At 36.6% G+C, this 71,613-nt stretch overlaps 4 pseudogenes; all 4 read right to left on the reverse strand.

Annotated features, from left to right (window-relative positions):
• Positions 1–7,238: 7,238 nt before the first annotated feature.
• LOC135629251 (26S proteasome regulatory subunit 4 homolog A-like) lies at positions 7,239–8,114 on the reverse strand (annotated as a pseudogene).
• Positions 8,115–11,503: 3,389 nt separating this feature from the next.
• On the reverse strand, positions 11,504–31,012 carry LOC135629252 (calmodulin-binding protein 60 D-like; annotated as a pseudogene).
• A 425-nt stretch (positions 31,013–31,437) lies between these two features.
• LOC135629253 (26S proteasome regulatory subunit 4 homolog) lies at positions 31,438–40,904 on the reverse strand (annotated as a pseudogene).
• Positions 40,905–45,714: 4,810 nt separating this feature from the next.
• On the reverse strand, positions 45,715–55,344 carry LOC135629254 (26S proteasome regulatory subunit 4 homolog; annotated as a pseudogene).
• Between the last annotated feature and the right edge of the window lie 16,269 nt (positions 55,345–71,613).

Genomic DNA, 71,613 nt, shown 5'->3' on the forward strand with positions numbered 1-71,613 from the left:
ATAATTATTTTACACTTCAGTTGAATAAGATACAGGTACATAATAATTCTGTAAAATCTTCTGGATTGGAAAAATCCAGAGCTAGATGTAGCTTGACCGGTTTCTGTAAGAAATTTTAATGAAGCCAACTTGTGTTTCTAAATCATTGTAATAGAAACACAATAAAACTAATGCGGAAACGAAATAGCGTACCTCCAGCCATTGTCGCCAAGAATTTCTGCAGAGGTTTCTTCTTGAACTTTGGTTCTTCTCGGCTCAGAACTCTCGCTTTAGATGGTGTAGGAAAGCCTTTCGCTTCAAAGAGATGATTGAGCCAAGGGACCAAAATCCTCATATATATATAGATGTTCTCCCATCAAGAACATTTATCATCACCAACCCATAATGTTCAATAATTAATTCAAATTTGTAACGTTTGGACCATAATGAAGAACTTAATGATATTAAATATTTAATTTAATAATAACGGTTTCATGCATAAAGAATAAGAAACTGAAATCATTTAAACCATAATAAATGAAGAAATTCATGATAATGAATTATGAATCTTAATAAGAACGGTTACGTTATTATTAAATAAGATATTTAATAATAACCGTTATATTCTCCCACTTGGTCCATACGTTTATCTTAATAATTTGAATTAATCTTTCTCGAACAACTTTCTTAAGAAATAAATACATGAATCATAGCGATAAGTCCTCTAAGAGCGAATTTTATCATCCATGTATCACGATGTATTTAGTTTCTTAATCTTAATATGGTAATATTACTTTATGAATAAACCTTATGTTTATTCTTGGTCCAACAACAATATATTTTCTCAAAATAATGTGCACATAAATGAGAAAATTTCATAATATATAAGAGTTTCAATATCATTACAAAGTGGAACTAAGTCCCATTTTCTTTACATGATCCTTGAATTTTAGAGGTGGCAAGCCTTTAGTCAAAGGATCAGCAATCATCAATTCAGTGCTAATGTGCTCAATGACAACTTTCTTTTCTTTTACACGTTCTCTTATGGCTAAATACTTAATGTCGATGTGTTTACTTTGACTTCCACTTTTATTGTTTTTAGCCATAAAGACAGCAGCTGAATTATCACAGAAAATTCTTAATGGCCTAGAAATAGAATCCATGATTCTAAGCCCAGAAATGAAACTCTTAAGCTATACACCATGTGAAGTAGCATCAAAGCAGGAGACAAACTCAGCTTCCATGGTAGAAGTAGCAGTCAAGGTCTACTTAGCGTTTCTCCAAGAAATAGCTCCACCGGCGATCATAAAAATATATCCTGATGTTGATTTACGAGAATCAACACAACCGGCGAAGTCTGAATCTGAGTAACCAATCACATCCAGATTGTTTGTATGTCTATACATAAGCATGTAATCTTTGATTTCTTGTAGATACCTCATCACTTTCTTTGTAGCTCTCCAATGGTCCATACCTGGATTACTCTGATATTGACCTAGCATCCCCACAATAAATACAATATCAGGTCTAGTACAGACTTGAGCATACATAAGGCTTCCTACGACAGAAGCATATGGGATGTTTTTCATTGATTCCCTTTCAAAATTGTTCTTTGGGCATTGGTTCAAATTGAACCTATCACCTTTCACAATGGGAGCAACACTTGGTGAACAATCCTTCATCCGAAATCTTTCTAAAAGTTTATCAATATAGGTTTCTTGTGATAGACCTAAAATGCCTCGAGGTCTATCTTTATAAATCTTAATGCCAATGACATAAGATGCTTCACCCATATCCTTCATGTCAAAATTTTTAGAAAGAAATTGTTTCACCTCATGCAGCAAATCCTTATCATTGGTTGCAAGCAAAATATCATCTACGTATAAAACAAGGAAACATATTTTACTCCCACTAACCTTCTGGTATATGCATTGATCCATGAGATTTTCAACAAATCCGAATGAAGAAATCACTTCATGAAATTTAAAATACCATTGGCGGGAGGCTTGTTTTAAGCCGTATATAGACTTCCTAAGCTTGCAAACCAAGTGCTCACCAACACTAGAGGAGAAACCTTCAGATTGTTTCATATAAACCTCTTCCTCTAGATCTCCATTAAGAAATACTGTTTTCACATCCATTTGTTGCAACTCAAGGTCAAAATGAGCAACTAATGCTAAAATAATACGCAGAGAATCTTTCTTAGATACAGGAGAAAATGTCTCCGTATAATCGATTCCCTCTTTTTGAGTAAATCCCTTTGCAACAAGTCTTGCCTTGTATCTCTCAATGTTGCCTAACGAATCTTTCTTAGTTTTAAAGACCCATTTGCAACCAATGGCCTTTGCTTCATTAGGCAACTCTACAAGATCCCAGACTCCATTGCTCATCATGGAATTCATCTCTTCTTTCATAGCATCATGCCACAAATTTGACTTTTTGCAACTCATGGCTTGTGAAAATGTTTCAGGATTATTTTTGGCTCCAATATTATAGTCAGATTCTTGTAGATATACAACATAATTACCAGGAATTACTGATCTTTTATTTCTAGTAGATCTTCTTAATGTTGTACCAATGGTTCCTTGAGGAACTTGTGGTTCAACTAGTTGTTCAGGAGCTTGTTGTAATTCCTGAACTGCTTGATCTATTAGAATACTATCAACAACTTGTGGAATTTCAATGATTGGTTGTTCAGCACTAGTTTGTACTTGATGAGTGCTATGAACTATAACCAATTTATCATTTGATGTGGAAGGTTGAGATTCTATATGATCATGTGCGGAAACTATGTTCCTGAAATGATCGCTCCCACTAATCACATCATCCTCAAGAAATTTAGCGTTTCTTGATTCCACAATCCTAGTTGTGTGAGATGGACAATAGAACCTGTAACCTTTGGACTTTTCGGCATATCCAATGAAATACCCACTAACAGTCCTCGAGTCCAGTTTCTTCTCTTGTGGATTATATATCCTGACTTCAGACGGACATCCCCAAACGCACATATGTCGCAAACTCGGTTTCCAACCTTTCCATAGTTCAAATGGTGTCTTTTGGACAGCCTTGGTTGGAACTCGGTTTAATATATACACAGCCGTTTTTAATGCTTCAGTCTACAAGAACTTAGGAAGATTGGAGTTGCTAAGCATACTCCGCACCATGTCCAATAATGTTCGGTTTCTTCTTTCTGTAACACCATTCTAGTCTGGAGAACCAGGCATAGTGTATTGGGCAATAATCTCATGTTCTTGAAGAAACTTAGCAAAAGGACCAGGTGCTTGTCCATTTTCAGTATATCTACCATAATATTCTCCACCCTTATCTGATCTCACAATTTTAATTTGCTTACCACATTGGTTCTCAACTTCAGCCTTAAAGACTTTGAAGGCATCCAATGCTTCATTTTTATTATGAAGCAAATATATATACATATATCGTGAGTAATCATCTATAAAGGAGATGAAGTATTTCTGACCATGTATGTCCATGTCTGGACAACATATATCAGTATGAATTATTTCTAATAAGTCTGAACTCCTATTAGCACCCCTTTTAGACTTATTGGTCTGTTTTCCTTTAATACAGTCCACACAAGTCTTAAAATTAGTAAAATCAAGAGTACTAAGTACCCCATCTTTAACTAATCTTTTAATTCTCTCTATAGAGATATGTCCTAATCTCCGATGCCATAATATAGAGGAGTCCTCATTAATATTACACCTCTTAATGCCAGCGTGAACATGCATTGAACCTTGAGTATTATCATTTTGTAATAAAATACGGTAAAGACCATCAGACAAAATACCATTCCCAACACAATCAGATTTATATAATAAACGAAATGATGTGTCTTTAAAATTAAAGGAATATCCAAATGGTACGAGTCTGGAAACAGAAATTAAGTTTCGTGAGAAACTTGGTACATAAAAGGTTCTTTCCAATTTTAAAACAAAACCACTACTTAAAGTTAAAATGCATGTTCCAATTGCTTCCACATGTGAACCCATCTTATTTCCTGATAAGATGCTTTGCTCACTTCCCACTGGCTTCCTTAGGTTTTGCATACCCTGCAAAGAGTTTGCAATATGGATTGTTGATCCAGAGTCAATCCACCAGGTGTTAATATTAACATTGACCATATTAGATTCATAACATACATATGAGGTTGGTTTACCTTTCTTTTCAAGCCATTGTTGGAATTTCGTACATTCCTTCTTCATGTGTCCCTTTCTTTTATAAAAGAAACACCTTGCTTCTTTCTTGATATCAGCTTGGGGTGGTATTTTACCTTTTCCCTGCTGATAAGCTTTTTGATTGGCTTGATGTTTGTCAGTTTTGTTCTTCCCTCGAGTGGTTACCATCAATGCACTCTCACCCAATTCCATTACTAGTCTCTCTTCTTCTTGAACACACATGGTCATTAATTCATTAATTGACCATTTGTCCTTATGTGTATTGTATGAAATTTTAAAAAGGGCTATATTGAGGTGGAAGGGTGTTCAGAATATAGTGCACCAGGAAGGATTCTGACATATTAACCTCAAGTTTCTTAAGTTGAGCCGTAATATCTCGCATTTGCGTTATGTGCTCACGCACACCCTTTATGTTGGTGAGTCTAAGAGATGAAAATTTCATTATAAGGGTGCTTGCTAGTACCTTATCCGAAGTGATGAATTGTTCATCGATAGCCTTTAGCAAGTCTCGGACATTTTCATGCTGGTCAACAGAACCACGTATGCCAGCAGTTATCTTAGTTTTGATAAACATCACGCTGAGCCGAATGGATCGCTCCCATCGCTCATATAACGCGATCTCAGTTAGAGTGCTAGTATCAGTGACTATAGGTGGTTCGTCTTTTCTAATAGCATAATCAATATCCATCCACCCTAAATGGAGGATAACTCTCTCCTTCCATATCTTATAGTTATCACCACTAAGTTCGGGAATATCACATCGAATATCAGAAAAATTAACAGTTTGAGAAACTGCATAAAATCAAACATGCTTATGTCAAAATTTGAAGCTTAATAGACTAAATTACATGTTTTACCAATGTGAAACATGCCAAAAATATGAATCTCATGACATAAAAATTGCGTATGGGCTAAATTCTTAATTCAAATAGATTCATATGGTCTTTATGATAAAACTATCAAATTATATTCCAATTCATAATCCCTGTGGATAAATTATGAAAATAATCTGATATTTTATCCTGATTAATTATATTAAATATAATAAAAGATCCTGTGGGATAATAATTATTATACGAAATATAATCAATCACAATATGATGTCTAATTACTTATGTGATCCTTATTTTAACATTATATATAATTTTAATTAATTAAGGATGCTGTGGCTAATTCTTAATTAATTAAGATTATATGGATCATTAGACATTTTAAACATAAAAAATTTGCTCATAAACATAATTTAATATAACTAAATATGCATACATGAGCATTTTACCGACTAAAAATGTTGAAAATGATATTTCCTCATGATTTTCAACAAAATATATCAATAAGTTTCCAAGAAGAAACCAAAATCAAATCATTTTCATGGCATAAAAATGAAAACTTTTTCATATCAAGGCAGAGGTCATTCGGCTCTGATACCAAATGTAAGAAATTTTAATGAAGCCAACTTGTGTTTCTAAATCATTGTAATAGAAACACAATAAAACTAATGCGGAAACGAAATAGCGTACCTCCAGTCATTGTCGCCAAGAATTTCTACAGAGGTTTCTTCTTGAACTTTGGTTCTTCTCGGCTCAGAACTCTCGCATTAGATGGTGTAGGAAAGCCTTTCGCTTCAAATAGATGATTGAGCCAAGGGACCAAAATCCTCATGTATATATAGATGTTCTCATATCAAGAACATTTATCATCACTAACCCATAACGTTCAAGAATTAATTCAAATTTGTAACGTTTAGACCATAATGAAGAACTTAATGATATTAAATATTTAATTTAATAATAACGGTTTCATGCATAAAGAATAAGAAACTGAAATCATTTAAACCATAATAAATGAAGAAATTTATGATAATGAATTATGAATCTTAATAAGAACGGTTACGTTATTATTAAATAAGATATTTAATAATAACCGTTACAGTTTCTTCACCTACAGCTATAAACAAGTCAAGTTGCATATTGATTCAACCAAAAAAAATATTCCAGCTCATTCAGTGTAGGTTACACTGCAGAGGAGACAAAATAAGTGTCAACCAGCGGTAAGAAAGCTTTTCAAGAAAACTATGTTTCAATCTCTGCAGTTGTCTCTTCAATAAGGATTGGACCGAACACTTGTTTTTACTCCTAGGAGAAGTCCAAAACAAGAGGTAGACAAGCTAAATAAGACATTTCTCCTTTATTTTCAAGAAATGTTTTGAGCCACTTTGAAAATATTCAAATAAGAGAAGAAGGAAGAAAAAACAAAAAACAAAAGGAAGAGGTGGAGGCAAGACATACAGGAGTGGGCGACCCAAATTTCTTCTCATATTTAGAATTTCTACGATTGTTGAAAGCAAGTACACAACCCATTTATTAAGAAGCTAATGAGGCCACCATTTGAATAATATCGAATTATTCAAACATATAGATAAAAAATGAACCCAGATTGTCACTTTATCAAAGACTTTGACTAACTCACAGAATTAAATGATCACTGAAAATAAATGAAACAATCTTAAAGGATTAGAATTCAAATCAAACAGAGTAGATAATATAATTTGTAAAAACAAAATCAATGCTCTAGCTACCCAACATAGGTTTGCTAGATTGAATGACTCAACACACAAACATTTAGATACATTCAAAAGAAACAAAGTGCCTAAGAAGAAAAGAACATGATGATTCTTAAGTAGGCATTATGCATCAGAACTTGGAGCTCCTACGGTCTAGCCCATGAATCTATTATATTACCATGTATCCTAGCAAAATGGGGCTCAATTTATCTTCTAGACTTTAATTCTTTTGTTATATTCTTAACTTTTGGATATTTAAGATACCCCCGGCCATAGAAATTATGTGGGCAAACGTATGATGCCCACAAAGGCTTCATAATGCAAAAAATTCTCTCCCACAAAAATTGACCACAAATCACTCGAACCCTAGATCTTTAGCTAACCAAGTTCATCAAGCCTAAATACCAGTGATCAATGCAAATGCACATAATATTACAAGTTATTTTTCACAGAAAACTAGCAAATTAGGTATATCAAGAAAACCACAACCAATTCGCATCCTAAACACTAAAAATCTTCACCAATCCGAGATCATGCGAACAAACCATAATCATTAAACCAGCAAAACTGACCTTATTGGGCATAAGAATGGCAAAGTCCAGTTCTAGTTAATCCTTGTCGACAAAAGATGGGATCCAAACGTAGTACTCCGGTTCGACTGACGAAACGATGGCATGGTTCTCGTCGATGATCTCCTCCAAGTGTCATACACTCATCGATGACTCCCGAAGATCATCGAACTTGGAGCGGGCATCCTCGATCTTCTCCTCCTGGGGACGGAGGCACTCCTGGTTGGCAACGAACTCCTCCTCCATGAGGAGGTAGTCCTTGACGCGCTCAACCATGAGGAAGCAGAGGCAGCACCTAGAGAGCGAGGTGACGGTGGGGAGCCAAGCAATGGCCACAGAACCCTTTTGCTTTCGTTGCTTCCGTCCGACCTGAGACGACGGCGCTGCCGACTCGAACTTTTTGTCCTTCTTGTCGCCATCGTGCTTCCTATCGTCGAGGTGCCCCTAGTTTCCCATGCCTCCCGGGGTTCCCTGGCCCATGGATCCTAGGGTTTCGAGGAGTACCACCATGAGAGCTCGAGATCGAGAGTAAGACTTGGGGATTTGGCTTCAAAAGAGAGGCAAAAAAAGAGAAGCCGCTCTCAGTTCTCATTTGCCTTCAAAGTGACACAAAATTATAAATACACCCCTCTAAATATAGTTATTACCCTTGTAATTTTAAGATACCCTCCAATCACCATCTATTTAATTCTTAAGATTCTGACTTACATCAACATTCTATATTATATGACAAGAATGCTTAAAAAATTAAATTTTATTTTAAATATATTTAAGTTACATTTAACTCTTAAGATTATAATTTACATCAATTTTATCTGATAGGAATACTTTAAAAATTAGTTTTATTTTAAATATATTTAAGTAATCTTATATATGGGATTAGGCATGACTGCAATAGAAGAATAAACTAAAAAAATTATATAAAATATTCAAAAAACAAACAATTCAATGTAAATGATATAAAAAAAGACCAGACATAAAAAGAATTCATCCATCCTAAATAGTTGAGGCATTACGACTTATTAGAAATACCGTGGAAGAGATAACACATGATTCTAGTTATAAGGGATGCCTTACGAAAAATTTGTATTAGAATAATAAAAGACATATGTTATATTAAAATTTAATTATTTTCATTCAAATATAATATAGCTAATTATTTAGAGCAAGACTTAAATTCTTGACCTTAATGATCAGGATGTTTTTTTTTTCTCTCTTTAATGGTTCACCACATTACTCCATTATGGTAAATAAAACTCATTTGACACTTACTATGTGGAATAATATGATTGCAATCAAAGCTAGATTTTAGAAGGGATTTCATCCAAAATATATAAAATAAATAAATAAATACATAGTTAATCTTACAAGAAACAAGCAAGCAGGTATTCATAGCATAAATACAATTAGTGTTTCTCATCATAATAAGATGGGCAAAATAGCATTAAATTTTCATACTCCTTTCTGCTTCTGTTGATCACATCACATCTTTAAGAAATAGAATCAGTCAATCTAATCTCTTTATAACATTAGCTTAGCAATCTTTTGATGAAATTAAGATACTTATTTTTCAGCCATTAACAATGGACACAGAAGCAGAAAAAAGAATTCTGTAACAATGAACAGTGTCAAAATGGCCTATCGAATTACGTAAAACAAATAAAAGAAATAGTTTGTATCGATACTTACCAGCAAAGCAGCAGCAGCATCAATGGAGTGATTCAAACATAAAGACCATTCTTGGCTTGTTTGAAATATATTGCTCTAGGATCACCATCCACGTAATTTCATAAATTTTGATCCTTTGTTGCATAACATTAATCAAGTTTTAGTCACTTTGCCATAAATGGTTGTTTAAGAGATATCGGGTGATTTTGTTTATGGGGGTCAAAACACAAATAGAGGATGCAGTATTTAGAAAAGAAAAAAAAAGGAAGTCTCAAATAAAAGTAAACCTTGCATTTCTTCAGCAATTATCATTGTGAAAATTAAGTGTTGGTTGCTGAGACAATGGATCATTTGTTCTACATACTAAGAAAGAAATGGTTCCAGACATGTTCACGTACCTCATCAAGTCTTGGGTTAGGATGTTTAGGAAGCACATCTAACACCTCTTTGTCTACAATGCACTTGCCATGAATTTCTTTATAAAGGTCTATGCATCATCTCACCAAATCTTTCTTTCTGAACGCAAGCTTGATAAGGCAACATCACTCCTCGAAGCCACTTCTAGAAAACCAGAGCTTTGTTCACAATGTACATGCCAAGAAAATTAATGCATTATTGTGGTGCTTATCAGCTTGTGAAATATCTCTCGATAGTACTTATACACTGAGGCTAGCAATTCATACATTTTTCTATAACAACTAGCATCATGAACCGGTTGACTTCTATTTCCTTGTGATGACCTCAAAGAATTCACAGCAACTTAAGGAATGTTTTCTGATGAAGTAATGTACTTCCTAATATGACAAGTAAGAACAATTATGTCATCATAATTCGTTCAGGTTTCAAGTTTTTTTTCCCCTGTAGTTCTAATGGTAAAGCAAACTTCCGTTTATAGAAAACCTGGCTGTCAACAAATCATGCATACATCAGAATCATCTGAGAGAAAATGCAGCATAAAAACCTCCAGTTGTTTTCTTCTGTTTTTATCATCCTTCCTGAACAAGATAACAATGAGATACTATTCCTTTGATCTGTGTTGGTTGCTGTCCTTGATCATCCCAGCTTTTATAAAAAAGAATATTGGCTGTAGAAGCTGCCATCAAGCAACTCCACTTTTGAAGTGTTTTAAAACAATTATATCTGTGTAACCTTCAACTGTAGTTATATCTGCAAATCATGCTTTCCACTCGTTAAGTCTTCCTTATACAATTCTGGACACCACAAAATTATCCATAATTAAGAATTTAAGATCATACCTTCAGGAATTTCTCCTCGTGGCTGAAGAAAATTCACATGCTTTTTCTGTAATAAAAAACTTCTCCTCCTAACCTTTTTATAGCTGGCTCAAAGGAAAGTCTGGTTGATGTTGATGGCTCAAACAGAGCTACCAAAAGATACCCCTCCAGCATTTTGCTTCTCAATGAATCTTCTCAATCTTTTCTATCTCAATTGCCATTTCAAATATTCCATTCAAAATATCTGGAACAAACTGTTGAGATTCACTGACATCATCAAGCTAGAACTTGTTGCCACATGAAGCTGAAAACTTCTAAGAATCAAATAAATAGCTCTGGCTGCTACTCATGGGTAAATCTAAAAATGGCCTCCTTCAGGGTGTCTTATCAAAGATGATGGTTTGCATAGTAGATTGGTGGAGACAGGATGTGCTCCGAGAAAGAGCAAGTTCTCAACGCTACTAGTTGAATGAGAAAAGATAGATGCTTGATGGCATCTCGTTGAGCAATCGCTTGAAGTCAGTAAATCCTTCTGCATTACAAGACCTGATGGAGTGAACAAAGCCATTGCAGGTTAAGAGGCAACTAAAACAACGCAAAATCATTTCTTCAGACAAATTTGAGGAGTATAAGAAAAATTAATTTACAAAAAGAATGTATTATACAAAAACTATATCATAATAGAAATCATAAGTTAATTAAAGGGGAAGAACAGAACAAACACAGATTAACTACAAGCACAAAACTAATGTGAGAACTAATTAACATGAAACCAACATCCTAAACAGTGTTAATTTGCCATTCATTTTGATAGTTAGAGGAGAAAGAAAAAGAATTGGTGGTAACAAGAACAACAATATATATATATGAGATACGAGAAATTCATCATTTTAGTTATGCAAATCATTTGTTTGTACAAGTAACTTTTTCTACTGTATGTATTAAAAGGATTTGTGGTGAGTTCATGCTTGGGCCACGACAGCATGGCCAGGGGAGTGTTGCATGTTAGGGACAGTTGAAGTTGAGGCCATCATCTTTCCCTTTTTTTTCCACTCTTTCTTATAACTCCAATAATCTCAAATAATCACAAGTAAAACAGTAATAGTAGATTGGCCAAGTTTGATTCATGAGAGTCAATCTGAACTGAAATATTACCTTTTTTCAAGTTTTTGTTCATGAAATTAGATTTGGAAGGTCAATGGTTTAATTGATAACTTTTTGCTTATTTTTTATATTATGTCATATTCCAGTGTGATCCTCTAATCCCTCTCAAAAACTCATTGAACAAAAAATCCCAAAAAATAATTCCCTTTTTGTAGATGTAAGTTTTTGATTTCTTAATTTATTTAAAAAGTTTAAATTGTGTTTCTATTTATTTGGGAAATTGCATGCAGATTTTTGCAATGTTGATAGTTTTTTTATATGAGCCCTTCTAAATTCGAAATATAAATACTTAACACATATATGTTATTGTAATTAATTTCATTAACTAAATTTAATTACTACTATTAATTCTAGATGCCAAAAATTAGCAACCATGAAAAGCCTAAAATTGAAAATGATACTAGTCAAACTACAGGAAATGCAAACATGATGTTAAGACAAAAGTTATAGTTCAGAGTAAAAGCCAGTATAAACATTCAAAATAGAAATATTTGGTAATTGAATATGAAAAAGACATACCAGCATTTAGACACGATATTCAGAACCTAAAAGAATTAAACCATATAATCAAAGTGAAATAGGAAAAATAAGCTCTTTAATGCCTCTATAAAGTTGATATTTTGAACTAATGTTTAAGAAATAGTTTAGTGTATCTCTATTGCAACACATAAGCTTCATTATTACTCAAGATATGCATACAAATCTCTTCATATTATAAATAGAAGATCCAATACCTCAAAAGGTTGGCCTCAGTTACCTCTATTGTGTAAAGATCTTTGGAGACCATGTTGAGCCAATTTTCTCTGCTCCAGACATCACTCTTCATTAGCAACCAACACTCAGCACAATTATACTTGTTCTGATATGAGAGGGATTGAAAACCTATCATTGACAAACACCAATGACAGTAGAACAGTTTGTTTATTTATATCCCCGGGATATTTTTCAAGTTTATCACATAAACCCAGTTACACTCCTATGAAATTCTTATAGTATAGAATGGAAATGAGGTAGTACACTTAATTATAACTTGGTTTCACAGAAATCATAGCCTCAGTTTTGCCTTAGCTTAAAGAAACCCATCTAGTTATCTGCCACAAGAAATCTGAATGAAGAAATTATAGTGCGGGTCTGCTTAATGCATCTTATTAGTGCACTTATAAGGATATTATGTATGAATGAGTTCTTCATCCACCCTTCTGGTCTTAAAGTTCCTAAATATTATGTCGATCTATATTTAAATGAATTTTGCAACTGTTGAATACCACCAAAATTAGAAACTGGGAGCCTTGATGATGAGATGCATTAGTCAATGGTCAGTCCAAACCACTGGAAAAATGATCCTTAACAAAGAGCATTTTTAGATTTCACTAATTCATATTGCTACAGATAATTCAAATAAGCTTTCCATTTTCCCATGGTCTCATTTTTCACATCAAGATTATAGGACTTCACCTCCAATAATCCTTTTCATTAAACTATAAGTCAATGTTCAGCACTCAAATGATAATGCTTAATTAATTGGCATGTTCAGCCAGAGAAATAAAGCATATGTTTGGTTCCCTTATCCATTAGCTTGGGCAATGTAATACCGAAAAATAATTTGGCAAGGTTCATTGAGTTAAATTTGTTAAGACTAACTATGAGACATGGTATCCAATAGAAAAAATGGGGGCACGATGGATTTATTAGTATAGAGTAAAATAATGTAACAATCATGAATTAGGTGCCAAAATTGAATAATCATAAATAAAAGCCTAAACTGAAAATGATACTTGTCAAACTACAGAAATGCCAAGATAATATAAGACAATGTAGGTTATAGTTCAGAGTAAAGGCAAGCATAAACATTTAAAAACAGCTAACTTGGTAGATTAATATTCCTGCCAAAGACATACCTGCACTCGAGGCAAAAGTGATTGTGATAGGACTGCAGACAGCATACTTAAAACCCCAAAAATAAACAATTAAAACATATGATCAAAGCAAAGTAGTGTACTTATAAGGAGATGAACAATTGAGAGTTCCTCTATGACCCATTGAAACACAAGATGGCACTGATTGAGAATGGATAAAATATGAAAGCAGTTCTTAACTCTGCTAGTGTTAGATCATTGGCTCAAAGCCTAAAATTGGATACTGCTGTCAAGTAACTCTTTTCTGAAAGACAAAATGCATAAGAAAATCTTATTATTTCTTGAGCTAATCTAAATGTAAAGAAGTAGCGAGAGGTGAACAAGTATGAAACAATGGTGTATGCAAGTCATCTATTTGGCACTCTGGTTGCTGAATAGATGTTATCAGGAAAATTTTGCACGATTTTTGTTTGAAAAGAAGCTGATTTTATTGCTCGTGGAATCAGAGGACAGATTTTGACTGTGTATCCACCTTTTTCACAATAAAAAGAAAAAAAATACCCATTTTCCTTGTTGCTGAGGAAGTTATCGCAGATGTTGCTGGTCTACTCTTGTTGCATCAGGTGCAGCAGCTCAGCGGAGGCCTCATAAAATGATCTCTATAATGATTTAATAATTAGCATAAAATGTTTTCAGAATTCTCACCAATAATATATATATATATATGTATATAATTTTTAAAGCAAAGGAGAAGAAGATAATCTCTCTCTCTCTCTAAACATCACGGGCAACTAATTTTGATATCAATTATCCTGTGAAAGAGCTGAGCAAGCCATGAAGTTGTTCTTCCTCCTCACAATAGATAGGCTTTTATTATTTGAAATATTATTATATCATTTTTATGTATAATTTAGAAATTATGTCAGATTTTAATGAGATTTAGAACATTACATTTGATTTATACATCATAACATTACAAGTATGTTGTACATATTAACATCCATTAGATAATAATTGTTATTCACTATGTTCACAATATACCATATAGCTTGTGTTTGAGATCAGATCTTAGAAAGTCCAGAACTTTTAAGTTGTTCTCTATTGTTTAAGTTTTTTTAATGACATCTTTTATGAAACTGCTAACCAAATTATTCACTTCTTTTTGTGCTTCAGTTTTCTTTCAAAAAAAAAAAAAAGAGATTTGCCATAAAGACTTCACAAAGAAAGTGTTTTATAATGTCTCTCACTCTCTCTCTCTACAAAAGAATTGAGCACTCTATAAAGTAAAATGGACTAACAAAATTTTGCTGCTCAAGAGATCAAATAACCAGGAAAACACAAAACAGAGGGAAGACCAGTACTGGGTGGAGTGCACCATCAAATAAAGTAGCATCCACCTCATCCCTACTTAGAGAGAAACATAGATTCAAATCATCCCAATTGCCTCCAACAATCTTCTGCTGCTACTTGGTGGAGTTTGGTGTCAAAATGAGGTGGCTTGAGTTCAAGAATTGGCAGGGATTTCATGGAGCAAATGACTCAACAATGTGATGTCAGGAGGCACAACCAGACCAAACAATGGTGTTCATGCTGATGTGTCTCATATGAGGGTGTAATTAGAGAACAACTGCATCAATAGCATTTCGTTGGAAAATCTACTCTCGATTGGCATTTCGTTGGGAAATCAGTAGCATTGACTCTTCTTTCACTTAGTTGTCACTTCCAAGTAGGTTCGCATCAGTAGCACTAAAGCGGACAATCTACTCTCGATTCACATTAGTAGCATTGACTCTTCTTTCACTTAGTTGTCACTTCCAAGTAGGTTCGCATCAGTTGTCACTTATTTCGATTGACATTTCGTTGAAAAATGAAGCGGACAATCTACTCTCAGTAGCACTGATCACCGTTGGTGAGGATTTGACAACTATTGTCTTTCATTATCTTCGAAGGGTCTTTGAACCTATGCAGAGCTCCTCTGCTAGATAGATAAAAGAATTGAGGTACTCGATTTCACCCATTCTCTTAAGAGTTGAGAAGGCAAAAGTTACTCGACTTCGCCCGCCTCCTCGAGGTTGTACTCCATAAATCGAGCTGGTTACTAACTTTTGCCTGCTCTTTCTCACACTTCTGAAATACTTGAAGTGTTTGCACTCCTTGCATTGAGTTACTTACTGTGATTCACATTCTCAATGCCATCGAACTTCTGGAATGCAAGAAGTTGTCACCCCAACTTGGAGTAAGTCTCTAATAGTTTTGGTTGCCTCTGGGATTGTACCGTCTTCTCCATCAACCCGACCGCCTACTCCACTGAGTAGCAAAGGTACAGCACCACGTACTGCCTGTTTCGTTCCTTGGTCATGCACTCTTGCATGATTCGAAGTCCTTCACTTTCGGCTATCTTGATGAATAGTTCATTGACACCGGTCTTACGAAGTTCCTTGGCCTCTGCCCTTCAGTCTTGTCTCAGTACTTGGAGATTGTCTCTGCATGCTCCACCTCCTCAACCCCTTTCAAGACCAAGCACTCTCCCTCCATGAGAGCAAGAGATCAATGACTTTCACGGAAGTCCCGTCTCTGCAGTACCATGGTGCTGCCATGCCCATGGCCCTACTATCCGTCACCTCACATCTGCATCCCTTTTCTTCACGATCAGTAGATATGTCTCTATGGCACTCCTCTAAGTCCACCTACATTCTAACTGATGCTTGATTTTGGGTAGCTAAGTCTCTCTAGAGTCGTTGTCGCTTCCTCGCACCCCTTTCGACCCTCTACTTCAATACCTCTGTGTTCTCCAAGCTCCCTTTGGTCGATGGAAAGACAGACTGCAACTCTAATGCATGGCCTCCACCATCTAGTTGTAGGGTTTGCACCGATTTTGTTCTCCTTAGCTTCCTTGGTAGCAACGTTTGCTTACTCAACCTTGTCCTCTGACTTGTCGAGCTCCCTTAAGCGAATATGGGCTCTAGAGCAGTCCAACTCTCCAACTGCTTCGATCATACCTCTACATGATCAAGTCCCTTCCATGGGACTCACTAGTATTTGCATTTGAACTTTTCCCTTGGTGGAACACAACCCCCATATGCTGATGACCAAGGCTTTCATCCGATGCAAAATTTGATGCACGCACGGAAGACCTACCTCTACGGTACCATGGCTTTCACTCTTTGAATCTACAGCCCTTCTTGCTGTCGTATTGTTCACCGAAGTGGAGCTTCCAGTAGCTCCAGATAATACCTCTGTATGATCTAGTCTCTCATGGGACTATGTCGTGTATATCGCATTGCCACGAACTGTTCCACCACGATCCGCTACCCCATGTCGCCTCCTGGTGACATCACTATTGCATTCTGATCCTTGTGGGAATAACTCGAATTGTGATCCCTCTATGTGTGGCCTCTGCCAATACATCACAGGGTCTTTTCCACCTTCGATTTTGTCCGCTCATTTGACAATCGACCTTCATCCACCCACTCTTGGGTCACACCTAGATGAAGCACCACTCTAGGACAATCCGTCGCCTAGTAGCTCCAGAAGTCCACCGACTTCGCTGCAATTAGTGCATCATTGTCTGGATCCTAGGCCTCTGCCCCTACCAGCACAATCTTCGCAGCACACTACTTCCTGCCTAGCAACTTGATTGGCAACACTGTGGCATATTCTTCAAGAGTACCCGCCTCCGCATCCTCTTGACCCGTGCCAAGGCCTTCTAAACTCAACTTCACCTCCGCAAGTTGAGTCGCCTTGGTTCCTCCATCAAATGCTTCAACGAGAGAAGGTGCATGTGCCTAGAAGCTCCCTTCGTCTTTGGCACCATGCAATATGAGTGCGCTCCGTCAGAATAAAGGACCCATGGAACAACATGATCCTGCTCTTGCCTCTGTAAGAGTTTAGGTCCTTGACCTCTGTCCAAGGAAAGCACTGTGCCTCCACTCCATGTTCCATCTTCTATGTTGGCTCCCTTCATGCGGCTTAGGTACTTCGTTAAGTTACACCCAAGTTGCTCCACTCCTCGTTTTTGCATTGAGTTGATGGTGGCCTTCGCGCCCACCATTCCACGGGTCAGCCCTCCCATTAAGTCTGATCTCCATATCGACTCCAAGTGTGTCTTCATTTGTGTTGCCTTAGGTCGCTCCCCCATTTGATCTCGCAATGAATCCACCAATGCATTCTCTCAAGCGAGATCATGCGATGACTTCTCGCCGCTCGCTCGGTCTATTAAGCTTCGTGGAGTTGTTGTTTGTTGAGGTACTCCTTAACATTTGCAGTTCATCACGAGATCATGCGTCCTCTTGCCTTGTGTCAAGGCTTTCTGAACCCAACTTCGCCTCCGCAAATTGAGTCGCCTTAGTTCCTCCATCAAATGCTTCTCCGAGATAAGGTGCATGTGCCCAGAAGCTCCCTTCGTATTTGGCACCATGCAAAATGAGTCCGCTCCGTCAGAATGAAGGACCCATGGAACAACATGATCCTGCTCTTGCCTTTGCAAGAGTTATGTCCTTGACCTTTGTCCAAGGAAAGCACTGTGCTTCCGCTCTATGTTCCATCATATATGCTGGCTTCCTTCATACAGCTTGGGTACTTCGCCAAGTTACACCCAAGTTGCTCCGCTCCTCGTTTTTGCATTGAGTTGATGGTGGCCCTCGCGCCCACCATTCCACGGGTCAGCCCTCCCTTGAGTCCGATCTCCATATCAACTCTAAGTGTGCCTTCATTTGTATTGCTTTGGGTCGCTCCCCCACTTGATCTTGCAATGCATCCACCAATGCATTCTCTTAAGCGAGATCATTCGATGACTCCTTGCCGCTTGCTCGGTCCATTGAGCTTCGTGAAGTTGTTATTTGTTGAGGTACTCCTTAACATTTGCAGTTCGTCCCACATGATTCTCCCTCTGGAGAGCCGGGACTTATCCCTCCTGTATAACTATCCCGTTGGAGCAACATCTCTCTTCGTTTCGGAGACCACCATCCCCTTGGACTACTCAGATTTGCTGAACAAACTGTGCATTGTTCTGTCTCCTGCAAACGCACTTGCTAGATTGCGACTCCACGTTAATACAGCCACCGTTACACCACTCAAGGCCTAGCAACATGAGGAACTTGTTGCACACTTTAGTCTCTTACGGAAGTATCCTTCAAGAGAAAGTTTCAATACTCCATAGCACCGAATTTCGGTCACCTTGGGATGGCCGTGAACATTCCATCGTCCGTATACAAGCCCATGTATGAGTACCGAATTCTTTGAGTTAGCAATTCCCCTCACCTCTGTAAGCTTTGCACAACTCTTTCGGTCGCTGAGCAACTCATTCCACCTTGCATGGTCTCATCCTTTACCAAGCACCTCGCTTGCCTTGAGCACCATCAAGTATAGTTGTCAACGTTGAGTCGTAGCTCAAACTCAGCCATCCCAACCTTTGTGCGCTCCGCATTCTTCCAAGCTTGCTTGTTCTCGTGATGCCTCTTGCGCGAAGGGTCGACCATTCCTCTTAATGCTAATCTTAGATGCCCACTCCTCCGAGCGACTCCTTTTCCCTATATCTCCATACTCGTTTTCCCCCAAACGGTTGCGCGTGTGCTGAATGCCCTCAACGCAACCCCGCTAGGTCCCCCACGTTTGCATGCTAAGTGTTTCTATGAGTGCTTGTCCCGCTCTGATACCATCTGTAATGGACTTATCTAGTTTTGCCTAAGTCGTGCGGCACCCTTGCGTGTCCGTCCGCAAAGGTCAGCCTCCCCGAAGCCTCCCATGGTCCCTTAGGATCTACAAAAGATAAAATGGGTTAGAGAGAACACCTCACTTGGGATCAACAAGTAAACATTCCAGGAAACACTAAATTACAAACAAACTTTACAAGCTCGGAACAGTTGCACAACAAAGGATCAAAATGGTCCACTATAGACCGAAAATCTCTCACAAGTGTCCATATGACACAACCTTTATTTACAAGTCTAAAGCGGCCACCAAGCCAACTAAAATAAGACTATTAAACCTTCGGTCACCCCTCTAAATGCTGTTAAAAACATTAACATACCAAAAGACATGGACATACATAAGCATTAAATCAAACATCCTGTTTAGAAGTTTATCCGTGACAATGCGTCAACGACCAATTAGCAATTCCAGTAGGATCCACTATCTACAGGATGTCGAAATGTCCTATCTGGTTATTGATACTATAAAATTCCCAGATAAGCCATTACTCAGGAAAGCCAAAATGTAAAATGATCTAATGTACTTACATTCAATAGAGTTGGAAGATAGTGTTCATCAGCGTAGCAATTGCGATTATCAAAACCTGGCTGAGGTCAAGAAATAGGCAAAAATAGCAATCAGAATTGCTGATTGATCAATCTGAGGGAGCAGCCATTGAGTGACTTAACACACAAACATTTATTTACATTCAAAAGAAACAAAGTGCCAAAGAAGAAGAGAACATGATGATTCTTAAGTAGGCATTATGCATCAAAACTTGGATCTCCTATAGTCCAGCCCATGAATCTAATATATTACAATGTATCATAGCAAAATGGGGCTCAATTTTCCTTCTAGACTTCAATTCTTTTATTATATTTCTAATTTTAGAGATTTAAGATACCCCAACCATAAAAATTATGTGGACAAATGTATGATTCCCACAAAGGCTTCACAATGCAAGAAATTCTCTCCCACAAAAATTGACCACAAATCACTCGAGCATCACATCTTCAGCTAACCAAGTTCGGCGAGCCTAAATACCAGATTTTTAACAGAATACTAGCAAATTAGGTATATCAAGAAAATCACAACCAATTCACACCCTAAACACTAAAAATATTCACCAATCCGAGATCATGCGACCAAACCAAAATCATTAAACTAGCAAAACTAACTAGCAAAACTAACCTTGTTGTGCATAAGAATGGCAAATTTCAGTTCTAGTTGATCCTTGTCGACAAAAGATAGGATCCTAACGTAGTACTCCGTTCCGACCGATGACGAAACAATGGCAAGGTTCTCGTCGATGAGCTCCTCTAGGTTTTCGATGCTCATCGACGACTCCCGGAGATCATCGAACTTGGAGCGGTCCTCCTCGTTCTTCTCCTCCAAGGGACGGAGGCGCTCCTGGTTGGCGGCGAACTCCTCCTCCTTGAGGTAGTCCTTGACGTGCTCAACCTTGAGGATGCGGAGGCGACACTTAGACAGCGAGGTCTAAGTGTCATATTGCAAAATGACGCGCTTCTGTCCTTCTGATTGTCATTCAGGTTTTCAGCAGAATAGAACTGTCCACCAGCAATCAGGCCACAAAACTCATAAATGTTATTGAAAATTGCACCAATATACCTTGTGTCATCAGAATAATATACATAGTACTTTCCACTTAAGACACAAGTCTTGGCATGCTCCACAAGACTCTCCCACATCTTATTAGACATACCACTTCCAAGAACCTACATTGTGAAGTAAATTAGATCCACAAACAGTGGAGGTAATAAGAGACTCATTACAGCAAACAAGAAAACCAAAAACTTACCTTGTGGAGTTTCTGGGGATCCCTAACAACAAGTCTGAGAAAGTCTTCAACTATAAAGAGTCCATATTTATTCAACCTCTTGTGGAATGAACCATCCTTACCAATCTTTTCCAATCTCCAGACTTCATCTTTCAATTCAGGTGGATAGTGTTTCTTGTACACTATAAACATCAGAAAGAAAACTTAGGAAAATGGAGAAAAAGAAACCAAAGATAGTGCAAAGCTGACCTACATTCCCCTCTGTGGTCCTTCACAGTGAAAGCTTCTGTTTTCGCTTCACGGACTCGAATACCATCACAAAAACCTGAAGCAATCTTCAGTCCAAGCCAAAATTTCCTACTCCGTATCCAACTAGAATTGTTTGGAAATGTGAGCTCTCCAAAGGTTCCTACACCTTCTTTCGATGAGACGTATAAGTCTCCAGTCAAAAGAGGCCTTTTTCCTTCGCGTTCTTTCACTACATGACTGTCAAGCTCTTCTTCTGTCCAATCATCATTGTCTTCATTGCTAAAATCACCCTCAAGGACTACAACTTCTAGTTTTGCAGACGACTCAGGTACTGATGTGACAACATGGCTAGTATTTGCATCAATCAACACAACATAAATTTCAGCTCCCTGTTCCCCTTCTACTTTTCCTCCAGTAAAATGGGATAAGGATAGTCTTGTCCGGAAATGAAGCTGGAGATTTCTTCAGGACCTTCAATTTGCTTCGGTGAAGACCTTCATTTCTTGAATTCAGATGAATCCTAAAAAAGTATTACATAAGTAGAAATTATTCATGTAAAGAATTTTCATAGTTGGTTAAACCATAATTTCCCACCAACTGTGAACACTGAGATAAACTTGATAAATTGGAGAACAAGAAGATTGAAGCAAAACAACAAGCCTTCTTGAATAATGATAGTCTTTATTCATAAAGCACCTAATCCAGGAATCGAAACAAGCATAAATAGTCAAAGATGCATATTAGGCATAGGATAACTCATATGTCCAAGTGGCAGGGCTGAGTTGCAGTACCAATTCTGAAATTTGATGATTCCAAGAATACCCTTAAAACTATTAAATCTGGAAAATTACCAAATCTACCCCTCAGAGAAATGATACTGCAACAATGACCTTCTCAAAGGCCAGAAGATGAATTGGTGAACTTCTTATAGGCTAGATGATGAATCAGTTCTTTACTATCGGTTGATAAAAATGAAGCTAATATTTCTTCAAACAATAAGCAACAAACTGAAGGAAATAATCTTTCTTAGATGTGCACATCAATTACTGGGAAACATCACAACTAACAAGCAAAGACTAACAAGATGGACTGAAATTGAATGGCTTGAATATGATAAAGCAAGTCTTAAAGTTAGGTTTGTGCAGAGTTCTATTAATTCTTGTTTGAGTTAATTAGATTAATTGGCCTATTCTCAATTTACAAGGCAATATTATCACAACTTTAGAACATCTTCACAAAGCTAGATATCATTAGACATGAGCTTATTTAGTTGTATTCCACTTATGAAATTTTTGTAATTGATTGGGCACTTTCTGATTATGATCTTTATCCGATTTGGTCAACTACCTTTATTACCTACTTTTATCCCTAAGGACTCCTATCTTTTATAGGAACAGTATGTGGTTAGACTTAAAACAGAAAGATGTGCAGCAAAGATCATTCTTACAGAATGCATTTTCATCAAACAAATTTGGTAACCCAGTCATAACTTACTCTTTGTTCTCCTCATGTTTCACTGCTTTCGTCATACTCCATTATTTCTGCTGTAACAGAAAAGTTTGTTCCTGTTTTCTTATAACTTATTACCTTGCAGACTTTTGCTTCATATTGCTGTTTGTGATGTAATGCACTCTTCACTTACTATAGTCTCCCCAAAGCTTTTTTTGCTAGACTTTATGCAGCTTTTTTTGCTAAACCAAGCAAATGTTAATAATTTTGTTTTCCTTTTAATATAAGATACATAAAATTCTCAGTAGGAAAATAACATCAGGATAGGTTTTGAGACAATTCTGTTAAAGACTATTGAACACTACCTTTCAAAACCCAATATATACATTTGCACCATTTATCTCATTGAGGCCTGTCAACAACTTAATGTTATTGCCTCTATTGCAATAATTAGGTTAAATATGTTGCCCCTCCCTAACCTCCATATAGGCATGAGACTCATGCCTATATATGTCTATAGTAGCTTCTGAAAAATAGACTACAATCAGAATGGCCATAAATTAAAATTCTAGCAATCAGACTCTAGGACAACAATTTAAAAATCATAATATACAGCTGTTATCTGTCTCAACCATCCTTCATTTCATTAAATTTAAACACTTGTTGTGCAGCCTGTAACAAGTTCACAAGAAACTTGACATGCTTTCAGATATTTTACCGGAAAGATTGTATCAGAAAGCATGGCAACATAACTATTTGGTTATAACATCTTAGTCACTTATAATTCCATGCAGAGGAAAAAAAATCCAAAATAAGTTCATTCTCAAAGAATCCATCTGATTCATGATGTATGATGTCATAATATGTCTTACCTTCCACCAATTTTTGGAGGACATAGCTTTGCTAAGGCTCGTTCAACTTCTTCACTGACCTAATGAAGCACCATACAGCATCAGATTGTCAAGAAGAAACATCAGATATTGCTAATAAATAGGGTCCATTCAGAATATAGAACTTCGAGACCAAAAAATTGAAAGTTCATAGAAGGTGAGTTATCAATGTCATAGAAAAAGATCGAGAATAATTTTTAGGGGCCATGTTTCAACATCCAACAGAATGAGAAAACAACACAATTACGGAATAAAGAAATGAAGTTTTACAAATCACAACATATATCCAAAGCAATCAGACAAAAAGAAAGAGATACTTTACACTAACTTAAGAATAAAAGGATTCAAACAATCTTAAGCATTAATTATCTGACCAAACTATAGATAGATTTACAAATTAGCCGAATGCAATTTTTAGAGACTGAAAACCACTCATAGAGAAGACTTAGCATCCCAATGAATAGGAAAGGACTCAGGTTGTCTGGTTGTCAGTCACCAACAAGAGGCAATCGCTTTTGCAGATCTCTTTCTCTCTATAGAATCTCAAGATGAGAGAAATATCTGCTACATGAGCAATTTAACTATAGTATATTACACATGTAATTTAGAGGTGTCACTCAAATTCTTCCAAACAAACATCATTTACATAGAAAGTCAACACGACATGACTTAACTTTAAATACTAATCAAGATTAAAAAAATAGAGCTTATCTTCTTTTATTATTTGATTGAATAAGTTCCTTGTGTACACAAACAAACTAGTTAAAAAATGTATTATCTCAAATAATGGTGTCAAAGATGTATTTATACAATAATCAGATGTCGCACTGGAAAATCAAATTGAGAAATGATAACATGGGCATGTTGTGGATTCTTCAAGTGCAAATTCTTTAATGAAATTAAGTAACTTAAATTGGCAGATCATAGAATGCTGGAAAATGATTTTAAGAAAACTCTGGTGTGGAATAAGTTTTAAGCTCTCTTACAACTCTTCGAAGAATGGGCTCCAATGATGAGCAAATTTTCTGCAGACTGTCCATTTTCAAAGCTTCAACAATCACACTGCAAAGAGTACAAAATACTGAATGATGACACAAAACAACTAGATAAATTAAGAACTACTTTCCAAAGATGTTGCTAGATTGGCAAAAATACAAGTGCCAAGCAAGGATTTGAAGAAAGAAGATACTTTTGCTTCAAATAAATCCTAGAGTAGAATACCATCTCGCATGAAATATATAGTTATTACTTATTAGCACTTTAAAAGATTACCAATGAAAGAAAATATTGCGACCATCTTTCCCCTCTCCTGATTCTCAACATCCTTCACGCTTTTAATTTCTTAACTCTTAAGCATTTGTTTGTATTGAAACCCAAGAATAATTGTTCACATTAACATCATTGTTAAGTAACCCAAGGATTGTTGTCTCGTATGACCACCGGTATCGGTCCCTAGCCAGACCGATATGTACTAGTTGGTATGTGTATCGACATGTTGTACACTAGTATGTACCGAAGACTCAAAGAGGAAAAAGGAGATGAGAAAGGCACAGATGGCAGTGGAGAAAGAGGAGGAAGTTGAAGTAGGTAGGAAGAAGAGGAGGTGATGGAGGAAGAGGAGGAAGATAAAAGGATAAGAGAAGGAGAAAGGAGGAAGAGAAAGAAAGAAGATGAGATGGTGGAGGAAGAGGAAGGGAAACAAGAAAGACGTGGAGAAAGTGGTGAAGGAAGCAGTGATTTAAAAAGGCGCTTGGGCGCTCGCCTAGGCGCTCGGGCGAGGCGAGGCGAGGCCCGAGCGCCTCGCTTCACTTCCAGGCGGCGCGCTTCAAAGAGGTGCTGCTTGGGTGCTCGCCCGAGCCTAGGCGCTGGACGCTTTGGGCGAGTGCCTGGGTTAAACCAGGCGACCGAACCAGGATTTTAGGTCCGGTTCGGTCTTGGTGCTTTAGTTGGTTCAATCGAACCAACTAAAACCGATATCAGTTGTCGTTGCCCAACCCTAACCCTGCTCGTTGCCGCTCCCGCTCCCGCTCCCGCTGCTCGCCGCTGTCGCTGCTCGCTACCACTACCGCTGTCGCCGCTCTTGCTGCTCGCCGCTCCTACTCCCACTCCCGCTCCCGCTGTCGCCGCTGCCGCTTCCTCTTTTCTCAGTCAGCACCCCCTTACACTCCTCTTCCTTCTTCTCCTTCTGTATACTGTTAACAGTATACTGTATACTGTTAATAATAGAGTAATAATAGTATTTGTATTTATTAGATTAATAATATATTATTTTGATTTTAATACTATTAATTTTTATTTATTTGAAATTATTGTTAGGTTTCAAGATAAATGGCAAGTATACAGAGCAACTCAATAGAGTCTCCAATAGCATCAAAAAAAGATCCTGCATGGAGTTATAATTATCTGAAGGATCCGAAAGATCCTAATGCAGTGACTTGCATATTCTGCGATAAGACTACTAGAGGTGGTATTTTTCGTGCAAAACAACACCTAGTAGGAAATTTCAAGAATGCAGTAGCTTGCAAAAAGTGTCCACCTGAGGTAAAAGAAGAGTTGCTGAGTTATATGAATGAAAAAAAGACACAAAAGAATGAATCTTATAGGAATTTACCAGAAGACAATGTTGAACATCTCAGGGACGAAGAAGAAGATTATTTTATGAGTATTAACTCAAGTGGAAAAAAAGTATACGACAAAAGAGGAAAAGAAGTTATGAGTACTAAAAAGGGTAAAAAAGGACCGATGGATCTATATATGTTTCAAGGATCCTAGAAACAACAAGGGCAAGCAGGAGGCTCAAAATTTAGACAAACAAATATAAGTGATGCTTGTGATAAAAAATAAGAGGAAGAACAATTCAGCACATTGCTCGCTTCTTCTATCAGGCTGGTCTTCCCCTTATTACAACTCGTTTAGACAGTTTTAAGGATATGATTGAAGCTATTGGAAGATATAGTGCAGGATTAAAACCTCCAAGTTAATATTATGAGATGCGAGTTCCATTGTTGCAAAAAGAGTTGAATTATACAAATGACTTACTAAAGGGTCATAAAGAATCATGGGCAACACATTGTTGCTCTATTATGTCAGATATTTGGATTGACAGGAGGCGCAGGAGTATAATTAATTTTATGGTTAATTGTTCTTTAGGGACTATGTTTGTAAAGTCAATAGATGCTTCATCTTTTGTAAAATCTAGAGACAAGATATATGATTTACTTGACAACTTTGTGAAAGAAATTAGAGAACAAAATGTCGTTCAAATCATAATCAACAATGAAAGCAACTATGTATTAGCTGGTAATATTAATCTTTTAAATTTTTTAATTATTTTATCTTCAATTAAATGTGTTAAACTCTTAAGTCTTATCATTTTTGTTATCATTTGTCTCAAGTAAATTGCTTGAAACAAAAAGACAACACTTATATTGGACTTCATGTGCAGCACATTGTATTAATTTAATGTTGGAGAATATTGGAAAGATCTTAGACATCAAGAAAACCCTAGAAAGGGCAATTTTTGTTGTTGGATTTTTTTATAATCATATTGGGGCTTTGAATATGATGAGAGAATTTATAGGGAATAAAGAATTAGTGAGATATGGTGTCACCCGATTTGCTACTTCATTCTTGACATTATAGAGCGTGTATCGTCAAAAACATAATCTGAGAAATATGTTTACCTCTGAGAAATGGGTGACAAGCAAATAGGCAAAAGAAGCAAAAGGCAAGAGGGCTACTGATATCATCTTAATGCCATCCTTTTGGAATCATGTAGTTTATACATTAAAGGTAATGAGCCCTTTTGTTCGAGTCATTCGGTTGGTGGATAATGAAAATAAGTCTGTAATGGGATATATTTATGAGGCTATGGATAGAGCAAAGGAGACGATTAAAAGGTTTTTTAATGAAAATGAAGAAAAATATGAGAAAATTTTTACAATCATTGATGAAAGATGGAATTGTCAATTTCATCGTCCCTTACATGCAGCAGGATATTATTTGAACCCTGAATTCTTTTATAAAATTAAATTTGTTGGGTTTGATACATAAGTTTTGGATCGGTTATATCAGTGCGTTGCAAGATTAGTTCCCAGCCTTGAGGTTCAAGATAAGATTATTCATGAATTATCTTTATATAAAAATACCGAAGGTCTTTTTGGAATTCCAATGGTCGTTCGATCCAGGACAACTACGTCTCCAAGTATTAATAATTTGATATAATTAATTTCATATATATTATGTTACTATGTTATTGCTAATAATAACATAAATTTTGTAGCTGAATGGTGGAGTCTATTTGGAAACTTCACTCCGAACTTACAGCAATTTGCTATCAAAGTACTTAGTTTGACATGTAGTTCTTCGGGTTGTGAGCGAAACTAGAATATCTTTGAACATGTAAGGATCACTAAATATTTTTATTTTAATTAATTAATTTATTTAGATAGATATATTAATATATTTTTAAATTATATGACATGACAGATTCACTCAAAGAGAAGAAATCAGTTGGAACATCAACGATTGCATAATCTTTTTTACATAAAGTATAATTAAGCTTTGAAAGCTCATCATGATTTGTAAAATAGAATCGATTCAATCTCATCGTAAGATATTGATGATTCAAATAAGTGGTTGGTAGGGGAAATGGGTGCTAACTTGCAAGATGCCGAAGACGAGCTTGTATTTGAAGATGATAGATTGACATAAGGAGATGTGGCAAGAGCTTCAGGTGCTGAAGAATTACAAACATATATAAGACAGATGACAAAGAGAAAAATGAGTGCAAAATCATCAAGCTCGGCTCCTGCTATTATTGAAGACATAGAGAATTAAACATATTTTGATTAAGAGGAAGAAGTCGAAGGACAAGAGGAAAAAGACGAATTTAATGAAGATAATTTATGTGAAAATTACGATAATATTGATTATGATGAATGACTTTGATGTAAAATTTTATTATTTTGAATGTTAAAACTTTTTATTATTATGACATTGTGATTTTGTATCTTAGATTTTCTTAATTTAATAGCATATTTTTATTTAAAATTTTAAATAATTATATTTATTAATTATATTATATATTTTTATATTTTAGCCCTCGCTTCGCTCGGGCAAGCGCCTAGCACCTCGGGCGTTTTTGGACCTTGGCGCCTAGCGCTTTTTAAATCACTGGAAGGAAGATGAAAGCAAAGAGGAGGAAGCAAACTCAGAATTAGTGGCACATGGTGCGCACTATGAGCAGCATGTGCGCGACGACAACTGATAGCAGGCAGCTCGTGGGCAAAGAGGGCTCGCATTCTAAACCATTTAATAAATAGTTTTTTTTTGTAATAAGTTAGATCAAAACACCCAAAACAAGGGGGGTCCGCGTATCTATTCAGAGACTGCTAAACACCGCCCATCTCATACCGGTCTAAACAAAACAACATCCCATAAATTAACCCACAAGAAATCTTACAGTCCATTCTGCTAGTTTTTGACATTCTACATCTTTCTTTGATATCAATGTAACTAAAGTCATGCATATCATGAGTACAAACCAAAACTCTTTCTACTGATGGGGTATACACCCAGTCTCATGGAAAATGAGGGCTAATTAGATACAATTTCAGAAATGGTAATTTATCATGAGATCTTACTACTGCTATATGAATATGTAGATTCCAAATATCCAAGAACAGAACCACGTAGCATGCTTGCATTGTTAAACTCCTAACTTTACAGGAATATTAGTTTTAGATTTACCTCATGATGTTTTCATGTAACAAAAAATCCTTTCCCCGTAACAAAATAAAGTTCCACAGGATATTAATGTTAAATGTGCTACTTGTCCTATGCAGAAATTTGGTCAAAATGGTTTAGCGCTATCAAGACAAACATTTCGACACAATTAAATCAATATTTGAACTACATTATACCAACAAAAACACTATAATCCAACTATTTAGGGTCAATTATGTGAATTATTTCCCATCATTGACGTCTGAGTATAATCATCAAACAATAAGGTAAAAGCTTAATTGGTTCAGAAACATTCAATCAGATCTTCGTCATGTGGCAAATCCCAAATATTAAATGTGCAAATATAATAAATTCAAATAATTATAATACAATCCACATAATTGAGGTGAGAGGAAAGAAACATGCAAAAAAAGCAAAAAAGATAAAGATAAAAACGATCTTTAAGCTCCAACTTAGGGGCATCAAAGTCACCTGGAAATAGTCTTTGCTTGAAGTGTGAGCAATTGTACCTAAAGGCAGAATGAATCTAGTGAATTAAGAGAGACGAAAACTACTGAACAACATAGATCAATAAAGAGAGACCAAAACACTTGTGTAAAGATTTGCCAAATAACCAAAGGGAATAAGGCCGGCAAAAGCAAAGACTAGTGGTCTAAAACTCAATGGAATTAGCACGACCTACAAGTTTCAACAAGAATAAACTGATTTATCTTTTTGATGTCTAAAACTTGCTCAATATCAGACATGATATGGTTTAGACAACAATATCTTGAAGGTTAGTGGTCCACAGTGGCAATAACAAATACCTGAGACCACTTGCTCATGCGGCAATTAAACATTCCGAGAAAAACTGCGAGTGAATTAGTGATCCTTCTTTATGCTTTAGCCAAAACACAAAAGATCAATAGTTCAATTTAGTCAGCATGAATCCTGACCCTTTCTGGAAATGTCATGTGCCAACACAGTGAATCAATGTATATTTTGTCCCATTTCAATTTCCATTTGTGACAAGTTGAAGTCCCACCTACTGAATTGCCATTCTAGTTTATCTTTCGTATTTCCTGAAAAAGACATGTTCCAACATGAAACAATTTAGCATATACTTTTGATTTCAAACTAATTACATATTACCTCCCATAGTTAGCTACCTTTAGCATCTCGGTCCTTACACTTCAGAAATTTACATTGGCATCCCTATAGTTACGAAAGTGAAACATCTAAGTCAATTTACCCATACACCATTAATTTTACCGATATAAATATAAAAATAAAGAGCAAAAATGTACTCTTAATGTTCCAGTTGGTCATGGCAAACAACGTCAGTGGTGGCAAACGGCAACGCCACGGGTGACTATTGTGGATGAGGAGAACGACGATGAAAGATAAGGGTCGCTATGCATCTACATCGACGTCGACGCAGTTGCCGAGCGGGAAAAGGGTCACCGATGCAGATGTAAGGTGACGCTACTCGGCATATGCATCGATGGCCCTTTTGCTCGGCAACTACGTCGTGCCGACGTAGATGCAAAGTGGCATCACTCAACATCTGCATCGACGACCCTTGCAGATGCAAAGTGATGTCGCTAGGCAACTACATCAATGTCGACGTAAATGTAAAGCAACGTCACTCGGCAACTGCATCGACGTCGACGCAAATACAGAGCGACGTCACTCGACAACTACGTCGGTCGCTCTGCATTTGCGTCGACGCCTACGCAGATGCAGAGCGACACCGCTTTGCATCTACGTCAACGCTGATGCAATTGCCAAGCGACGAAAGAGCCACCAATGCAGATGCTGAGCAACCCTTTAGCCACTCGACAATGCCAACGACGCCGACGCCGACGCCGATGCCGATTCAGAGGCACTCTTACCTCTCACCGCTACTCTCCTCATCCACAATAGCCACTCGCAACCCCCAACAATGCCACCATCCGCCACCACCGACGTCATCCACCATCGTCAACTAGAATGCTAAAATTACCTTTTTGTCTTTTGTTTTTGTATTTCCATCGATAAAACAAACAACGTTATGGTAAATAGACCTAAATGTTTATTTTCGTAATTATAGGGATGCCAACGAAACTTTTTAAAGCATAAGGACCGAGATGCTAAAGGTAGTTAAATACAAGGGGTATTCTGTAATTAGTTCTTTGATTTCTTAAAACATAAAAAACACACCACATTTATATAAAAGGTATGTGATTACAACTTGGGCATGAAGATGCACAATATTTCTCAAAAGATTATTTTTGTTAAACCATTTTTGTTATCCAATTTGCGATTATAAAGGTTCACAAACAAACATCTAAAAATAATATATTGAGAATCACGATAATCAAAAGCGACAAATGAGACAAACCTTCATGTTATGAGGCAAGCGAATTAATAGCTCACATGTAGTCCCTTAGGCACCCCTTCCTTCTTAAACGTCACCTTCTCCTTGGCCTTCTTGAAGTCTGCATGAGTTAGCTGAGCGTAAGATGATGTAGCTACAAATTACTTTGATATGTAACTGAGGGCACTTTGGGAATGCAAGATAAAGCAAATGGGTATTAGTTTAAACTCTCAATCCAATGCAGGTCAAATTCAACTAGCCGATCCAACCACTAAAGATGTGTAGTCCAACTCAAACTAGTCAAGTGAGAGTGTCTCTTCAAAGAAGACTAGTTAATGTTCCATTTGTTGGGTATGTCCCTACCATATCAGATTTGTCAAACTTAATATGCACCAAGCCAAGGAAAATATTCAAGTATTTGACGATCTTGTTTGAAAAACCTTTGATTAAAACAAACGTTTGAAAACCATCATAATCAATATCAACAATATTAGTTTTGAATTATTCGTATTTTTTCTTATCAACTATATGATCCAACATGTGCCCAAGAGCAAGAATTTTACTTATAAGCCAAACCATATTCTTTTACGTTGAACTGATCTTATTTAGTTTATATTTTACTTTTTAAGTTGAATTTTTCTTTATTTCATTATGTAGGGCCTTGAATGATTCTCTCCCAAATTGTCTCACTTCTCAAGGCTATGAAAGAGAATGGGGAAAAGAAAAACAAAGAACAGAGAATCAAAAATTAAAACGAGATCATGACATTTCCAAGAGCCAAGGCATCACCATATCACTTCTCTATACCAGAGATAAGCTGTCATAAGAAATGGGAACAAAATAGATAAGTAGTATCTTTCCTTTCCATTTTTTATTTTCGGAGGAAGAAGAGGATCTCTATTCTAGCAGCATGATAAACTGTTTCAGCGGTCGACCACTGTTAAGACACATTGGTGGAGGTTTAGAGCCTATGACAAACCTTAATTAGCCTGAGTAAGGACCTATATGGATCATATGGTTTAATACCAAATGGTGTTGTTTTTGTATTATCTTTTACTGATAATGTGTGAAAAAGGTTGGAATATTGCCCGATAAACTGGTGAGATACCAATGCAACAAGGTGTCAAGACCAGAAGTCGACCGAGCTTCTAAACCTGGTTGTAGACCTTTAGACTTGAAAACATGAAGCATAGACTTGAGTGTTCAGAGATCACCAAAAATGTCACCTGAACAAATTTCCAATATGCTTTTGTAAGTAAATCTCCCTCAACATGTAAATAACTTTATTACATCCAGCACAAAGAATGATCGTTTCCGGGTCTTTATTCTACTTCTTATAACAAGTTTTATCCAAAGCAATGATACACTAATAAAGATTGATGCAAAATTTAGCTTCCTAAAATGGTCATGATCCTCTTGCCCCAAGAAAGAGAAGTAATAAGAACTTGAATCATCAAGGAACCCCCATTCGGGTAAATTAGTGGCTTTATAAAATACATACCAGGTACTATAACTAGGGTCAGAAGAAGTCATCTAGACAATACAGCTTTATAATATGAATATGAAAAGCAATCTAATGGAGAACGTAGACTAAATACAACTTACATGAACCATCACATTTAAATTATAAAGAAATGAGTTACCTTTATAGAATAGGAGAGGTAATATGAAAAGTTCTCTTGTCTTTTAGTGGTTAACTTTTTAAGTGATCAATTTATGAACATTTAATAGGAACATAGGAAAAATTCATAAAATCCCTAGGGTATGGACAACTGGCATTCAAAAGTCAATATCCATTTAAAAAAGCATGTATACATCCCAAACAAAAGGTATATAAGACCACAATAACAATTGCTGATAATATTAGTGTAATAACAAAAGCTTTATCTAACAATGACCTTCTATATAAAAGAATACAATTTTACATGTAAATATGTGACACACCTTCATCCTACGCTCTCTTAAAGCAAGCAAGCCAGATTCAGTATAGATTGTCTTGATATCAGCTCCAGAGAACTCGTCCTTTGTCATGACAAATTCTTCCAGGTTGACATTATTGGCCAGCGTCATTCTAGAGGTATGTATCTAAAGAAATTAACATGAAAATAAGAATTTAGCAAGAACCCGCAAAGTGTACAAAAACATGCACCGGTGTTCTATAAGTATCCTATATTTGTTCATGAAACATAACAAACCTGAAAAATACGATGTTTAATGTCTGGCAACGGGAATTCAATCTTCCCATCAATACGACCAGGCCGAAGTAAGGCTGGATCAAGGCTTTCAATTCTGTTGGTTGCAAGACCTTAACATCCCCCCTTGAGTCCAAACCATCTAACTGGTTCAGCAATTCCAACATGGTTCTCTGTATTTCACGCTCACCACCAGAATGAGCATCATATCTAAAATTGGTCAAATAGAATAGTCTGATAATTTTAACTATAATTTACATACAAGAGAAAGAAAAAAGTGGGACTTTTATTTCTCATCGACAGACCTTTTGGTGCCAACTGCTCCTATCTCATCAATAAAGACTATCGAAGGAGAAGGTTCATCTGCCACTCTAAACAGTTCTCTAACAAGTTTTGGGTCATCACCCAAATATTTCTGAATCTACTCACTTCCAAAAACATGCAAGAAAGTTGCTTAAGTTGAGTTAGCCACAGCCTGAAATTAAGCATTCATAAATAGTACAAAAATTAGGACTTTGCAATAACCAATGCAGATACCACAGCATTCAGATCACCATGCAACACAAATTGGATGACAAAAACCTTTTAGGTCGCTAACCCACAAGAGAAAGATAATTCCAATTCTAAAGTGAAACTCAGTTAAGCTTTTTTTTTTTAATTGGCCACCACCATCTAGATTGTAAATTTGCAATAATAGAAGGTCAATTTTTTTTAAAAAAAGACATCCATTGGTAAAGAAGAAGTACATAGGCAATAAAAACATCCTTTCTCATTTCTCTTCTCTATTTACTCATAATAAATGCTGGTAGATATACTAATCTATACAAATCAATAAAGTGTTGTCGCTAGAGTTAGAGCCAATAAATAGCACACATAAACACAAAATACAAATGTAACTAAATAGAGATCGAGAGAATGAATGTGTGGGGCAAAGTTATCAAGTCCAAGTTAAGGAAATTCACATGCTACACTCTCACCTTGGCAAGTAAAGTTTTCCAGTTCTAGGCTCCCTATATGGTATAACTCCCTTGGGAAGCCTAATTCCAATATCTTCATACAGCTCAGGATGAGTAAGAGGAAGTTCAACAGCTTCTTTAATTTATTGAATTTGTGCATCTAAGCCACCAATATCAGCATAAGATTCCAAAGGAGCTTTTTCAACTTTCATGACAGAAACCATAGGATCAAGTTCATCCTGAAGAAGCCCAACAACAGACAAGATCTGCAAAAGACATTTTAATCTAATCACCCATTTATCCACTCAATAACAACATATCCTGATATAATATTTCAGAATTTAACAATTATGTGAATAAAAGCCACCAAATAAGAAGCATATCATTATGTATCATGTCATGTGAAGATGCATAAAAGGTAAGGATTAGAAACATCTAAAGCACAGGCTAAAATAAAAAGGACAAAGACCAATAATTATTTTACACTTCAGTTGAATAAGATACAGGTACATAATAATTCTGCAAAATCTTCTGGATTGGAAAAATCCAGAGTTAGATGTAGCTTGACCGGTTTCTTCACCCACACCTATAAACAAGTCAAGTTGTATATTGATTCAACCAATAAAAATATTCCAGCCCATTCAGTGTAGGTTACACTACAGAGGAGACAAAATAAGTGTCAACCAACTGTAAGAAAGCTTTTCAAGAAAACTATATTACAATCTCTGCAGCTGTCTCTTCAATAAGGATTGGACCGAACACTTGTTTTTACTCCTAGGAGAAGTCCAAAACAAGAGGTAGACAAGCTAAATAAGACATTTCTCCTTTATTTTCAAGAAATGTTTTGAGTCACTTTGAAAATATTCAAATAAGAGAAGAAGGAAAAAACAACAGAAAACAGAAGGAAGAGGTGGAGGTGGAGGTGGAGATGGAGGCAAGACATACAGGAGTGGGCGACCCAAATTTCTTCTCACATTTAGAATTTCTACGATTGTTGAAAGCAAGTACACAACCCATCTATTAAGAAGCTAAAGTGGCCACCATTTGAATAATATCCAATTATTCAAACATATAGATAAAAAATGAACCCAATCTGTCACTTTATCAAAGTGTTTGACTAACTCACAGAATTAAATGACCACTGAAAATAAATGAAACAATCTTAAAGGATTAGAATTCAAATCAAACAGAGTAGATAATATAATTTGTAAAAACAAAATCAATGCTCTAGCTACCCAACATAGGTTTCCTAGATTGAGTGACTCAACACACAAACATTTAGATACATTCAAAAGAAACAAAGTTCCTAAGAAGAAAAGAACATGATGATTCTTAAGCAGGCATATGCAACAGAACTTGGATCTCCTACAGTCCAGCCCATGAATCTAATATATTACCATGTATCCTAGCAAAATGGGGCTCAATTTACCTTCTAGACTTCAATTCTTTTGTTATATTCTTAACTTTTGGACATTTAAGATACCCCCGGCCATAGAAATTATGATAGCAAACATATGATGCCCACAAAGGCTTCATAATGCAAGAAATTCTCTCCCATAAAAATTGACCACAAATCACTCGAACCCCAGATCTTCAGCTAACCAAGTTCATCGAGCCTAAATACCAGTGATCTATGCAAATGCACATAATATTGCAAGTTATTTTTCATATAAAACTAGCAAATTAGGTATATCAAGAAAACCACAACAAATTTGCACCCTAAACACTAAAAATCTTCACCAATCCGAGATCATGCGACCAAACCATAATCATTAAACCAGCAAAACTGACCTTATTGGGCATAAGAATGGCAAAGTCCAGTTCCAGTTGATCCTTGTCGACAAAAGACGGGATCCTAACGTAGTACTCGAACTTTTTGTCCTTTTTGTCGCTATCGTGCTTCCTATCGCCGAGGCGCCACTAGTTTCCCATGCCTCCGGGGGTTCCCTGGCCCATGGATCCTAGGGTTTCGAGGAGTACCACCATGAGAGCTCGAGATCGAGAATAAGGCTTGGGGATTTGGCTTTGGAAAAGAGGCGGAAAAAGAGAAGCTGATCTCAGTTTTCATTTGCCTTCAAAGTGACACAAAATTACAAATACACCCCTCTAAATATAGTTATTATCCTTCTAATTTTAAGGTACCCTCCAATCACCATCTATTTAATTCTTAAGATTCTAACTTACATCAACATTCTATATTATATGACAAGAATGCTTAAAAAATTAAATTTTATTTTAAATATATTTAAGTTACATTTAACTCTTAAAATTATAATTTACATCAATCTTATCTGATTGGAATACTTTAAAAATTAGTTTTATTTTAAATATATTTAAGTAATATTATATATGGGATTAGGCATAACTGCAATAGAAGAATAAACTAAAAAAATATATAAAATATTCAAAAAACAAACAAGTCAATGTGAATGATATAAAAATAGACCAGACATAAAAAGAATTTATCAATCCTAATAGTTGAGGCATTACGACTTATTAGAAATACCGTGGAAGAGATAACACATGATTCCAATTATTATGGATGCCTTATGAAAAATTTGTATTAAAATAATAAAACACATATGTTATATTAAAATATAATTATTTTCATTCAAATATAATATAGCCAATTATTTAGAGCAAGACTTAAATTCTTAACTTTAATAATCAGGTTGTTTTTTTTTCTCTATTTAATGGTTCACCACATTACTCCATTACGGTAAATAAAACTCATTTGACACTTACTACGTGGAATAATATGATTGCAATCAAAGCTAGATTTTAGAAGGGATTCCATCCAAAATATATAAAATTAATAAATAAATACACAGTTAATCTTACAAGAAACAAGCAAGAAAGTATTCAGAGCATAAATACAATTAGTGTTTCTCATCATGATGAGATGGGCAAAATAGCATTAAATTTTCATACTCCTTTCTGCTTCTGTTAATCACATCACATCTTTAAGAAACAGAATCAGTCAATCTAATCTCTTTATAACATTAGCTTAGCAATCTTTTGACGAAATTAAGATACTTGTTTTTCAGCCATTAACAACGGACACAGAAGCAGAAAAAAGAATTCTGTAACAATGGACAATGTCAAAATGGCCTATCGAATTACGTAAAACAAATAAAAGAAATAGTTTGTATCGATACTTACCAGCAAAGCAGCAGCAGCATCAATGGAGTGATTCAAACATAAAGACCATTCTTGGCTTGTTTGAAATATACAGCTCTAGGATCACCATCCATGCAATTTCATAAATTTTGGTCCTTTGTTGCATAACATTAATCAAGTTTTAGTCACTTCGCCATGAATGGTTGTTTAAGAGATATCAGGTGATTTTGTTTATGGGGGTCAAAACACAAATAGAGGATGCAGTATTTAGAAAAGAAAAAACAGGAAGTCTCAAATAAAAGTAAACCTTGCATTTCTTCGGCAATTATCTTTGTGAAAATTAAGTGTTGGTTGCTGAGACAATGGATCTTTTGTTCTACATACTAAGAAAGAAATGGTTCCAGACATGTTCACATACCTCATCAAGTCTTGGGTGAGGATGCTTAGGAAGCACATCTAACACCTCTTTGTCCACAATGCACTTGCCATGAATTTCTTTATAAAGGTCTATACATAATCTCACCAAATCTTTCTTTCTGAACGCAAGCTTGATAAGGCAACATCACTCCTCGAAGCCACTTCTAGAAAACCATAGCTTTATTCACAATGTACATGCCAAGAAAATTAATGCATTATTGTGGTGCTTATCAGCTTGTGAAATATCTCTCGATAGTACCTATACACTGAGGCTAGCAATTCATACCAATATCTGATTTTTCTATTACAACTAGCATCATGAACCGGTTGACTTCTATTTCCTTGTGATGACCTCAAAGAATTCACAGCAACCTTAAGGAACATTTTCTGATGAAGTAATGTACTTCCTAATCTGACAAGTAAGAACAATTATGTCATCATAATTCATTTAGGTTTCAAGTATTTTTTCCCCTGTAGTTCTAATGGTGAAGCAAACTTCCGTACATAGAAAACCTGGCTGTCAACAAATCATGCATACATCAGAATCATCTGAGAGAAAATGCAGCATAAAAACCTCCAGTTGTCTTCTTCTGTTTTTATCATCCTTCCTGAACAAGATAACATTGAGATACTATTCCTTTTACCTATGTTGGATGTTGTCCTTGATCATCCCAACTTTTATAAAAAAGAATATTGGCTGTTGAAGCTGCCATCTAGCAACTCCACTTTTGAAATGTTTTAAAATAATTATATCTGTGTAACCTTCAACTGTAGTTATATCTGCAAAGCATGCTTTCCACTCGTTAAGTCTTCCTTATACAATTCTGGACACCACAAAATTATCCATAATTAAGATCATACCTTCAGGAGTTTCTCTTCGTGGCTGAAGAAAATTCACGTGCTTCTTCTGTAATCAAAAACTTCTCCTCCTAACCTTTTTATAGCTGGCTCAAAGGAAAGTCTGGTTGATGTTGATGGCACAAACAGAGCTACCATAAGATACCCCTCCAGCATTTTGCTTCTCAATAAATTCTTCTCAATCTTTTCCATCTCAATTGCTATTTCAAATATTCCATTCAAAATATCTGGAACAAACTGTTGAGATTCACTGACATCATCAAACTAGAACTTGTTGCCACATGAAGCTGAAAACTTCTAAGAATCAAATAAATAGCACTGGCTGCCACTCATGGGTAAATCTAAAAATGGCCTCCTTCAGGGTGTCTTGTCAAAGATAATGGTTTGCATAGTAGATTGGTGGAGACAGGATGTGCTCTGAGAAAGAGCAAGTTCTCAACACTGCTAGTTGAATGAGAAAAGATAGATGCTTGATGGCATCTCGTTGAGCGATCGCTTGAAGTCAGCAAATCCTTCTGCATTACAAGACCTGATGGAGTGAACAAAGCCATTGCAGATTAAGAGGCAACTAAAACAACGCAAAATCATTTCTTCAGACAAATTTGAGGAGTATAAGAAAAATTAAGTTACAAAAAGAATGTATTATACAAAAACTATATTATAATAGAAATCAGAAGTTAATTAAAGGGGAAGAACAGAACAAACACAGATTAACTACAAGCACAGAACTAATGTGAGAACTAATTAACATGAAACCAACATCCTAAACAATGTTAATTTGCCATTCATTTTGATAGTTAGAGGAGAAAGAAAAAGAATTGGTGGTAACATGAACAACAATATATATAAATGAGATACGAGAAATTCATCATTTTAGTTATGCAAATCATTTGTTTGTACAAGGAACTTTTTCTACTGTAAGTATTAAAAGGATTTGTGGTGAGTTCATGCTTGGGCCACGACAGCACGGCCAGGGGAGTGTTGCATGTTAGGGACAGTTGAAGTTGAGGCCATCATCTTTCCCTTTTTTTTCCACTCTTTCTTATAACTCCAATAATCTCAAATAATCACAAGTAAAACAGTAATAGTAGATTGGCCAAGTTTGATTCATGAGAGTCAATCTGAACTGAAATATTACCTTTTTTCAAGTTTTTGTTAATGAAATTAGATTTGGAAGGTCAATGGTTTAATTGATAACTTTTTGCTTATTTTTTATATTATGTCATATTCCAGTGTGATTCTCTGATCCCTCTCAAACACTCATTGAACAAAAAATCCCAAAATATAATTCCCTTTTTGTAGATGTAACTTTTGATTTCTTAATTTTATTTAAAAAGTTTAAATTATGTTTCTATTTATTTGGGAAATTGCATGCAGATTTTTGCAATGTTGATGGTTTTTTTGTATGAGCCCTTCTAAATTTGAAATACAAATACTTAACACATATATGTTATTGTAGTTAATCTCATTAACTAATTTAATTACTACTATCAATTCTAGATGCCAAAAATTAGCAACCATGAAAAGCCTAAATTGAAAATGATACTAGTCAAACTACAGGAAATGCAAACATGATGTTACGACAAAAGTTATAGTTCAAAGTAAAAGCCAGCATAAACATTCAAAATAGTGATCTTTGGTAATTGAATATGAAAAAGACATACCAGCATTTAGACATGGTATTCAGAACCGAAAAGAAATAAACCATATGATCAGAGTGAAATAGGATAAATAAGCTCTTTAATGTCTCTATAAACTTGATATTTTGAACTAATGTTTAAGAAATAGTTTAGTGCATCTCAATTGCAACACATAAGCTTCATTGTTACTCAAGATATGCAAACAAATCTCTTCATATTATAAATAAAAGATCCAAGACCTCAAAAGGTTGGCCTCAGTTACCTCTATCGTGTAAAGATCTTTGGAGACCATGTTGAGCCAATTTTCTCTGCTCCAGACATCACTCTTCATTAGCAACCAACACTCAGCAAAATTATACTTGTTCTGATAAGGGAGAGATTGAAAACCTATCATTGGCAAACACCAACGACAGTAGAACAGTTTGTTTATTTATATCCCCGGGACATTTTTCAAGTTTATCACATAAACCCAGTTACACTCCTCTGGAATTCTTATAGTATAGAACAGAAATGAGATAGTACACTTAATTATAACTTGGTTTCATAGAATGCATAGCCTCAGTTTTGCCTTAGCTTAAAGAAACTCATCAATTTATCTACCATAAGCAATATGAATGAAGAAATTATAGTGCGAGTCTACTTTATGCATCTTATTAGTGCACTTATAAGGATATTATGTATGAATGAGTTCTTCATCCACCCTTATGGTCTTAAAGTTCCTAAATATTATGTCGATCTATATTTAAATGAATTTTGCAACTGTTGAATACCACCAAAATTAGAAACTGAGAGTCTTGATGATGAGATGCATTAGTCAATGGTCAGTCCAAACCACTGGAAAAATGATCCTTAACAAAGAGCATTTTTAGATTTCACCGATTCATATTGCTACAAATAATTCAAATAAGCTTTTCATTTTCCCATGGTCTCATTTTTCACATCAATATTATAGGACTTCACCACCATTAATCCTTTTCATTAAACTATAAGTCAATGTTCAGCACTCGAATGATAATGCTTAATTAATTGACAAGTTCAGCCAGAGAAATAAAGCATATGTTTGGTTCCCTTATCCATTAGCATGGGCAATATTATATCGAGAAATAATTTGGCAATGTTCATTGAGTTAATGTTGTTAAGGCTGACTACAAGACATGATGTCCAAGAGAAAAAATGGGGACACGGTGGATGTATTAGTATAATGTAACAATCATGAATTAGGTGCCAAAATTGAATAATCATGAATAAAAGCCTAAACTGAAAATGATACTTGTTAAACTACAGTAAATGCCAAGATAATGTAAGACAATGTAGGTTATAGTTCAGAGTAAAGGCAAGCATAAACATTTAAAAACAGCTAACTTGGTAGATGAATATGCCTGCCAAAGACATACCTGCACTCGAGGCAAAAGTGATTGTGATAGGACTGCAGACAGCATACTTAAAACCCAAAAAATAAACAATTAAAACATATGATCAAAGCAAAGTAGGATAATTCATCTCTTATAAATGTACTTATAAGGAGATGAACAATTGAGAGTTCCTCTATGACCCATTGAAACACAAGATGGCACTGATTGAGAAAGGATAAAATATGAAAGCAGTTCTTAACTCGCTAGTGTTAGATCATTGGCTAAAAGCCTAAAATTGGATACTGCTGTCAAGTAACTCTTGTCGGAAAGACAAAATGCATAAGAAAATCTTATTATTTCTTGAGCTAATCTAAATGTAAAGAAGTACTGAGAGGTAAACAAGTATGAAACAATGGTGTATGCAAGTCATCTATTTGGCACTCTGGTTGCTGAATAGATGTTACCAGTAAAATTTTGCACGATTTTTGTTTAAAAAGAAGCTGATTTTATTGCTCGTGGAATCAGAGGACAGATTTTGACTGTGTATCCAACTTCGCAATAAAAAGAAAAAAAATACCCATTTTCCTTGTAGCTGAAGAAGTTATCGCAGATGTTGCTGGTCTACTCTTGTTGCATCAGGTGCAGCAACTCAGCGAAGGAGGCCTCATCGTTCCCGTAGAAGGTATCGGGCATACTCAGGAGCTCGTGAATCCTCATGGCAGTGGGGTCGGAGGCATCGTCGACGATCGCCGCCGCGAGAGGAGGAGGAGGAGGAAGAGGATCTTGAAGCCCTAGGATGTGATGGGAGCTCGAGCACTCCGGTTCCTCCGGTAACTTAGTTCCGCTATTTCTCAGGGCCAGGATCTCTGGTTCCAGCAGGGACCTCACGATGGTCCAAAGCGCCCCCTGGTCGTCCCACGCCTGGTCGACGGCAACCTCCTCCGGGGGCTTGATTTTCGGCGTTTTATTGATGCCGGGACCGGCGCCGTCGCCGTACTTAGGGAGGCGGCGGATAATGCGGACCACCTCTTTCCGGTCCTGAGGCCAGGCGAGGAGATCGCGGACGGCGCCGGGAGGTGCATCATGTGGAGCGAAGGAGATGGCGGCGACGTCGGTGGCGGTGAGGGTGGAGAGCTCATAGGCCTTCTTGAGGAAGCAGGCCCTCCTCTTCTTGAACGCGGTGCGCCGTGCCCTAGGGTCGGCGATGAACTTCACCGGCCGCTTCATCTTCGCCCGAAGAGAGACAGAGAGAGAGGAGGGCACAGCGGAGGATTGACCAAGGACGGCGAAGCCAAACACGAAGAGACGGAGAGAGATCGAAGGAGGAAGAGAAGAGAGAGCGAGAGCGGGAGTGGGATGGGGGTGGAGACTGAGGATATATGTATATATAGGCCGCGTTAAGTTCAACTGGAATCGGATCTTCTAGTGAAGCGGGTCCGAAGCATGTGCGATGCGACATCCACTCGAAACGGATCCGAAACATGTGCGATTCAAGTGCTGAGTAGTCGTACGGGAGAGAAAAAAGGTTGCGGTGTGCTTATTCATTACAAACACAATAAAATGCTGTCTTCAGTATTTAGCGAAAAAATGATCTCTATAATGATTTAATAATTAGCATAAAATGTTTTCAGAATTCTCACCAATAATATATATATATATATGTATATAATTTTTAAAGCAAAGGGGAAGAAGATAATCTCTCTCTCTCTAAACATCACGGGCAACTAATTTTGATATCAATTATCCTGTGAAAGAGCTGAGCAGGCCATGAAGTTGTTCTTCCTCCTCACAATATATAGGCTTTTATTATTTGAAATATTATTATATCATTTTTATGTATACTTGAAGTAGTATGGAAATAGTCTTTGCTTGAAGTGTGGACAATTATACTTGAAGGCAGAATGAATATGGTGAATTAAGGGAGACGAAAACTACTCAACAACATAGATCAATAAAGAGAGACCAAAACACTTGTGTAAAGATTTGCCAAATAACCAAATGGAATAAGGTCGGCAAAAACAAAGACTAGTGGTCTAAAACTCAATGGAATTAGCACAACCTACAAGTTTCAATATGAATAAACTGATTTATCTTTTTGATGTCTAAAACTTGCTTAATATCAGACATGAAACGGTCTAAAACTTGCTTAATATCAGACATGAAACGGTTTAGACAATAATATCTTGAAGGTTAGTGGTCCACAGTGACAATAACAAATACCTGAGACCACTTGTTCATGCGGCAATTAAGCATTCCGAGAAAAACTATGAGTGAATCAGTGATCCTTCTTTATGCTTTAGCCAAAACCCAAAAGATCAATAGTTCAACTTAGTCAGCATGAATCCTGACCCTTTCTGGAAATGTCATGTGCCAACACAGTGAATCAATATATATTTTGTCCCATTTCAATTTTCATTTGTGACAAGTTGAAGTCCCACCTACCGAATTGCCATTATAGTTTATCTTTCGTATTTCCTGAAAAAGACATGTTCCAACATGAAACAATTTAGCATATACTTTTGATTTCAAACTAATTACATATTACCCTCCATAGTTAGCTACCTTTAGCATCTCAGTCCCTATACTTCAGAAATTTACATTGGCATCTCAATAGTTACGAAAGTGAAATATCTAAGTCAATTTACTCATACACCATTAATTTTATCGATAAAAACATGAAAATAAAGAGCAAAAAGGTACTCTTAATGTTCCAGTTGATGATGGCAAACAACGTCAGAGGTGGTAAACGGCAACGCCATGGGTGACTGTTGTGGATGAGGAGAGCGACGATGAAAGATAAGGGTTGCTATGCATCTACATCGACGTTGATGCAATTGCCGAGCGGGGAAAGAGTCACCGATGCAGATGTAATGCGACGCTACTCGGCATATGCATCGATGGCCCTTTTGCTCGGCAACTACGTCGCGCCGACGTAGATGCAAAGTGGCGTCGCTCAGTATCTGCATCGACGGCCCTTGTAGATGCAGAGCGATGTCGCTAGGCAACTACGTCAACGTTGTCGTAAATGTAAAGCAACGTCACTCGGCAACTGCATCGACGTCAACGCAGATGCAACGCGATGTCACTCGGCAACTACGTCGGTCGCTCTGCGTTTGCGTCATCGCCTACGCAGATGCAAAGTGACACCGCTTTGCATCTACGTCAACGTTGATGCAATTGCCAAGCGACGAAAGAGCCACCAATGCAGATGCCAAGCAGCCCTTTCACCACTCGACAATGGCAACGACGCCGACTCCGAAGCAGAGGCACTCTTACCTCTCACCGCTACTCTCCTCATCCACAATAGCCACTCGCAACCCCCAACAATGCCACCATCCACCACCACCGACGTCATCCACCATCATCAACTAGAACGCTAAAATTACCTTTTTTGTTTTTGAATTTTCGTTGATAAAACGAACAACGTTATGGTAAATAGACTTAAATGTTTTATCTTCGTAATTATAGGGATGCCAAAGAAATTTTTTAAAACATAAGGACCGAGATGCTAAAGGTAGTTAAATACAAGGGGTATTCTGTAATTAGTTCTTTGATTTCTTAAGACATATAAACACAACACATTTATATAAAAGGTATGTGATTACAACTTGGGCATAAAGAAGCACAATATTTCTCAAAAGATTATTTATGTTGAATCATTATTGTTATCCAATTTGTGATCATCAAGGTCCACAAACAAACATCTAAAAATAATATATTGAGAATCATGATAATCAAAAGCGACAAATGGGACAAACCTTCATGTTATGAGGCAAGCAAATTAATAGCTCACATGTAGAGTCCCTTAGGCACCCCTTCTTTCTTAAACGTCACATTCTCCTTGGCCTTCTAGAAGTCTACATGAGTTACCTGAGCATAAGATGATGTAGCTACAAATTACTAAGATATGTAACTGAGGGCACTTTGGGAATGCAAGATAAAGCAAATGGGTATTAGTTTAAACTCTCAATCCAATGCAAGTCAAATTCAACTAGCCGATCCAACCACTAAAGACATGTAGTCCAACTCAAACTAATCAAGTGAGAGTGTCTCTTCGAAGAAGACTAGTTAATGTTCCATTTGTTGGGTATGTCCCTACCATATCAAATTTGTCAAACTTAATATGCACCAAGCCAAGGATAATATTCAAGTATTTGATGATCTTGTTTGAAAAACCTTTGATTAAAACAAACATTTGAAAACCATCAGAATCCATATCAACAATATTAGTTTTGAATTATTCGTATTGTTTCTTATCAACTATATGATCCAATATGTGCCCAAGAGCAAGAATTTTACTTATAAGCCAAACCTTATTCTTTTACGTTGAACTGATCTTATTCAGTTTATATTTTACTTTTTAAGTTGAATTTTTCTTTATTTCATTATTTAGGGCCTTGAATGATTCTCTCCCAAATTGTCTCACTTCTCAAGGCTATAGAAGAGAATTGGGAAAAGAAAAACAAAGAACAAAGAATAAGAAATTAAGACGAGATCAAGACATTTCCAAGAGCCAAGGCATCACTACATCACTTCTCTATACGAGAGATAAGCTGTCATAAGAAATGGGAACAAAATAGATAAGTAGCATCTTTCCTTTCCATTTTCTATTTTTGGAGGAAGAAGAGGATCTCTATTCTAGCAGCAAGACAAACTATTTCAGTGGTCAACCACTGTTAAGACACATTGGTGGAGGTTTAGAGCCTATAACAAACCTTAATTAGCCTGAGTAAGGACCTGTATGGATCATACTGTTCAGTACCAAATGGTGTTATTTTTGTATTATCTTTTACTGATAATGTGTGAAAAAGGTTGGAATATTACCCGATAAACTGGTGAGATACCAATGCAACAAGGTGTCAAGACCAGAGGTCGACCGAGCTTCTAAACCTGGTTGTAGACCTTTAGACTTGAAAACACGAAGCATAGACTTGAGTGTTCAGAGATCACCAAAAATGTCACCTGAACAAATTTCCAATATGCTTTTGTAAGTAAATCTCCCTCAATGGGTAAATAACTTTATTACATCGAGCCGAAAGAATGATCGTTTCTGGTTCTTTATTCTACTTCTTATAACAAGTTTTATCCATAGCAATGATACAATAATAAAGATTGATGCAAAATTCAGCTTCCTCAAATGGTCATGCTCCTCTTGCCCCAAGAAAGAGAAGTAATAAAAACTTGAATCAACAAGGAACCCCCATTCGAGTAAATTAGTGGCTTTATAAAATACATACTAGGAACTATAATTGGGGTCAGAAGAAGTCATATGGACAATACAGCTTTATAATATGAATCTGAAAAGCAATCTAATGAAGAACGTAGACTAAATACAGCATACATGAACCATCACATTTAAATTATAAAGAAATGAGTTACCTTTATAGAATAGGAGAGGTAATATGAAAAGTTCTCCTGTCTTTTAGTGGTTAACTTTTTAAGTGATCAATTTCTGAACATTAATAGGAACATAGGAAAAATTCATAAAATCCCTAGGGTATGGACAATTGGCATTCAAAAGTCAATATCCATTTTAAAAAGCATATATACATCCCAAACAAAAGGTATATAAGACCACAATAACAATTGCTGATAATATTAGTGTAATAACAAAAGCTTTATCTAACAATGACCTTCTATATAAAAGAATACAATTTTACATGTAAATATGTGACACACCTTCATCCTACGCTCTCTTAAAGCAAGCAAGCCAGATTCAGTACAGATTGTCTTGATATCAGCTCCAGAGAACTCGTCATTCGTCATGACAAATTCTTCCAGGTTGACATTATTGGCCAGCGTCATTCTAGAGGTATGTATCTAAAGAAATTAACATGAAAATAAGAATTTAGCAAGAACCCGCAAAGTGTACAAAAACATGCACTGGTGTTCTGTAAGCATCCTGTATTTGTTCATGAAGCATAACAAACCTGAAAAATACGTTGTCTAGTTTTAATGTCTGGCAACGGGAATTCAATCTTCCCATCAATACGACCAGGCCGAAGTAAGGCTGGATCAAGGCTTTCAATTCTGTTGGTTGCAAGACCTTAACATCCCCCCTTGAGTCAAAACCATCTAACTAGTTCAGCAACTCCAACATGGCTCTCTGTATTTCACGCTCACCACCCGAATGAGCATCATATCTAAAATTGGTCAGATAGAATAGTCTGATAATTTTAACTATGATTTACATACAAGAGAAAGAAAAAAGTGGGACTTTTATTTCTCATCGACTGACCTTTTGGTGCCAACTGCTTCTATCTCATCAATAAAGACTATCAAAGGAGAAAGTTCATCTGCCACTCTAAACAGTTCTCTAACAAGTTTTGGGCCATCACCCAAATATTTCTGAATCAACTCACTTCCAAAAACTGCAAGAAAGTTGCTGAAGTTGAGTTTACCACAGCCTGTAATTATGCATTCATAAATAGTACGAAAATTAGGACTTTGCAATAACCAATGCAGATACCACAACATTCAGATCACCATGCAACACAAATTGTATAGCAAAAACCTTTTGGGTTGCAAACCCACAAGAGAAATATAATTCCAATTCTAAAGTGAAACTCAGTTAAGCTTTTTTTTTTTAATTGGCCACCACCATCTAGATTGTAAATTTGCAATAATAGAAGGTCAATTTTTTTTAAAAAAAGACATCCATTGGTAAAGAAGAAGCACATAGGCAATAAAAACATCCTTTCTCATTTCTCTTCTCTATTTACTCATAATAAGTGTTGTCGCTAGAGTTAGAGTCAATAAATAGCACACATAAACACAAAATACAAATGTAACTAAATAGAGATCCAGAGAATAGAGAAGAGGGAGGGTAAAAAATGTGTGGGGCAAAGTTGTAAAGTTCATGTTATGGAAATTCACATGCTACACTCTCACCTTGGCTCCCCATATGGTATAACTACCTTGGGAAGCCTAATTCCAATATCTTTATATAGCTCAGGATGAGTAAGAGGAAGTTCAATAGCTTCTTTAATTTATTGAATTTGTGCATCTATGCCACCAATATCAGCATAAGATTCCAAAGGAGCTTTTTCAACTTTCATGACAGAAACCATAGGATCAAGTTCATCCTGAAGAAGCCCAACAACAGACAAGATCTGCAAAAGACATTTTAATCTAATCATCCATTTATCCACTCAATAACAACATATCCTGATATAATATTTCAGAATTTAACAATTATGTGAACAAAAGCTGCCAAGTAAGAAGCATATCATTATGTATCATGTCATGTGAAGATGCATAAAAGGTAAGGATTAGAAACATCTAAAGCACAGGCTAAGATAAAAAGAACAAAGACCAATAATTATTTTACACTTCAGTTGAATAATATACAGGTACATAATAATTCTGCAAAATCTTCTGGATTGGAAAATTCCAGAGCTAGATGTAGCTTGACCGGTTTCTTCACCCACACCTATAAACAAGTCAAGTTGCATATTGATTCAACCAAAAAAAATATTCCAGACCATTCAGTGTAGGTTACAGTACAGAGGAGACAAAATAAGTGTCAACCAGCTGTAAGAAAGCTTTTCAAGAAAACTATATTTCAATCTCTGCAGCTATCTCTTCAATAAGGATTGCACCGAACACTTGTTTTTACTCCTAGGAGAAGTCCAAAATAAGAGGTAGACAAGCTAAATAAGACATTTCTCCTTTATTTTCAAGAAATGTTTTGAGCCACTTTGAAAATATTCAAATAAGAGAAGGAAAAAACAACAGAAAACAACAGACATTGCTCCTGCTCCCGCTCCCGTTGCCGTTGCTCGCTGCTGCTGCCGCTGTCACCGCTCGTCGCTCTCGCTTCCGTTCCCGCTCCCGCTTCCTCTTTTCTCAATCAGCACCCCCTTACACACCTCTTCCTTCTTCTCCTTCAGTATACTGTTAACAGTATACAGTATACTGTTAACAGTATATTAATAATAGTATTTATATTTATTAGATTAATAATATATTAATTTGATTTTAATACAAATAATTTTTATTTATTTAAAATTATTATATTTAAATAATTATATTTAAAATTTTAAATAATTATATTTATTAATTATATTATATATTTTTATATTTTAGTGACTCGCTTCGCTCAGGCGAGCACCTAACGCCTCAAGCATTTATGAACCTTGACGCCTAGCGCTTTTTAAATCACTGACACAAATAGAGGATGCAGTATTTAGAAAAGAAAAAAAAGAAAGTCTTAAATAAAAGTAAACCTTGCATTTCTTCGGCAATTATCTTTGTGAAAATTAAGTGTTGGTTGCTGAGACAATGAATCTTTTGTTCTACATGCTAAGAAAGAAATGGTTCCAGACATGTTCACGTACCTCATCAAGTCTTGGGTGAGGATGCTTAGGAAGCACATCTAACACCTCTTTGTCCACAATGCACTTGCCATGAATTTCTTTATAAAGGTCTATGCATAATCTCACCAAATCTTTCTTTCTGAATGCAAGCTTGATAAGGCAACATCACTCCTGGAAGCCACTTCTAGAAAACCATAGCTTTGTTCACAATGTACATGCCAAGAAAATTAATGCATTATTGTGGTGCTTATCAAATATCTCTCGATAGTACTTATACACTGAGGCTAGCAATTCATACCAATATCTGATTTTTCTATTACAACTAGCATCATGAACCGGTTGACTTCTATTTCCTTGTGATGACCTCAAAGAATTCACAGCAACCTTAAGGAATGTTTTCTGATGAAGTAATGTACTTCCTAATATGACAAGTAAGAACAATTATGTCATCTTAATTCGTTGAGGTTTCAAGTATTTTTTCCCCTGTAGTTCTAATGGTGAAGCAAACTTCCGTACATAGAAAACCTGGCTGTCAACAAATCATGCATACATCAGAATCATCTGAGAGAAAATGTAGCATAAAAACCTCCAGTTGTTTTCTTCTGTTTTTATCATTCTCCTGAGCAAGATAACATTGAGATACTATTCCTATTACCTGTGTTGGATGCTGTCCTTGATCATCCCAGCTTTTATAAAAACGAATATTGGCTGTAGAAGCTGCCATCTAGCAACTCCACTTTTGAAGTGTTTTAAAACAATTATATCTGTGTAACCTTCAACTGTAGTTATATCTGCAAATCATGCTTTCCACTCGTTAAGTCTTCCTTATACAATTCTGGACACCACAAAATTATCCATAATTAAGAATTTAAGATCATACCTTCAGGAGTTTCTCCTCGTGGCTGAAGAAAATTCACGTGCTTCTTTTGTAATAAAAAACTTCTCCTCCTAACCTTTTTATAGCTGGCTCAAAGGAAAGTCTGGTTGATGTTGATGGCTCAAACAGAGCTACCATAAGATACCCCTCCAGCATTTTGCTTCTCAATGAATCTTCTCAATCTTTTCCATCTCAATTGCCATTTCAAATATTCCATTCAAAATATCTGGAACAAACTGTTGAGATTCACTGACATCATCAAGCTAGAACTTGTTGCCACATGAAGCTGAAAACTTCTAAGAATCAAATAAATAGCACTGGCTGCCACTCATGGGTAAATCTAAAAATAGCCTCCTTTAGGGTGTCTTGTCAAAGATGATGGTTTGCATAGTAGATTGGTGGAGACAGGATATGCTCCGAGAAAGAGCAAGTTCTCAACGCTGCTAGTTGAATGAGAAAAGATAGATGCTTGATGGCATCTCGTTGAGCGATCGTTTGAAGTCAACAAATCCTTCTGCATTACAAGACCAGATGGAGTGAACAAAGCCATTGCAGGTTAAGAGGCAACTATAGGTATTTTTGCTTAAGGCATCAGCAACTACATTAGCCTTCCCAGTATGATAGTTGATATTAAAATCATAATTCTTTAGAAAGTACAATATCTTCTTTGTCTCATATTTAAATCTTTCTGTACGAAAATATATTTGAGACTCTTATGATCTGTGAAGATTTTAAAAGTCTGTCCATAGAGATAATGCCTCCAAATTTTCAATGCAAAAATGATAGCTCATAGCTCTAAGTCATAAGTATGATAGTTCTTCTTGTGAGGCTTTAATTGCCTAGATGCATAAGCAAGGAATCACTAAGATAGGAGCACCGGTTAATTTCTTCTTCAATTCCTAAAAACTTTGTTGACATTTATCATCCCATATGAACTTTATATATGTTTTTGTGTGATCAATGGTGCTGCTATTTTTGAAGTCTTCTACAAATCTACTATAGTATCCGACCAAACCCAAGAAGATTTTTATTATTTTAAACATTATTATATCATTTTTATGTATGATTTATAAATTATGTCATATTTTAATGTGATATAGAACATTACATTTGATTTATACATCATAACATTATATGTATGTTGTACGTATTAACATCCATTACATAATAATTGTTATTCACTATGTTCACAATATACCATATAGCTTGTGTTTGAGATCAGATCTTAGAAGTTCAGAACTTTTAAGTTGTTCTCCATTGTTTAAGTTTTTTTAATGACATCTTTTATGAATCTGCTAACCAAATTATTCACTTCTGTTTGTGCTTCAGTTTTCTTTCAAAAAAAGAATAAGAGATTTGCCATAAAGACTTCACAAAGAAAGTGTTTTATAATCTCTCTCTCTACAAAAGAATTGAGCACTCTATAAAGTTAAATGGACTAACAAAATTTTGCTGCTCAAGAGATCAAATAACCAGGAAAACACAAAACAGAGAGAAGACCAGTACTGGGTGGAGTGCACCATCAAATAAAGTAGTATCCACCTCATCCCTACTTAGAGAGAAACATAGATTCAAGTCATCCCAATTGCCTCCAACAATCTTCTGCTGCTACATGGTGGAGTTTGGTGTCAAAATGAGGTGGCTTGAGTTCAAGAATTGGCAAATGACTCAACAATCTTCTGCTGCTACTACTTCTGAGGTTGGTCTTTGATTATAAAACATTGGAAGGACAGTTATTAGCAGATTAGGTGTACTCAAGTTTGAGTGATTAGTTTCTCTTCCAGATTGTGTTGTATAATTGTTAGCTGAAAACAGGTAGCAGCAATGATTTTGTGACGATAAATACAAATCAAACATGGAAAGAAAATGAAATTCTTCTAGTATTAGTTATGATTCGGCATGAACTAACCAGATTTGTTACAGTCGATGGCCATAAACAATTATTTGATAGCTTCAACAGTAACAGTATTCGGAACACTGCATAGTCGATCACTTTGAACAATTATCCGATATTCCAATGTAGTTTACATGCTTGTCACGATTTGTAACCCATTGTTGTTATTATTTTTAAGCATGAATAAATATTTTAGTATGCAGAATGGGTAAGAGATGGTAAAGGACCAAATAATACTATCTAAACAAAAATGAAAATAGATGCTTTTGGTGCTTTGGAGTTCAATCCTCCAAATAGTGAACTGAGAAAATATTTGACTTCTTTTGACATATGACATTATTTTCTTACAAGTCATATCGGCTTCTAATTGAATAATTCAATTTCATCCATCGGATTATTTATTTATTTATTTCTCTAAAGGCTCATATTAAGGGTCATCAATCCCTTCGAATTTGTACTGTGCCTCATGCATGTATCGTGCTACTCTATATGATTGCATAATGTCTCAAAGGTTTTGGTTGACGTAGTCATGTAGAACAAGCATTTTCTTGCAAAGTCCTACCACTTATCACTATCTATGACAAAAATGCAAGAATTTTAGATGGATATCTACAACATGTTCCAATTTCCTTTTATATGCTTCATTAAACCTAAGCACATGAATACATTGAAGTAACTCAGAGGAAAAGCAAAACTATAGAACTTGGCAGTCAGCTTACAAAGATTAAGTTACTTTTGCCTAATCTGATGTGCTTTCGGTGATTGTGACAACACTAACGAAAGTAAATCAGGAATAGGTGAACCAGAAAAAGGAAAGAATCAGCATATATGAACACGAGTTCTAAAAGATTTACCTTTTCATCAATGGTGACATGATAACTCTCATCAATAGACTGTCAACAAAACCCATATCAGTCAACAAGAATTTAGAGGCATATGGACATCCTAAAGTATGAATTTTTGAAAGAGAGAATGCTTACTGAAATATTCTTCGGGAGCTCAAAAGTGACATCTTGTGCTCAATATGCTTTTGGATGCCACTTTCTTTCAGACCAATCAACACGCTCACGGACCAATTAGCACTTCCAATAGGATCCACTATCTGCAGGATGTCGAAATGTCCTATCTAGTTAGTGATACGATTAAATTCCCAAATAAGCCATTACTCAGGAAAGCCAAAATGTAAAATGATCTAATGTACTTACACTCGAAAGAGTTGGAAGATAGTGTTCATCAGCATAGCAGTTGTGACTATCAAAACCTGACTGAGGTCAAGAAATGGGCAAAAATAGCAATCGGTATTGCTGGTTGATCAATCTGAGGGAGCAACCATTGAGTGATTCAACACATAAACTTTTAGATACATTCAAAAGAAACAAAGTGCCTAAAAAGAAAAAAACTTGATGATTATTAAGCAGACATTATGCATCAGAACTTGGATCTCCTACATTCCAACCCATGAATCTAACATATTACTATGTATCCTAGCAAAATGGGGCTCCATTTACCTTATAGACTTCAATTATTTTATTATCTTCTTAACTTTTGGAGATTTAAGGTACTCCTGGCAATAGAAATTATATGGGCAAACATATGATGCCTACAAATGCTTCATAATGCTCACTCATAAAAATTGACCACAAAACACTCGAACCCTAAATCTTCAGTTAACCAAGTTTGTCGAGCCTAAATACCAGTGATCTATGTAAATACACATAATATTTTAAGTTATTTTTATCAGAATACTAGCAAATTAGGTATATCAAGAAAACCACAACCAATTCGCACCCTAAACACTAAAAATCTTCACCAATCCGAGATCATGCGACCAAAACCATAATCATTAAACCAGCAAAACTGACCTTGTTGTGCATAAAAATAGCATAGTCCAATACCAGTTGATCCTTGTCGACAAAAGATATGATTGTAACGTAGTACTTCATTCTAATCGACGACGAAACGATGACATGGTTCTCATCGATGAGCTCATCCAGGTTTCTGACACTTATCAGCGACTCCCGAAGATCATTGAACTTGGAGCGATCCTCCTCGTAGGGACAAAGGCGCTCCTGGTTGGTGGCGAACGCCACCTCCATGAGGAGGTAGTCTTTGACGAGCTCGACCTTGAGGATGTGGAGGCGGCACTTAGAGAGCAAGGTGATGGTGGGGAGCCAGGCAACAACCTCATAACCCTTCTGCCTGCATTGCTTCCGTTTGACTTGGGACAGTGATGCTGCCAACTCAATCTTTTTATCCTTCTTGTCGCCATCGTGCTTCTGATCGCCGGGGTGCCCCTAGTTCCCCATGCCTCCAAGGGTTCCCTGGCCCATGGAACCTAGGGTTTTGTGGAGTACTACCGAGAGAGCTCGAGATCGAAAGTAAGCATAGGAGGTTTGGCTTCGAAAAAGAGACGATAAAAGGAGAAGCCGATCTCAATTCTTATTTGCCTTCACAGTGACACAAAATTGCAAATACACGAGTCTAAATATAGTTATTAGCATTATAATTTTAAGGTACCCTCCAATCACCATCTATTTAATTCTTAAGATTTTAATTTATATCAACATTCTATATTATATGACAATAATTCTTAAATAATCAAATTTTATTTTAAATATATTTAAGTTACATTTAACACTTAAAATTATAATTTACATCAATCTTATCTGATATGAATACTTTAAAAATTATTTTTATTTTCAATATATTTAAGTTATATTATGTATGGGACTAGACATGATTGTAATAGTAGATTAAACTAAAAAAATATATAAAATATTCAAAAAATAAACAAGTCATGTGAATGATATAAAATAGACTAGATATAAAAAGAATTTATCCATCTTAAATAGTTGAGGCATTACGACTTATTAAAAATACAGATAACACATGATTCTAGTTATTAGGGATGTCATATGAAAATTTTATATTAGAATAATAAAACACATATGTTATATTAAAATTTAATTGTTTTTATTCAAATATAATATAGCCAATTATTTAGATCAAGACTTAAATTCTTGACCTTAATCATCAGGATGTTTTTTTTCTCTCTTTATTGCTTCGCCACATTACTCCATTATGATAAATAGAACTCATTTGACATTTACTACGTAGAATAATATTATTACAATCAAAGCCAGATTTTAGAAGGGATCCCATCCAAAATACATAAAATAAATAAATAAATACACAGTTAATCTTACAAGAAACAAGCAAGCAATTATTCAGAGCATAAATACAATTAGTGTTTCTCATCAAGATGAGATAGGCAAAATGGTATTAAATTTTCATACTCGTTTGTGCTTCTGTTGATCATATCACATATTTAAGAAATAGTATCAGTTAACCTAATCTCTTTATAACAATAGCTCAACAATCTTAAGAGATATCAAGTGATTTTATTTACGAGGTCCAAATACAAATAGAGATTGCAGTATTTGAAAAGAAAAAAAAGAAAATCTCAAATTAAAGTAAACCTTGTATTTCTTCAGCAATTATCTTTGTGAAAATGAAGTGTTGGTTGCTGAGACGATGGATCTTTTGTTCCACATACTACGAAAGAAATGGTTTCAGACATGTTCAGGTCTTGGGTGAGGATTTGCATGAAAGCACGATGCTTAGGAAGCACATCTAACACCTCTTTTTCCACAATGCACTTGCCATAAATTTTTTCATAAAGTTCCATGCATCATCTCACCAAATCTTTCTTTCTGAACGCGAGCTTGATAGGCAACATCACTCCTCGAAGCCACGTCTAGAAAACTAGAGCTTTGTTCACAATGTACATGCCAAGAAAATTAATGCATTATTGTGGTGCTTATCTCGATAGTACTTATACACTGAGGCTAGCAATTCATACCAATATCTGATTTTTCTATAACAACTAGCATCATGAACTGGTTGACTTCTATTTCCCTATGGTGACCCCAAAGAATTAACAGCAACCTTAAGGAATGTTTTCTGATGAAGTAATGTACTTCCTAATATGATAAGTAAGAACAATTATGTCATCATAATTCATTGAGGTTTCAAGTATTTTTTCACATGTAGTTCTAATGGTGAAGCAAACTTCCCTACATAGAAAACCTGGCTGTCTACATATCATGCATACATCAGAATCATCAGAGAGCAAATGCAGCATAAAAACCTCCTGTTGTGTTTTTTTGTTTTTATCATCCTTCCTGAACAAGATAACATTGAGATACTATTCCTTTTACCTATGTTGGATGTTGTCCTTGATCATCCCAGCTTTTATAAAAAAGAATATTGGCTGTAGAAGCTGCCATCTAGCAACTCCACTTTTGAAGTGTTTTAAAACAATTATATCTGTGTAACCTTCAACTGTAGTTATATCTGCAAATCATGCTTTCCACTCGTTAAGTCTTCCTTATACAATTCTCGACACCACAAAATTATCCATAATTAAGAATTTAAGATCATACCTTCAGGAGTTTCTCCTTGTGGCTGAAGAAAATTCTAAGTTTTTGTTCATGAAATTAGATTTGGAAGGTCAATGGTTTAATTGATAACTTTTTGCTTATTATTTATATTATGTCATATTCCAGTATGATCCTCTAATCCCTCTCAAAAACTCATTGAACAAAAAATCCCAAAAATATAATTCCCTTTTTATAGATGTAAGTTTTTGATTTCTTAATTTTATATAAAAAGTTTAAATTATGTTTCTATTTATTTGGGAAATTGCATGCAGATTTTTCAATGTTGATGGTTTTTTCGTGTGAGCCCTTCTAAATTTGAAATACAAATACTTAACACATATATGTTATTGTAGTTAATCTCATTGACTAAATTTAATTACTACTATCAATTCTAGATGCCAAAAATTAGCAACCATGAAAAGCCTAAATTGAAAATGATACTAGTCAAACGACAGGAAATGCAAACTTGATGTTAAGACAAAAGTTATAGTTTAGAGGAAAAGCCAGCAAAAATATTTAAAATAGTAATCTTTGGTAATTGAATATGAAAAAGTCATACCAACATTTAGACACGATATTAAGAACCTAAAAGTATTAAACCATGTGATCAGAGTGAAATAGGATAAATAAGCTCTTTAATGTCCCTATAAACTTGATATTTTAAACTAATGTTTAAGAAATAGTTTAGTACATCTCTATTGCAACACATAAGCTTCATTGTTACTCAAGATATGCATACAAATCTCTTCGTATTATAAATAGAAGATCCAATACCTCAAAAGGTTGGCCTCAGTTACCTCGATCGTGTAATGATCTTTGGGGACCATGTTGAGCCAATTTTCTCTGTTCTAGACATCACTCCTTAGAAACCTACTCTTAGCACAATTATACTTGTTCTGATAAGGGAGGGATTGAAAGCTTATCATTAGCAAACAACAATGACAGTAGAACAGTTTGTTTATTTATATCCCTGAGATATTTTTCAAGTTTATCACATAAACCGAGTCACACTCCTCTGGAATCCCTTTCGTTTAGAACGGAGATGAGGTAGTACACTTAATTATAACTTGGTTTCACTGAAAGCATAGCTTCAGTTTTGCCTTATTAGTGCACTTATAAGGATATTATGTATAAATGAGTTCTTCATCTACCCTTCTGGTCTTAAAGTTCCCAAATATTATGTCGATCTATATTTAAATGAATTTTGCAACTATTGAATACCACCAAAATTAGAAACTAGGGGTCTTGATGATGAGATGCAATAGTCAATGGTGAATTTTTTTTTTCCATATTTTTTTATACAGAGTCAAGTAGATAAACATCACTTTATTCATCATTTATAAATATTTATTATAATTTATTTATTCATCAAATCATAAGTAGAAAATAAACATAGTGATGTTAACTTCAAAAATCATACAAGTGGCTCTACTTAGTGGTAGAGGAAGGTCTGCTCTCCATTGGAATCCGATTTAGTACTAGAGGGAGGTTACTCTGAAAATTAAAAACAAAGAAAATTCAACAATACTGAGTAGGAACCCTAAAAGTCAACTCAAAATGAATACATGATCAAAATTCAATCATCCCATTGGCGTATATCAAATACCCGAAGGAGCACTCCCCTAACAATGGATGGAGAGGCTTTATCCTATGGGATGAGTTTGTGTTCTCCCAACAACGGATGGAGGCAATCTCATATTGCACTCCCAACAGTGGATGAAGTGGTATCCCTAACCAGCCAAAGTGGGGACACGTTCCTCCCAACAACGGATGGAGGAACCGTCCAACCGTCACGTCTGACGGCCCGCTAATCCCCGAAGGGAATCGCCCTACCTGCTCTTTGTAGGGAAATAACATAATCTCACACTTGTCATGTCCATATTGGGATGGAATAACACATTTAAAACATCTCTTTCAAATATTATCAATATCAAATAATACAAATTAACCCTCAATTGACTTGAACCCTAGTTCAATCGATCCAATTGAACTCAATTTACCAGAACCTAACCGAATCGATTTTTAATCCTCATTTAACTGGTCTAGAACCACCCTAGCCTAGTATAATTTGGACTAGATTATGTTCAATTTAGGTTAAACTGACTTAAATAAGTCAATCGATTCGGAATCACCCTGAATTGATCTAGACTAATTAAGACTAGTTTAGTTCAATCAATATTTGGGCTCAAATCGAATAACAATATTAGGCTAGATTGGGCCAACTTATCTATTGGTCATGTGCATTACACATGACTAAGCATGCTATTGGGAAATCTGGGGGCGACATCACATTCGCAGTTGAAGAACAAAAACAAAATCCCCTATTCTCAAAGAGATATTCGTTGTCATGCGAAGATTGATGCGTAAAAATTCGTGAAACTTAAAATTGCATATAGAGTAGATTATGTTACCTAGAGAGATCGTATATCCCTGAATCCTTGTAGATATCTGGGAGAGGGTGAATGAGGTCAAGCGTCCTCCTCTCTAGCGGTGATCCACACAACAGGGCTATGATGACACTCCTCAAAACTCTAGGCCTGCTTTGAGCTAGAGAGGGAGAGGAGAATAGGAGAGGCAAGCAAATGCTTTAGCCTATGAACCACTGAATCCCTCCTATTTATAGAGGTCCCCTATCAAACCCTAATAGATCCTCCCCTATTGGGTATTGGATCTGCATCCAATTATCCAAGTCTCTTAGATTAGTGGATCTCTATCTAATAATCTCTTATGGGCTCTTATTGAATCTCATCCATAGGATTCAATAATTCAGAGGCTTCTTAAATATCCAATAAGTTAGGGGCTCCGGCGGATATCTCATATCCGAACCTCTACTCATCGCAATGCATACCATATATGTGTGACCCTCTAGGCCCAATATCGAGCTGGCCGTGAGTCATACCTGTCAGAACTCCTTCTAGCTTAGTAAATTATTATCTCCATAACAATTTACTCAACTTATCGACTACGGACGTACTATGCCACTACGCCGTAGTCCCAGACATTACAGGGGAATCCAATCCATTGGACATGTCTATCCTCAATTATAGTGTACCTATAGTCTCTCATTTATCTAATATCCCAAAGTCCATATACCGGGTATGGTGCTGTTAGACCCATATGGTTTCTACTCGAGTCTCGTTCTAATCGGATTCTCCCGGAGAACTTTTTCTCTCTCAATTCGAATGACCCTGGCTAGGGATTTGTTTGAGCAAGCACATATGAAATATTCCTTTCATGATGCCGAAAGTGGATACTCCTCTTTCGACACTCAATATCCCTCGTAAGGTCGACTGTCACTCCCAATGATCAACTATAATAGATCTAGGACATCCAAGCCTATAAGTTTGGTATCAAAGAATGGAGCACTCATATAGGACATCCTTTGTGTCTTATTAGATAGAGATGTGCAACTATGAGACCAGCTGCATCTATCATATGGATGGGTATATAGCACACCAATCTGTCCGGTTATCTCGATATCCCTCTCAAGTAACCTATGATCGAGATTATTTAGGATATGTGTTTAAAGGTGAATTGATCTTATTATCATGATCTTATCACGATTCAATTCCCATTGTATAGATCCAAGAACATCACAATATATGCATGCATATATGCAATAGTCAATATAAAGTGATACATGCCAAAATATAATAAGCAAAAAGATTCTGTGTCAAGTTATACGTGCCATCACTCACGTGATTGGCTTGTTAGGCACCTATGACTAACAATCTCCCACTTGACCTAAAGTCAATCACCTATGTGTCTGATCCCCATTAGACCATTGTGACACTCAAAGACAATCTGAGACAACGGCTTTGTCAGTGGATCTGTAATGTTATCTTCGGATGGAACTCTTTCCATTATTATATCTCCTCGGGTCATGATCTCTCTAATAAGTTGGAACCTCCTTAAAACACTTCTGATGAGACCCGGGTTCCCTTGTTTGAGTAATCGCCCCGTAGTTGTCGCAATAGAATGAATCAACTCCTTGCTAGTTGGCCCGACTCCTAGATCTGTGATATACTTCTTCATCCAGACTCTCTCCTTTATTGCCTCTGCTACAGCAATGTACTCCGCCTCTGTGGTAGAGTCAACAGTAGTATCATGCTTGGAACTCTTCTAGCATACTACTCCTCCATTCAGGGTATACACAAACCCCGAATTTGACTTGCTATCATCGACATCGGACTGAAAGCTCGAGTCTATGTAGCCTTCAACCTTAAGGCTACTACCTCCATATATTAGTAAAAGATCCTTAGTCATTCTCAAGTACTTAAGGATACACTTTACTCCTTTTCAATGCTCCAAGGCTGGATCCTCATAATACTTGCTCATGACACTCAGAGCATGCGATATATCAGGCCTAGTACGTAGCATGTCATACATGATAGACCCTATCGCTGAGGCATATGGTATCATATTCATGTTCGCTCTTTCTTCAAGAGTCTTTGGGGACATACTCCTAGAAAGAGATATCCCATGTCTTATCGGAATGAGACCTCTCTTGGAATTTTCTATGCTAAACATTTTGACAATGGTTTCTATGTACCTGGACTGGGACAAGTCAAGCATCCTCTTGGATCTATCTATATAGATCACAATCCCCAAGATATAGGATGCTTCCCCTAAGTTCTTCGTGGAGAAGTTTTTAGATAACTAAGCCTTTACTGTAGATAGCATTCCTACATCATTCCAAACGATCAGGATGTCATCCACACCTTAGTCCATAAATGGATCTAAGCAACCTATACACCATATCTGGGCAGTCCTTGGACACGAATCCCTCGGGTTGTATCATATATATCTTCTCCTTGAGGTTCTCATTGAGGAATGTAGTTTTCACATCCATCTGTCAGATCTCATAATCATAATGTGCTGCAATAGCCAATAGAATTCAGATGGATTTTAGCATTACTATGGGTGAGAAGGTTTCATCATAGTCAACACCTTGCCTTTGTCGATACCCCTTAGCCACTAGCCTTGCTTTATAGTCTACCTTTCCATATACTCCGATCTTTTTCTTAAAGATCCACTTGCAATTGATGGGTACAATACTTTCAGGCGCATTAACTAGGTTCCAAACCTTGTTGGAGTACATAGAATCCATCTCAGAATTAATGGCTTCTTGCCACTTCCCAGAGTCTATACTCATAATAGTCTCATTATAGGTCTAAGGATCAATATCTTCAACATCCTCTCCTCTAATATATCTCACATATCTCTCCGGAGGATGGGATACTCTGCTGGACCTACGTAAAGTTGGAACTTGTGTATTAGGTACTTGAACAGACTCGGGCTGTAGAGTGGTGCTTGAGTTAGGTTCTCCAACCGCGCTCAACTCTATTATGCTCCAATTGTCTCCGCCAAAAGTGTGTTCCTTCTCAACGAATACTGCTCTCTTAGCTACAATAACCTTTTGGTCCTCGAGATGATAGAAATAATATTCATAAGTTTCCTTGGGGTATCCCACGAACTTGCATCGCTCTATCCTCGTTTCCAACTTATCGGGGTTATGTCTTTTAACGTGGACAGGGCAGCCCCAAATCTTAATAACCTTAAGATCGGGTTTCTTCCCTTTCTATATCTCATATGGTGTAGACACTACCGACTTAGTTGAAACTCTCTTCAGAATGTAAGCGGTAGTCTCTAGGGCATATCTCTAGAATGAGATGGGTAGGTCAGTGAAACTCATCATGGATCGTACCATGTCTAACAGCGTACGATTTCTCCTTTCAAACACACTATTGAGCTAAGGTGTATAAGGAGGTGTCCACTGGGATAATATCCCATAGTCCTTGAGGAATTGGGTAAACTCTGTACTTAAGTACTCACCTCCTCGATCTGATCGAAGAGTCTTGATACTATTTCCAGTCTGGTTCTCTACTACATTCTTATACTCTCTGAATTTCTCAAAGGCCTCAGACTTATACTTCATTAAGTATACATATCCATACCTTAAGAAATCATCAGTGAAGGTAATGAAGTAGGAGTAACCACCAATGGCATCAATTGACATGGGTCCATATACATCACTATATATGAGTTCCAATAACTCAGTTCCTCTTTCTCCAATTCCACTAAATAGAGAGTTGGTCAATTTTCCACGAAGGCAAGGCTCACATATTGCATATGACTCATAGTCGAATGGATCTAGATATCCATCCTTTAGCAACTTTTGAACCTTCCCTCTTGGATGTGACATAGCCTACAATGCCATAGGTATCCACTATTCACCTCATCTTGTTTCCTCTTAGACACACTTACATTCATGATATGTGGAGTAGTGTCTAGCATAAATAAACCATTATGCAATGTTTCTTTCGTGATGATCTCATCATCTAATAATATCGAACAACCATTGTTCTAAAAAACTAATTTATATCCACTAACTGTCAAACATGAAATGGGGATAATGTTTTTGATAATACAAGAAATAAAATAACATGCATCTAATGCAATAATAGCTCCACCAGGCAGATGTAGGGCGACCTCGCCAATAGCTACTATAGCAACTTTTGCTCCATTGCCCATCTTGAGGTTCATCTCGCCTCTCTCCAGTCTCTTGGGCCTTGCTAGAACCTGCAATGAATTGCATATAAGATAAGCACTATCGATATCCAATACCCATATGTTATCATAAGAGTCTGACAAATGGAGACTGATCATAAATGTACCTGAAGCTTCTATTTCGCCCTCTCTACAAGGTACTATTTATAATTCCTCTTCTAGTGCCTATCTTTGTCATAGTGGAAGCACTGGCCTTTGTCTTTTGTCGAGTCTTTCTTAGCAACCTTTGCTTTACCTGATCTACCCTTGCCATTGCCCTTCTTAAGGGACTTTTCTGCTTTCCTTTTCTTTTTTGTCTCACCAGTGTAGAGAACTGGCTTCTCCTTTTTTATAGTGCTCTCTGCCTCCCTCAACATATTGAGGAGCTCTAAGAGAGTAATCTCAGGCTTGTTCATATTAAAATTAATTATGAACTGTGAAAAGGAATCTGGTAAGGACTGAAGCACAATGCCCACACACAAGTTATCCTCTAGGACCATTCCTAGACCTGTGAGTTTCTCTATCCACTCAATCATCTTTAGGATATAGTTCTGAACCAGTATCCCCACAGTCATCCTAGCGCCGAAGAGGCTCTTGGATATCTCATATTGCTGAGTCCTTCCATGTTCCTCAAATAATTTATGGACATGTAGGAGAATGGATCTGGTATCCATCTTTTCATATTGTCTCTATAACTCAGGAGTTATAGAGTCTAACATGTAACACTAAGCAAGAGTGGAGTCATCAATATACTTCACGTAGCAAGCGATTTCATCCTCGCTTGCCCATTTCTCGGGCGTAGGCATCACTGTATCAAGGACATATGCGATTTTCTCTACTGTGAGAACAATTCTCAAGTTGCAGAGCCAATCTGTATAATTTGGACCAGTAAGGTAGTTGACATCAAGTATGTCATGTAAGGGATTTGAAAGCGACATTTTCTGAAAATAAAGATGCCAGAGAAATGAATAATATACAGATTTTGCAAGAAATAAAAAAATCAAGATATGGACTTTTATCTTAATATGCTCCCACTATTTTACTGGCAAGTCACGCGACACCCTCAGCATGTGAAACAAAATTCTCCGGCAAGCTTCTAGTGGGGATCAGGATCCAATCAGCATCTTAGTATAACCTCGAGGGACTCGACTAATCACACTAAGCCCAAAAGGTAGGCAACTATTGCCGATCACAACTCCTTGTGATTCCCGTCCTGTTCGGCCTCCGAATCACCATGGTCTCGAGGGACTCGACCAACCAAGATGCTCAGTTAAGTCAACACCATCGTTACAAGATAAGTCTGATTCGATGATATACCCTCGAGGGACTCGACCAAGTATACCATGTCCTCAGCTCACCGGTGACATCTCTATGTCGTAGGCAAGATAGCGAAACGCGATATAGGTGAGCCTCGAGGGACTCGACCAACTCAACCTACACCGAGAATCGGTCCTTATAACGATGGAAGGCCACGTGGGTCAATTTAATTACCTCAAGTTTACCGACTTAATATTATCGAGAGAGGGGTTTCTATGATTTGGTTTCCTAATATGATATGTCACACATATACATATTTAATATATATCTACATCGCATGCAAATATATATACATATCTAATATGTGTATAAGCAATCACACCAGATGATCATGGACCACAACCTAATGTGATCAGGCCCGAGCCAATAGGCCTAATCACTTACATCAAGATCTATGTGTGCAACGATGCATCTCCATGCCCTGTGATCGTCCATCTCATCCTTGTCGGTTCCGTCGACATCTTGATATATCTCCATGCATTGCGATCATTCGTCTCGTGGGTCCCGCTATCGCATCCACGCTCCCGCTATGCCTCCTTGTATGATTACATCTTAATCATAAACACGCAAGCTCGACAATAAATGAGAAATATAATGGAGGCTCATAGACTTCAATAATAATAATCATAAGTACACACATCATACGGTCCATGATCATCTGTCCACACATCATACATCACATGTATAAATCATCATCATATAGGACTACTAGATAATAATAAAAATAATAATTAATTAAACCATTTAATTAATTAATATTTTCTGAAATAAGGGATATGTAGAGAATTTTAGAATTTTGAGGGGTATTTTCATAATTTAGACAAAGGACAGAAACTGGAATTTCTTAAATTCCCAAGGGCAAAACTATCTTTGGCCCAAGACTGCCCCAATCCCTCTCTTCTCCTTGCTTGGTGCGGGCGCCGCCACCCTTGCCGGCGGTAGCCCTCTACGGCGGGGAGCGGGGGCGCTACCCCTGCCTACGAGCGGTGTGCTCGCTAGCGGCTCTGCTCGCTAGCGGCTCTGCTCGCGAGCAGGGGCCTCTACCCACGGGGGCTGCTCCCGCAGCCGCCGCCCGTGTAGGCAGTTGCTCCATGAGCGAGCACCGCTGCGAGCGTTGTGCCCGCAGGCAGCGCCTGCGGGTGCCACCGTTTGCGTGCCATAGGCGGCTCTGCCTACGGGTGGCCGACAGTTGATGGTTGCAACCGCGTGCATCAACAATTGCTACGTAGGTGGCCGAGCGCCGCCCTTGCGGCCACCGCTGTAGGCGGCCTGCCTACACGAAGATGGCAGCAAGCAGGTAGCCATCTTCGAGCGTAACAAGGGCAGCAATAGTTGCTGGCCTTCCTCGCCTAATGCGTTAACAATTTTGACATCAAAAGCATTACACAAACATTCAAAACCAATTTTCGCACGAACAACTTGGCTCTGATACCATTGTTGGAAAATCTTAGGACGACATCACATACGCAGCAGAAGAACAAAAACAAAATCCCCTATTCTCAAAGAGATGTTCGTTGTCATGCGAAGATTGAAAAATCCACGAAACTTAAAACTGCGTATATAGTAGATTGTGTTACCTAGAGAGATCGTATACCTCTGAATCATTGCAGATCTCTAGGAGAGGGTGAAGGAAGTCAAGCGTCATCCTCTCTAGCGGTGATCCACACAATAGGGCTGCGACTAGGCTCCTCAAAACTCCAGGCTTGCTTTGAGGTGGAGTGGGGGAGGAGAATATGAGAGGCAAGCAAAGACTCTAGCCTATGAATAACTGAATCCCTCCTATTTATAGAGGTCCCCTATCAAACCCTAATGGATCCTCCCATATTGGGTATTGGATCTGCATCCAATTATTCAAGCCTCTTAGATTAGTGGATCTCTATCCAATAATCTCTTATGGGCTCTTATTGAATCTCATCCATAGGATCCAATAATTCAGGGGCTTATTAGATATCCAATAAGTCAGGGGCTCTAGCGGATATCTCATATCCGAACCTCTACTCATCGTAATACCTACCATATGTGTGTGACCCTCTAGGCCCAATATTGAGCTGGCCATGAGCTATACCTATCAGAACTTCTTATCACTCATTGAATTATTATCTCCATAATAATTCACTCGACTCATCGACTACGAACCTACTAAGCCACTACATCGTAGTCCCTAGACGATACATGTGAATCCAATCCATTAGACTTGTCTGTCCTCAGTTACCGTATAACTATAGTCTCTCATCCATCTGAATATCCCAGAGACCATATACCGGGTATGATTTTGTCAAACCCATACAGTTTCTACTCGAGTCTCGTTCTAATCAGATTCTCCCGGAGAACTCTTTTTCTCTCAATCCGAATGACCCTGGCCAGGGATTTGCCTGAGCAAGAACACATGGGATATTCCTTTCATGACGCTGAGAGTGGGTGATCTTCTATCGACACTCACTAACCCTCGTAAGGTCGATTGTCACTCCCAATGACCGGTTGTACTAGATCTGAGACATCCAAACCTATAAGTCTGGTATTTAAGAATGGAGCACTCATACAGGACATCTTGGTGTTTTAAGTCCAAAGACTAGATACACCATTAGGACTACAAAATCGTTGTCTAACAATAAGGCATTATCAACCATCCAGCATTCCGTAAGCGGATCAATCAATGAACTAATTTTCCAATGAGCACCTATACTGTATCCCTAGTGTCCCCACATGAGCAGCTATAAGTCTAGCTACATCTATCATATGGACGGCTATATAGTACACTAATATATCTAGTTATCTCGATGTCTCTCTCGAATAACCTATAACCGAGATTATTTAGGATCTATGTTTAAAGGTGAATTGATCTCATTATCGTGATCTCATCACGATCCGATTCCCATTTCATAGATCCAAGGACATCACAATATATACATACATATATGCAATAATCAATATAAAATGATAAATGCTAAAAATATAATAATCAAAAAAATTTCTTGTCAAGTCACATGTGTCATCACTGACGTGATTGGCTTACTAGGCACCTATGACTAGCACATGCATCACACAAGACTGACCTAGCCCAGGCCCATGGACTAGTCATGTGCGTCGCATGTGACCGCCCATGATGGTTGGGCTGGGCTAGCCTACGGGCCAAGGCCTGACCTTTGGGTTGTGTTAGGCTTACGGGCTGCTAGTGGGTTGTGGCCTAACCTATGGGTTGGGCCTGTGAGCAATTTCAATCCAATTCATATCAAATTTCATACAACAACGTATATTCACTAACAACTATATAAACAAAAAATATATAATAACCCATTAAAAGAAAAATTGTAAGATAAGTTTTAATACAAGGAAATAACCTTCTAAATTCAAATAAAAATTAAATTTTTAACACATGTATAATTTTAAAATATTCTAGTCAAATAAATTTTAAATAATTCAGAATAGTACATTTTAATTTGAATTTTCAGATCAAAGAATATCAAAAATTTTAAATAATATATTTTAATTTAACAAAAATCTTAATCCAAATAAGATTAAAGGCAAGTTGTAATGCCAAGAAATATCATATATTTAATACATGAAATATGTAAAATTTTAAATTATTTAAATCTAAAATTAAATAAACTAAAGAACATTATAAAAACTTCAGTTAATAGACTTTAATGCAATAATAAAAATTTTGATATTTAAAGAATTGATAAATATTTTTTAAACTATAAAACATTCAACATTTAAAGAATCAAAATAAAAACTAAAACTTTTATTTTCAAGAAAGGTACAAAAACCTACCTCTCGTCAATAGGGTGTAATTCCTCGTTCCTACCGTTGCTAGGTTTGGCTAAGTGAGAAATAAAAGAGAGAAATCCCTCCCCTTAAATAGGAGGAGGTGAGTCTTCATTAAAGAAAATTTATTTTATTTTCATATTTATTTAATATAAATTATTTCTATTTAATATACTAATATGATATCACCCTAATTGGAATATTTAATAGTTATTTCGTAATTCATATTAACAAATAAGGAAATAGATTAATATTTCCTAAATTACAATGGCAAGCAAGGAAAAAAATTAATTACTAACTTAATTATTTGATTTGATTACATTTCTCCCATCCTATAAAAAATTTGGTTCCCAAATTTAGCTCACCTTAATAGAATAGATGAAGATACTGCTCTCGCATATCTTCTTCTCTTTCCCTCGTTGCCTCTTGGTCTGGGTGTTGCCAACAAATATTTACCAAAGGTATAATTTTATTCCTTAGAATATATTCTTTCCTTTCCAAGATCTGGGTTGGTCGTTCTCCAAAAGTAGCATCATCTCTTAGTTGTAGAGGTTGGTAAGATATGACATGTGATGGATCCCTGATATATCTTCGAAGTATACACACATGAAATACATCATGGATACTAGCCAAAGCTGGGGGCAATGCCAATCTATACGCCACAGACCCGATCTTTTATAAGATCTCAAATAGGCCAATGAATCTTGGGGCTAACTTCCCCCTTTGACCAAACCTCATAACTCCCTTGGTTGGCGACACTTTTAAGAAGACGTGCTCACCAACTTCGAACTCTAGATCTCTTCGCCTTCGATCTGTATAACTTTTCTGATGACTTTGAGCTGTTAATAATCTTTGACGTATAATTCGAACATTATCAGTATCTTTTTGAATTAATTGAGGTCCTAAAAGCTTCCGTTCTCCTATCTCATCCCAATATATAGGTGATCTACACTTTCTTCCATAAAGGGCTTCAAATGGAGCCATATGTATACTAGAATGGTAACTATTATTATAAAAAATCTCAATTAGCTATAAGTGCATATCCTAACTCCCACCAAAATCCAAAGTACATGCTCTTAAGAGATCTTCAAGAGTTTGTATTCTCCTTTTAAATTAGCCATCAGTTTGGGGGTGAAAAGTTGTATTAAACTTTTGTTGGGAAATCATGGGGGCGACATCACATGCGCAGCGGAAGAACAAGAAAACAAAATCCCCGATTCCCAAAAAGATGTTCGTCGTAGTGCGAAGATTGGTGCGCAAAAATCCGCGAAACATGAAACTGCATATGGAGTAGATTGTGTTACCTAGGGAGATCGTATATCCCTGTTACCTTGCAGATCCTTAGGAGAGGGTAAAGGAGGTCAAGCGTCCTCCTCTCTAGCGGTGATCCACACAGCAGGGTTGCGACGACGTTCCTCAAGACTCCAGGCCTGTTCTGAGGTGAAGAGGAAGAGGAGAATATGAAAGACAAGCAAAAACTCTAGCCTATGAGGCTCTGAATCCCTCCTATTTATAGAGGTCCCCTATCAAACCCTAATGGATCCTCCCCTAGTGGGTATTGGATTTGCATCCAATAAGACAAGGGCTCCGTCGGATATCTCATATCCGAACCTCTACTCATCGCAATACCTACCATATGTGTGTGACCCTCTAGGCCCAATATCGAGCTGGTCGTGAGTCATACCCGTCAGAACTCCTTCTAACTCAGTGAATTATTATCTCTGTAATAATTCACTTGACTCATCGACTACGGAAGTACTAGGCCACTACGCCGTAGTCCCCAGACGATACAGGGGAATCCAATCCATTGGACCTGTCTGTCCTCAGTTACCGTGTACCTATAATCCCTCATCCATCTAATATCCCAGAGACCGTATATCGAGCATGGTGTTGTCAGACCCATACGGTTTCTACTCGAGTCTCGCTCTAATCGGATTCTCCCGGAGAACTCTTTCTCTCTCAACCCGAATGACCCTGGCCAGGGATTTGTCTGAGCAAGAACACATGGGATATTCCTCTCATGATGCCGAGAGTGGATGATCCTCTATCGATACTCAATAGCCCTCGTAAGGTCGACTACCACTCCCAATGACCAGCTGTACTAGATCTGGGACAGCCAAACCTATAAGTCTGGTATCAAAGAGTGGAGCACTCATACAGGACATCCTTGGTGTCTCAAGTCTAAGGACCAGATACACCACTAGGACTACGGAATCGCTGTCTGACAATAAGGCATCATCAACCATCCAGCATTCCGTAAGCGGATCAATCAGTGAACTCATTCTCCAATGAGCACTTGTATTGTATCCCTAGTGTCCCTACACGAGCAGCTATGAGACCAGTTGCATCCATCATATGGACGGGTATACAGCACACCAATCTATCCGGTTATCACGATGTCCCTCTCGAGTAACCTATGACCGGGATTATTTAGGATATGTGTTTAAAGGTGAATCGATCTCATTATCGTGATCTCATCACGATCCGATTCCCATTGCACAAATCCAAGGACATCACAATATATGT

This window comes from Musa acuminata, chromosome BXJ3-1, assembly GCF_036884655.1.
Source record: "Musa acuminata AAA Group cultivar baxijiao chromosome BXJ3-1, Cavendish_Baxijiao_AAA, whole genome shotgun sequence".
NCBI lineage: Eukaryota > Viridiplantae > Streptophyta > Magnoliopsida > Zingiberales > Musaceae > Musa > Musa acuminata.